This window comes from Symphalangus syndactylus, chromosome 4, assembly GCF_028878055.3.
Source record: "Symphalangus syndactylus isolate Jambi chromosome 4, NHGRI_mSymSyn1-v2.1_pri, whole genome shotgun sequence".
NCBI lineage: Eukaryota > Metazoa > Chordata > Mammalia > Primates > Hylobatidae > Symphalangus > Symphalangus syndactylus.
In genome coordinates, this window is record NC_072426.2 from 12,883,313 (window position 1) to 12,955,401 (window position 72,089).

At 39.7% G+C, this 72,089-nt stretch overlaps 1 protein-coding gene and 1 pseudogene across 1 annotated transcript; one reads left to right on the plus strand and one right to left on the minus strand.

The window, feature by feature from the left end:
* Positions 1-24,344: 24,344 nt before the first annotated feature.
* Positions 24,345-57,255, plus strand: TBX18 (T-box transcription factor 18). The gene is made up of 8 exons (XM_055274086.1): positions 24,345-25,049; positions 26,178-26,382; positions 28,564-28,665; positions 32,328-32,499; positions 41,482-41,649; positions 45,455-45,519; positions 51,193-51,287; positions 52,372-57,255. Exons 1-8 carry the CDS (start codon positions 24,761-24,763, stop codon positions 53,094-53,096), a joined length of 1,821 nt encoding a protein of 606 aa, XP_055130061.1. The 5' UTR covers positions 24,345-24,760; the 3' UTR covers positions 53,097-57,255.
* On the minus strand, positions 42,849-42,910 carry LOC129481422 (uncharacterized; annotated as a pseudogene).
* Positions 57,256-72,089: the final 14,834 nt, after the last annotated feature.

Sequence of the window (72,089 nt, forward strand, 5' to 3'; positions counted from 1 at the left end):
ATTATATGAAAAAGATACTTGCACATGCATATTTATAGCAGCACAATTCTCAATTGCAAAAATGTGGAAAAATATGTGCAGAATTTTGTTTGGCATGTTTTGGTAACTCTCTATATGATCACAATCTCCATTTAGACATATTTTCTGTATTCAAGTTAACTTCAGCATGTTTTCTAATTAAACTCTTATAATTAAAATTAGATGTGTTGGATACATATTAGCTGTGTTGCTTAGGATGCTACTTCACTTTCCTAAGGCTTAACTACCTCACCTGTAAAATGAGTCTAGGGATAATATCTACTACTAGTGATTAAACTGGGCTAATAGAGTAATGATTTGGCTGCAATTTCAGACAAAAATAGTAATAGCTATTATGTTTATCATTGTTGTTATTTTTACAATGTGTACTGTGTTCCAAGTATTCTGTTTGTTTATATTATCTAATTTAAACCCTCAGAAAATTATATGAAACCAATATTATCATAGATAATATTTTCCTTCTCTCAAAATTCAGGAACACTTTAAAATATTATTGTTCTATAACCATAAAAAAAAGCATTCAGGCCGGCTGCGGTGGCTCACATCTTTAATCCCAGCACTTTGGGAGGCCGAAGCGGGTGGATCACACGGTCAGGAGATCGAGACCATCCTGGTTAACACAGTGAAACCGCTTCTCTACTGAAAAAACAAAACAAAAAAAATTAGCCAGGCGTGGTGGCAGGTTCCTGTAGTCCCAGCTACTCAGGAGGCTGAGGCAGGAGAATGGCCTGAACTTGGGAGGCTGAGCTTGCAGTGAGCCGAGATCGCGCCGCTGCACTCCAGCCTGGGCAACAGAGCAATACTCCGTCTCAAAAAAAAAACCAAACAAACAAAAAAAACGCATTCAATAACCACTGCCTGGCTAAAGATAATTACTGGATTAGAATATTTGTTAAAATTATTTAAATTCAATTTTTCAAAATCCTGGTTTATTTACCTATCCTTGTGGAGTTTAATTATTTAAACCTAGTATGACTTAAATATACACTGTTTTGTTTTTAAATATATACTGTTTTGTTTAATGAAAAATATTGACAGTGTTTATTTTGGCATCCAGTTAAATTCTTTACCAAACATTCACTTTTTTATTAAATAGATTTTCATAGTCTTTCGTCAAACATGTTTTAGTGATTTATAGTCACTCATCACATTAATAAACTAAATGATAAGCAATTAATTAAAATGCTTATTTAAAATACCAGAGGATAATATTTCAGGAGACAGAATTTTTTAAACAGCACATGTTAAAAAGGAAAGAAGGAAAACATTTTGTGGCATGTACTATAAAATTCCATTGTCTCTGAAAACAGTCATCATGCCTTTTGTATTTGCTGAATTTTTAATTTACAGATGGCATTAGAGTGCTAATTATAAAGACGCCTTTTGGAGGGCTGCAGAAAGTCTCTATAGGCAGTTATTAAAACCAAATATATTAATCTGTGTAAAGGCTATTTCATCTTTGGATAAATACTGTATATGCTCAGATTCCACAATTATTTGAGAACCAAACACTGAAGTGAATGCTATCATATCCCTGGAATATTATTTCTTTTACTCCTAACAGCAATGAGTAGAGGCAAGTTTTATTATTACCCCTATTTATACAGAACAGAAAACGGAAGTTAAAAGAAGTTGTATGTCTTGGCAAAAGTTCTTCAGCTCCGAATATTTAAGAAAAATCTATTCTGTTGCTTGCATCACGAGTAGGTGATGAAGTCTTAGTGAGTAGAGTGGGCTTTTCTTTCCTCCTTCTTCTTCTTTTTTCTTTTTTCCTTTTTTTTTTGGTCCAACAACTCCTCTATCTTTGGTGCTCTATAGCAGTGATTCTTCAAGTATAGTCCTAGATCAGCAACAGCAGGATTACCTGGTAACTTGTTAACAATGCAAATTTCCCAGGCTTACTGAATCAGAACAGGAGGATGGAGGGTGGGTGTGGTCGAGCATTCTGTGTTAAACAAGCCCTCCAGATGATTCTAAAGTGTAAGAATCACCACTCTATAGAAATTGCTCTCTCCATAGATCAATGGAACAGAACAGAGTCCTCAGAAATGATGCCGCATATCTACAACTATCTGATCTTTGACAAACCTGACAAAAACAAGAAATGGGGAAAGGATTCCCTATTTAATAAATGGTGCTGGGAAAACTGGCTAGCCATATGTAGAAAGCTGAAACTGGATCCCTTCCTTACACCTTATACAAAAATTAATTCAAGATGGATTAAAGACTTAAATGTTAGACCTAAAACCATAAAATCCTACAAGAAAGCCTAGGCAATACCATTCAGGACATAGGTGTGGGCAAGGACTTCATGTCTAAAACACCAAAAGCAATGGCAACAAAAGCCAAAATTGACAAATGGGATCTAATTAAACTAAAGAACTTCTGCACAGCAAAAGAAACTACCATCAGAGTGAACAGGCAACCTACAGAATGGGAGAAAATTTTTGCAACCTACTCATCTGTCAAAGGGCTAATATCCAGAATCTACAATGAACTCAAACAAATTTACAAGAAAAAAACAAACAACCCCATCAAAAAGTGGGTGAAGGACATGAACAGACACTTCTCAAAAGAAGACATTTATGTAGCCAAAAAACACATGAAAAAATCCTTATCATCACTGGCCATCAGAGAAATGCAAATCAAAACCACAGTGAGATACCATCTCACACCAGTTAGAATGGCCATCATTAAAAAGTCAGGAAACAACAGGTGCTGGAGAGGATGTGGAGAAATAGGAACACTTTTACACTGTGTGGTGGGACTGTAAACTAGTTCAACCATTGTGGAAGTCAGTGTGGCAATTCCTCAGGGATCTAGAACTAGAAATACCATTTGACCCAGCCATCCCATTACTGGGTATATACCCAAAGGACTATAAATCATGCTGCTATAAAGACACATGCACACGTATGTTTATTGCGGCACTATTCACAATAGCAAAGACTTGGAACCAACCCAAATGTCCAACAACGATAGACTGGATTAAGAAAATGTGGCACATATACACCATGGAATACTATGCAGCCATAAAAAATGATGAGTTCATGTCCTTTGTAGGGACATGGATGAAACTGGAAAACATCATTCTCAGTAAACTATCGCAAGGACAAAAAACCAAACACCGCATGTTCTCACTCATAGGTGGGAACTGAACAATGAGAACTCATGGACACAGGAAGGGGAACATCACACTCCGGGGACTGTTGTGGGGTGGGGGTAGGGTGGGGAGGGACAGCATTAGGAGATATACCTAATGCTAAATGACGAGTTAATGGGTGCAGCAAACCAACATGGCACATGGATACATATGTAACAAACCTGCACATTGTGCACATGTACCCTAAAACCTAAAGTATAATAATAAAAAAAAGAAAGAAAAAAAGAAAAAGAAATTGCTCTCTCAATGATCACTGTCAAACTCTTAATTCCAAAGTCATTGACCTTCGTTTCTATGAAATTTGCCTCTTTGGTGGCATTTAATATAACTCACCAACATCTCATTCTTGGAACTCTGTTTTCTTGAACACATTTTTGTCTGGTCACCCCTTCTGAAACATCCTTTCACTAGTTTTCCTCTTTATTCCTAAAGGAGGAGGTTCCCTAAGGTTCCTAAATTCTCTTTTTACCTCTGCTCATGATTGTTCATTTCACCAGCTCTCACAGCATTATACATATATCACTGACTTCCAAGTCCCATCTCCTCCTGAGAACTTTCAATTCATAAATTGTTTTGTCATTAACACCATTTGTTAGGGACACTACAGGAAAAAAGGAAAACATGCCCTCAGGAGCAGATTATAGAAATTTACAAAACATTTTTATGACCATTAAACCTTCATGTTTTATGGGCATTATCTCAGCATTCCCCAAGTTACTAAAATCACCTTTCTCCTTAAACTTTATTTGCTTTTTGAGTCCAGTATCAGTTAAAAGTACCATCATCTACATTGAAACTATCTGACTCCTCACTTTCCTTTATCGCCCATACCTGGCCAATATCCAAGTCTCTTTGTTTCTGTAAAAACATGTCTCACATGCACCTCCTTTCCTCACAGCCGATGCCTTGTGTCATGTTCTCATCTATGCTGTAGTAGACTGTAGTATATAATAGACTGCAATATATTACTACCTGCTTTTCCATTCTTTTCTCCATCTATCTTTCACAGTGTTGTCTGACTTATTTCCTAATATTTAAGATTTAATATTTAAAGTCACAACATTACTCTGCTTAAAAACACCCAAATAAACAAATGAAACACTTTAATACTCCAAAGTGCCCACAAAGACAAAATTCATAAATGAAACACTTAAAATTCTAAATGTAGCTTTACATTCACCTTTCCCACACATACGCTGGGCTGTGGTGGAAGGCATCAAGGCTCCATCTATCCTGTTGCTGTGCTTTACATGGCCTCCATTCCCAAGACAGCTAAACATAGAAAACAATTATGTCCACTTTCCAGTTATTTTCCTTTCAGGAGGCTTCCCACAAGTTGTCACACTGAGGTAGCTTAGAGAGGGTGATCACAGCCTCCCTTAAAGGGGCACAAACTTGGCACAATGATGGAGAAAGCAAACTGCTCAACAGTGCATAAACTGCACCCTGAGTTTGTGGCTAGAACATCCGCAACAAGGGAGTAAAAGAGCAGAAGGGAAATCCTCATATTCACGCAAGTACAGAAGCCCGTGATTAGCCTCCTTGGGCTGACCTATGCTCACTATAATAATAAAAAACACACCCCTGGGTGGAGAATTAAAATGTTAATGAGACATGTCATATATGTACTAGTATGTACAGCAATATCACATGCACATCCAGGAGACCACCCACAATATGCTTAACAACAATGCCCATTTCCATCCCTTTATGAATAATCATGCAAGATTCCCATAAAGGAGGTTTCCTCAGAGCCAGATGGTATTGTCTCATTCTAGAACAGTCTGCTCTGACCAAACTATCAGAATGTATTTTCACTTTGCAAGAAACTTCTTTACCTACCTTCACTTTGGACTTGCTCTCAAATTTTGTGTGGTGAAGTTAAGAACCTGAACCAGGCCACTGAAAAAAGCACTTCTGCTAACATCCTATTGTCCAGAATTTAGCGCATGACTGCAGCAACTGCAAGGAATCTGGGAAATGTAATTTCTATTCCAGGAGTTATGAGTTCAGCTAAAGATTACAGGTTCCGATACTAAGGAAGAAGGAGGAATAAAAGGTGCAAGACCATCAGCATCCTCTTACCCAGTGTTTCAAGCTTCTATTCTCAGAGAAATTCCCTAACACACAGTCTCAGTCTCACTCTCCAACAATATATAAAGGAAGCATTTCTGTATTTGAAAGATAAGTGCCCCTCCCACATCAGCATTTTACTGTCAGAGTAGAAAATACCTTAGAGATCATCTCCAGTGATAGTCTGCAAACGGTTTGTTACTAGTGCATAAAGAGGTAAGATCAAAAGTTGAGAATAAACACTTAAAAATTCACAGAAATTTTACATTTCTGTAACATCTAAGCTCATGATCATTATACTTACCTCGTTGAATAGAGTACATACCAGTTTGAGTGTAATCTAATTCTATCGGTAAATCATATGTGGCACAAGCTGTGTGTAAGTCATGTATACTAGGACCATGTATCAGTCCAAAAAGAATTGGAAATTTTTTAAATTAGTCCTTGACAGAGAGTTTGAGAAGCATGGATCTAAGCCAACTTAAGGGAAGATCTGGGGCCAGAACGTGGGGTTTCTGACTTCTGGAGCAGCATTAGCTGTCAGGTTCTTAACTCTTCAGATTCTGGCATTGGTGCCACCAATCCACATCTCTGACCACCTGAGGGTTCCATAGCCTTTCCTCATCAGAGCTCTAAACCTACTGTGGGTACTTCTGAAATTTGATTGGCTTCTTTATATCCAGACTTCAGTGCTCCTGGGATGGGTCTTGCACACCTGAGTTCTATGGGATACATTCCCCAGCATTTGCCTCCACTCCTATCTCTTACCTTCAACACCATTCTAGATCCTTCCCCAAATTGCATAAATTGTAGAAAATTATGACTCTCCTACCCAGCTTTAAAAATTTCCACTGCCTAAATGACACCCCTGCAATATTCCCCCTTCCGTAACACACACACACACACACACACACGTGAAAAAAGCAGTTTGGACACAATGCACTCTGATTTGAATCAACAGTCACCCTTTACTGGTCTGACCAAGTTGTTAAGTAACTAATTCACTGAATTGTTATTGATTTTTTTCAAAATGTTAGTTTTAGTGATTGTTCACATCAGTAGTTTTCACAGATGATTTCATAGGTCTGTTCAGTTCAATGTCAATTTCCCATGTGATTCACATTTCAGATGCTGAAGCATTTTCCCAGGACTTAACATTTAAAACACGAGCAGACAAGCTTTGCTTTAAGTACAGTTTACAGCCTTCTCTTTTCCCAGTGGCATATGCGCCATCCTTGCCTCTATTTCTGCTAGTGAGAAGCCTTTTAAAGCTCTCTTCTTTCTGGTAAAATGTATTTCCTGGATGGTTACCCTGCAGTTGGTAATTTGGCAAATTGATTTTCAGACAAAACTGATCTAGAGCCACCACCAAGGGCTACCTCCTCTCATAGTTAAATTATGTCTTTATTCACAAAGCAAATGTTTTCAGCAGCCTGGAAGCAAATGTTTGGTGGAAAAATTATTCACCACAATTACTGTTTTTACATATACTCAGGATGCCAAATAGCATATCAAAAAATTCTCACCTCCATCCCACCTCCATAAAATGTGTTGCTTCCTGTTGGCTTCTTCCATGTGCTGAAATGAAGGGTGACAGCAGTTTGTGTGTGGATGTAGGGGTGTGGAGGGGAAAGGAGAAAGCAGAGAGGAGAGAATGAGATGAGGAAGTACAGGAGTAAGGCCTCTCCATGCCTTTACTTTCTGTGGCACTTTACCATCCTAAAGCACTTTCCAATACATAGTCCCATCCAACCTGCACAGTCAGTTAATGCATTTGCCAGGGCCCACATTACGCTCTTCATTTTTCATTTGAGGAAATGGAGGCTCATAAAAGTTAAAGAACTTACCCAAAGTCATACAGGTAGTAAGTGAAAGAATCTGTACCAGAAATAACCTCTCAATTCTTATGGCTTGCTTTGTCCTGACTCCTACTTGGACACTTTTTGACATTTTTCCCTAAAAGAATATTAGCCAAATATTTTTACCTACATTTCCTCTAGGTATTATCATTGGTTTGCCTCTGACTATGCTTTCCTTGCTTTATTAGTAGAGTTAACTGATATTTTATTTACCATACAGTTTACTTGGCTATAAACTCCTGAAGGCCAAGGCCACATCTTCTCTGTGGTCAGTACAGTTTGTAACATGCATCTCCTGTCACTCGGTGGATCTCCATTAAATTATTTTATTTGGCTAGAGGTTTCCTTAGGTGCTTTCAATATGGCCAGTGAACATTAGCCAATCAAGCAATTTATAAGATTCTGGAGGACTTCTAAGACTCCCATACAAGTTCAGAAATAAGAATAATGTTAAGCTATTTTAAACAATAAATGCAATTGTTCTAAAAACAGACAACACAGATGTTTTTCTAGTCTCTTTGACCCAATACAGATTAGCTTGCAATGTCCATTTTCTCTCCTAGAATAGAAAGATTTTTAGTTTTCTTCTCTGCTGTACTTATCATCTGGAAAATTTGATGGTACTGGTGTTGAACTAACTATCCTAAATGGTATTACAATATACTGTTCAGTGAGAAGGTAAAATGCAAGACTGCAATGGAAAAAAAAAACTTAACAAGAACACTGCAACCACTTTAGAAGTATAAAGCTCCTTCCACAGGGTAGTTGGGACACTAAAACTTCCATCAAAGCACATGACAATAACATCAGTGGTCTGTCATCCTCTCATAAATTAACCAGACCTGAGCAAAGACATTAGAGCAATGTCAGCCCCTGTCAAACCAATAACAAGATTTGACATTTGTTACATCATTAAAGATACAAATAAAGTGTTAACCAAGACAAAGTTTGAAGAGCGAGTGCTGATAGCATGTATTAGGACTAAAAGTAAAAGACCAGAAAAGAGGTGATCAAATCCTGGATTCTGGAATATCACTACAGCTTGTTGGCAAAACTTTCCCAAGTTTCAAGTCACTGGCAACTACTTTGGTAAGAAAAAGACTATGGGAATCTGTAATAAAATGGCTCTGGGGGCTTTTAACACTGATATGGCTGTTACCACAATAAGCGGGTATCCCTTAGTTCTTCACATCCGCATCTTCCTGCAGGCACTTTGTTTCAATTCCATGAAATATATTTCTCCCTGACCTCAAAGAGAACTTTGTCCTTGAACCAGTTCCCTAAGTGCAAAGCCAAATAATGGCCTATAGCACTCCACCTAGTTTTTACACCTGATTCAACAGTAGATTCTACTTTCTCTGTCATTTGAGTCCAGGGGCATACTGGCCTTGGTGTTTCTCCAGCACAGAAAAGAGAAAAGTTTCCCTTTAAAACTTATAACAGACAGAAAGCTAGGTAGTCATCGAATTGCTTTATTTCTTTTTTCCTGGGCACAAAGAAATGCTACATTTCTCCAGATTCTTCTGCAGGTACATGGGGCTTTGGGGATGATGTCTTGCCAGTAGAATGTGAACAGAAGTTACAATGTCACTTCCAGGCTGAGGTAATTAAGAACAGGTGCACTTTCTCTATACTCTTTCCTCCCTTTCCACTGCAAACATGGAAGTCAAGTTCCAAATGGCATAGCCACAAAAAAGAGTTAAGTTCTGGGTCCCTGAGTCACCAGTTGAAAGAAGGATGCACAGAAGAGCCACCTGATTCACTCGGCTCTTAAGTGAGAAGAAAACTATTGAGTTATTCCACAGTTATTCAGGGATCGTGTTATATTGCGGTTAGCATTAATTTTGATGACTAATAAATAGCTGCTAGAATGTTGATAGTTTCTAAAATAAATAATCCTAAGATTTACAAGATAAATGTACTGAAAATCTACCATATAAAGATTTAGATGATACATGGATGGGAATAAACATACATCCAATTGAGCTCAAGGAAACCTAACTGGCCTGAAGGGGAACAGAGATCAGCTTCCATGTGTCAATACATTTAGATTCCTACAGCTACAAGGAGAGGTACAAAGGAAGTACTATTTCACATCATACCCCACCACACCCTTGGACCTGGCAGTCAAGGAAAGATCTTCAGCAAGAATAGCCAGAGTGTGTTAGCTCACTGAAAAGGACTTTCACTGCCGTGTGGGGATGGGGCTGGGAAGGGAGAAGCAGGAGAACCCAGAGCAGAAGAGAAAGGCAACAAAACTGGACCACTTTAGTGATGCCTCCAACATGCAAGATCCAAGCTCGTACCCAGGCTCAGCAATGGGAAATTGGTTTGACCATGGAGATAGCATCAGTAACAGAGGCAACTGCAAAGTTCAGCAACTTGGTAGCATTCAGCAGTAACAGCAGAAGCCCCAGAAGCACCAATCTTCTAGGGAAAAAGTGTGTGAATTCTGGGCCAGCTGGCCTAGGCTGAGGCTCTGGGTTGGCTACAGCATAAAAGGCTGCTTGGGGGAACTTCAGTTTAAGGTGAGTATAAGGGCCTGACGGAGGCAGGGCTGCAGTCCCAAAGACCTCACTAGTAGAAGCAGCAAAAAAAAAAAAAAAAAAAAGACTCTTCATAGGGATTTATTGTAACTTCTCTTAGCAAGATTACTCTAAAGATTTAAAGAGCAGTCTACTGGTTATTCTGGAATCCATTACAGAAGAGGAATCTAGAGACATACATTTCAAACAGAATAGAGCTGTCCATTTTAAATCTCCATTTCCCTGGGAGAGTTTTACAGAGTTGGCAAATATGGCCAAGGAAACCATGCCACAGGAATAGGCAGGCCTCTCTGTCTGCCCATACTGGGGACTAGGAAGACACAACTCAATACCCACTACCTATCTTCATCAGATGAGAAAAAATTTCCCCCCATGTGTCTTTCTCCTTTCTGCCATCATAAAGCCTGCTTCTTTTCTACCACATTCTATACATTAGCTCAGGGAAAGAGCTGAATAATTGTTCTACACCATTCGGCCTCTACCTTTCAAACAAAAATAACAAGCACAAGCATGACTGTATATACCCTGGCTGACACGGAGACAAGACAGTAATACTTGACAAAGAAGGAGCCTATGTATGCCAGTGCCCTCAAAGTCTAGCTGTCTCTGCCAAACAATGGGAGAGTGTTAGCTTGCTCTCTAATTATTTTTAATTTTTTGAAGCAGGGTCTTGCTCTGTCATACAGGATGAAGTGCATTGGTGCAGTCATGGTTCACTGCAGCCTCAACTTCCTCAGCTCAAGCGATCCTCCCACCTCAGCCTTCCGAGTAGTTGAAACTACAAATGCATGCCACCACAACCAGCTATTTTTTTGAAAAAACAGAGACAGGGTCTCACTATGTAGCCCAGGCAGATCTCCAACTCCTGGGCTCAAGCAATCTTCCTGCCTCAGGCTCTCAAAGTGCTGGGATTACAGGTGAGAGCCACTGTGCCCAGCCACTGCCCTCTTTTTATACCAAATTAGTGTATGTTATAAAGAGTCAGATTTTATTCACTCAAAACTACTTATTGAGCACAGTTGTGCAAAACACAGAGCTAACTCTTTTGGAAACACTGATGTAGACACCTGTCCTGAACTCATGGGGCTTACGTCTAACAGAGAAGATAAGAAATAGTTTGCAATCACTATAATACAAGGTAGGAGTGCTATATCCCTTAAAAGAGGAAGACAGAAAATGCCATGGCAGTTAATTCAGAGAAAGATGAAGTCACTCTCAGCTATAAAGTGGATTCAGGACCATAAAATGTTGGTGCTATGTGTCACCATTGAGATCATCTTGTCTAAATACTTCAGGTAGAAGCTCAGGATGTTGAGTAGTTACTCAAATTCATAGAGCCAGTGACAGAGCCAACAAGCCTTGGGCACCCTCTTCTGACTCCAACTCCTTGTCCTCCCTGCTATGTCATGTGGCTTCTTGGAAGTTTAGTCATGGGGCTGCATCAAGCTGAAACAAATTATCTGCTGTTCTAGATTTGGCCAATCAGTACATAAACATCATGAGGTTTCTGACCTTAGGAAGCTTACAATCTACTAGAATACATCAAACATGCACATATACTTCTCCATACTTTTCTAAGATACAGCTAACCTTGGGAAATATAATATAGGGTCTTAGATACACTGGATTGATAGTTAATCTATTATCAACCCACAAGTTTTTGCAGGAAGAGAAGGGTAAGAGTTTAGTGGATGCTTAGCAGGTGAAAGAAGGGAAGACAGAAGAGGAACAAAAACAGAAGACCTCTCTGGAGGCCAATTGACTGGATAGTCTTAGGTGATAGATCCAGAACAGAGAACTTGTCTCCATAAAACCTAGCACCACTGCTGGGTCTTAGCAAGTACTCAGTTTAAAAGCACTACACAGGAAGTGGCAGGATGAGGAAGGATTGGGGGAAGAGAGTGTGACCTTTTTTAGGTTCCCCCAAATCCCCAGTATTGAATACTTTAAAAGAATATTGGCTTTCTGTAGTGACATGCAAAACCTCCCACTCCAAAATAATATTCTTTACCTTCTTTTGGATACACTTACCTCCTTTTGGAACTAATTCATGCCATGACTTATCCCAATATTAAGGTGATTCAGCCAGCTACCATCCCCACTGGTGACTAGGAGTGACTACAGAGAGCAGTCAGGGACTAGCCCACTCCTGTACTTGCTGATCTAAGGCACATCTTACCAGCACTCACTGCTCTCTCCCAGAAACTGTCTCCACTCTTTAACCACTACAGACAAGCAGGGAGGGTGAGGGAGCTCAGAGATCTTGCTCATCTGTACTGACAGGTCTTGGAGCTCAAATTTTAGCATTCTCTTTTGCTCTGAGGCCCAAAAGAAGAAGTACCCTTGAATGCAATGAAATTGTGAAAAAGGAGGAAGGAAATTAACATTTGTGGTACATTGATGACAATCAAAACAACAATAATAGCCTAACACTTATAAAAAGTTTCTGACATGTCAGGCTATAGAATAGTCTCTCTTTCAGCTAATAGGATAGATTTTCTCCATTTTAATAAAAATACGGGGTCTCAGAGAGAGAGAGAGAGAGAGAGAGAGATGAAGTGATTTGCCAAGGGTTACAGCAGAGCAGGAAGTTGGCACTCAGTCCAGGTCTGTCTGATTCCAAAATTCAGACAGCAAACTGCCTCTCTATAGAGAAGCAGCTTTAATCTATGTGTAACAAAGTAAAAATAGCCCAGAAAGAACAGCTGTGTGTGTCGAGATGAGGCAGGGACAGTTGGTTTCCCGAACAGAGCAGCATATTAAACATACTATTGCTACTGCAGCAAATATCATATCGTCCTCATCATCATCATCACCATCATCACCACCACCACCTTAGGGAATATATTGCTTTCTGTAAGTAACCGATATGATTTCTTCTTGTCTTTTGATAGGGTCATGTTTTGCTTTTTACTTTTGCTGCTAGGAAGCTCTGAGACAAATTTAAAGTTCCTCTTTAACAACTATCTAGTATTTTCCATGCATATGAGAGTTCTTATTTTCTTCTAATCTTGACTCTGGATTGTGATTTCAGTTTTACCCGGTTTTAATCATTTACTCACCATTTACATGTTTATTGTATGTATTCTCCAGAGACTTCTCAAAACCTTAGTGGAATAAGGTAAGGTATGCATGACATTAAAAAGAAAAGTAATTTACCTGGGTAGGGCTTTCATCTGCAGCATCACACAGATTCTTTAATCCTTTGAATTCTATTGCTAAAAAAATTCTAAAGAAAAATCAAGACACCATCTGGCTGCCTTTGGAAAGACAGAGGTAATTCGGGTCTTTGATCTGTTCTGCACATGGACTGGGAGAGGGAGAGAGGACCAAATCTCCCTGACACAGACAATCGTTTGCTTTATTAAACAAGTGTCTTGTATTACACACAGAGAGTATGCATTATGTGGATGCACACAAAAAAATATGATGAAAAGTATACTGAGCATACTGAGTACTTTGGGTTTTGAATCATTAACATCACAGCTGTTTCTAATAATTTTTCCCTAAATGCAAGCTTATTTCCACAACATGTACTAATGTAACTGTAACTGCCCCAAAATGTTTCATTTTGTAAAAAATGAAGTCTTAGAAACAACTATGCAACTGAGAGACCATAAGCAGTTTAGATCACCACCCTATATGCCTTTATTTTGTTTTTTGTTTGTTTTTTGGTCAGCTATCATTCAAGATGGGGGCAGTTTGAAACAGTTATTCACTGATAAACTTGTGAAATGTGCCTTTCTAAACAAACAAACAAAAAAAAAGAGGGGGCAAAAATAACTTCACTAATGAGAGAAGTCAAAGTTACAGGTGGAGTGCCCTGGGATTTTAAACGGAAATGCAGTGGAGGAGTTACTCATTCATCAACCACTATATGGAGCGATGATAACGGTAACGGGTCTTGGGAACTCGATTGGGAAATATCCCTCAGCTGGCCAGGGCTTGAGGCTACTTGGCATTTCTGTTTGTCGGTTGGTTCGTTTGTTCCATTAAAATTCTGAGGTTTAGACAGAACTCTTCATTCATAAAATAAAATCTGGGGTTACCTCACACTGAAGCGCAAAGAACATTTACGTTAATATTCCTTTCAGGTCCCTCCTCCTAATTACCTTTTATTTTTAATTGTTTCCCTCCATCCATGTGGTTGCTCGCTTTTCCAGATGGCTTCATATTTTTGTAAACGGTTGGGAGACTTAGAGTCTATCTCGCGGAGGTTCGGCACACAGAGGCCGGTGGTGCCTTTTTTAGGTCGCTTCTGGGCGACTCCAGACGGCCTCCCTCGAGTCCACAGACAGGGCTCCCCTTTCAGTCTGGGTTGCCATGGGGCACAGCTCCTGCTCCCGCCCTGAGTCTCCCAGGGCCGCTGCCTTCAGCCAGGTGGAGTGGTCGGCGCGGAGCCAGGTACAGAGCCTGAGGCGGCGGGAGGTGCCGGGCTAGGCTGCGCCTCCCCGGGCAGGACGCCAGGCAGTGCGGCGGACGGTCCCCAGAGGGCGCCACGTGCCCCCGCCCGCAGCCCGCGGAGTCCAGCGGAACCTAATTGCCCATGAACCCCTTTCTGCGGGGTCTGGAGAGGGGGCGCAGGCCGGGGTCCGAATACCCCCCACCCCACCCCTAAATCTGGGCGGACTGTGAACAGCCACACAGCGGGGCAGTTAAGGGTCTCTGCCAAGCACGGTCCTTCCCCTACGGGGATATATTACCCGCCACCATCCGACAGGCCGGCCGGGGATTATTATCCCCGTTGTAACGCAGAGGAAGTTACGGCCGGGACGCGGTCAGGGTCACGAAATAAAAACCTGTGGACCCACGTCGCGAGCGGAGCTCTGCCGGCCTACCCCGCCCCCGAATCCTGTCGAGCCGGACTGGCCGCCGGCCGGGGCGAGGCCGAGGCCAAGGCCGGGGCGTATTCGGGTTTACGTCTGCGGGAGAAGGCGGTGGGTGGTGCGGCTGGCGAAGTCAGTGAGGGACCGCAGAATCGGGGTGCGGGCGCCGCGGAGGCTCTCGGAGCCGCAAGGAGGCCCAGGCTTCCCGGGGCGCGGCCCCTGTACCTCCATAGCCAAAGCGGCGGGCGCCCAAGGCCAGAGCGCTAACGACGAGAAGGCCGGGGCCGCGCCGCCCGGGAACTAGAGCTCCTCGCGGGGACTTTTAAGTTTTCACTCAGTTGGCTCTGAACCTATTTTTAAAAAGCAATTCTTTATTCAACTATCTAGAAGACAATGAATGGCAGCTCCTTCTCCCCAACACCATTCCCGCCGGAGCTGCCCGGGTACGCCACACCTACCGCCTGGGGCGAATCTGCGGGGCACACACGCACGCCCGCCGCGAGCAGTCTCCGGGTTGGCCTCGCCTCATAGGCTGCCGGTGCAGTGCGGGAGCGCTGCCCGGGACACCGTTTGCGCGGTGGTGCGGTCTTATGGGTTCCAGGGTTTCTGAGGCTTTTGGTGAGCATTACGAGTTCCCGTTAGAGGAGTCGGGCGCCTTGCGGGGCTAGTGGCGTGTGGTGGCCATGGCTGCGCGCCCTTCTCGGCCGGCGCTCGGAGGCGGAGGCGCAGGCGCGGCGCGGACGCCGGCACTAAGCTATAACCCTTGACGGGCTCTGAAACGCAGGGGGCTGAGAGGCCTTTTCCAGACAGCCGCCCCGGGAGATGATGTATTTATTCTTCGCACTTACCGTGCACTTAGCACTGAGAGGGCTGTACTTTGCACTTATCAACAGAAACCCGCGTTCCGCGGTCCCTGACTCCCCGTGGCCGCCGAATGACGTGCCGCCGCCGCTGGCGCGGTTCTTGGGCCTGGGCTTTCCAACAGGTGGAGAGAGCTGGAAGCGACCGGTCGGACGAGCCTCGCTTAGCCTGACACCCACGCCTCGGGGGTTTGGGGGCGCGGCCGGCCAGGTCTTTCCAGGGAAGGGGGCGCGGGCTGGGCTGGAGCCGGGATTCCGGAGCGGGGGCTTACACTGGAAAGTGAATGTGCAGGCGGCCTCAGAACTCCAAGAAGCCGCATTGTAGAGCTTCCCTAGGCGCCTTCTTTGATCTCTCTTAAAAAGGGTATCATTGTTAATCGCTGAGACGAATCTCCTTTTCTAGTGGCTTAAGCCATCAGAGGGACTCCTCTGAGATCCAGAGAAGTTGGGAATTGTTTCGCCTTCCTCATTGTTCCCCACCCAAGTTTGCCTCCCAAGTCTTTTTTGGTTTTACACGCACACACACACACACCCCCCACTGGAGAATTCTCGATGATGAATTAATTAGGAGGTCGCTCCTGCGTGGGCTTGCCTTTCTCTCCCAACACGCCCTTTCCCCGGAAGGCTCCGAACCCCTGGCAGAGTCCGATTCCTGCCCGGGCTCCCGCGGCGGAGCCCCGCTCTCTCGGACTGGGCGAACCCAGAGGCAGCTGAGTGCGCCTCGGAGCGCTCAGCTTCCCGACGCCACCGCGACGCTGATTTATGGTCCAGTCGCTCGCTTGAACCCCAACGCTTTGGCTGGGTTAATTTTTGTCGATTGTTCCTCATCACACTCAGATAGTTTGTAGCTTGAGACGGATTTTATTTATCACCCTGCACATGTGAAATACAGTCAGACATAAAAATAACTGACTCTGGGACTCTGGCACAATATTGGAGCCGTCGGGGAATAATTTGGTTAACCGATTTAGACGTTTCACCTTCTAAACAGAAATGCAATTCTCAGTCAAACTGTAAATCAGATTGTCTTCGGCAATGTAAAAAAAAAAAAAAAGCACCAAAACCAGAAAGAACGAAAACTAAATGAAAGAAAACGCAGATATTGCCCAAAACAATATGAGCTTCAGAAACCCAGACTGGATTTTAATTTCAGGTGTGGAACTTCATCGGGAATACGAATTCCTTAATATTTTACCAGTGGGAACCGCCCCCAGGGATTTTAGGCTGTCTCCGGAAACTGGACTGACTTCTTTCTTTTTACTTTATTGAGAGTTTTGTTACTAATATCAAGTAATAAGTGCTACATAAAAAATTAATAATCCCGAACTAAGCTTACTCTCGGATGGAGTCAGGTTGGGGCCCCCTTACAAAGTCCTAATTATAAGGGGAAACAAGGGGACGTGGAATGGCCTGGACAGGGCCGGACAGGAGCTCAAGAAGCAACAAAAACTTGGAAAATAAAAAAATCAGAAATTTCTGCAGCGCTCTCCTTGTTTCCACCTTTCCGTAGGCAAATGGAAAAGAAGCTGATAGGTTTTTCTGCGCCTCATTCGTCTCCCTCATCTTTCTAGAAGCCCATAATATGAAACGCTCGATACCTCAGTGTCTCACAGAGACCGAGTGATCCAAAGCCTGGCCAGGGGGAGCCCTGGGCAAAGCAGGAACTGGGAAAGAAGAGAAAACCGATACAGGCGACAACTCGATTGATCGCAAAGGGGAAATTCAAAACACAACCAAATAAAACTGCCTGGGTAGGGAACTTCTGCTGTAATTTTACATTATTCTCACCGCAAATCCATTTCATTCTTCTACAACAAAGTGGAGACCAATCTTGCGTGTTTCCCTATGCCTCCACGATGGAAATCTAAAGATGGTTTTCTCGAAGCGAACTCACAGCGAACTTACCTGTAGGCACCTACCTACTTGCAGGGTATTTATTTGTTTGAACCCATTTTTGACCAAGACCATTTAGATAACTTGCTTCAAACATTTCTCCAAATAAACTGAAACAAGAGAGCTCTGACTCTTAAAAACTACAAAATTAAATATAAATTTAAAGATAACAGGGTGCCACAGGTAGAAAATTAGAGTGATTATTTTTTAATCACTTTGAAGGTGAAGGGAAGATGTCCTGGTAGTTGATAGTACTTGATATCCATTGATAATACTGAATATGTAGTATTACATTATTATTGCAATCAAAATGCGGTTTCAAACGTGTTAAATGGAATAATTAAATTGAATATTTTGATGGAAAATAAATCAGCAAGCACTTGGATTTTTTTCTCAAAAGCAAGTTTAATTGGTGTGTTTTTGACATTTGCGTGGTCCAGATCTTAATCTGATGGTTTTTGTATCAGCCCCAAGCTGGCTTTCCTCAACTGATATCTCTGCTTCTTTGTATAGGGAACTCAATATACAGCACGCTCTGCTGACGGGTACCTCCCGTGTTGTGAGTAATTCTTTGCCAATAGATGACCTGATGTCCTTTTCAGTATAACAAGCTGAGAAATAAAAGAAAAATGTTTGCCACTCCACATATTTATTTTTATTTGTTAGGGTTTTTTTCTTGATTTTTTAAAATACACCAAGATGAGTTCTTTATCTTAGAATCTCAAACCACAAATATCTCAAAAAACATATATATCAAAAATTAAATCTACAGATGTAATACATACTGTGAACCCTATAAAATGCGTTTACAATGCTGACTTAAAGAAATTTATAACTTTCATATGTACCTTCCTTGTGCAATAGGCAACTGCCATATGTTTCCGACTTCCATAATTCAGTTTTCCTGGACATCTGTAGCAGGTAGTGAGTGCTTCTTAAAGTACATTTTATGTAATTTGAGAAGGAACCGGCACTGAAGACTAGAGGTGAACATTAAAAAGCACAAGACTTTCTAGAAATGCTAGTTATTCTAAATTTACATCACCTGTTATGCATGGCCTGCGGTAGTTTTTTTTTTTTATTATTATTCCCTTTTCTTCATGTGACTGAATTTGGAAATTCCAAAACATGTAAGTGTTTTGGTAGAGTTCCTCTCGTTACGACTACTCTTTAGCCTTTTACTTGAGCATTCTCGTTTGACTATTTCTGATAATTCAGCTTGGAAATATATTCCAGTATGATTATTGTATTTGAAATAAATTTTAAGAATTCTATACTGAAGTGGGAAAAAACCCTAAGCTCTTTCATTTTTTTCATTTTTTCTTAATTGTTTATGATACACTTTTTAAAGGACAGAAGAGTTTACACAATTTAAAGTGAAGACAAAACCAAACCAAAAGTCTTGCTGAAAAGTCATAACTTCTTGTCAAACTTTTGCTCGTGTGTTTAAATGCAGGGTTCATTCCTAATGCTAATACTATTTTTTAATTTTTCAATAACATATTTCTTTTTGCATAATTCCAGTGCTGGCTTTAAATTAATCCATTAAAAATCCTTTCATTCAGCTGAAACTGAAATGCCTCATCTGTCAGTACAAAAATATGAATAAATTCCAGCCACGTTTTTCATTGTTTATACTTTCAGCAGATTATATGAATGTGCACAAAATTTCCACTGTTTAAGAACTGTCGGTATCTACAGATGTAAAATATGAGAACAGGACCTAATTTACAGCCAATTAGAGGGTGCAATAATTTTTATTAAAAGCTAAACACTAAATCTGGTGACTCTTAAATGGGGCCTAAACGGGAACATTTAGTTCCATTTTCAATTCATTTTGTAAAACCAGCAGACTCAAGGTAACTTTTTGTCTATAAGGAAAAATAACATTAAATATTTAATTCAAAGAATAGGAAGCTGTGTATTTTAAATATCAATTTAAACATGTTTTTATATAGCATAGACTATTAAAATGCTCATTATAACTAATTAGAGAATATTAGTTAGCTTCCCTATTCAATAGTTTGCTTTATGTCCAAATTGATCTGTTGCAATGTTGGTATTAGCAATGTCCAGCTACGCATCTTCGGGTATTCATTTACACCTGGGTGTTAATCTCAGTACCTCCTTCAAGCCGTCTTACATGTCACATATTAGTGTTAAAGACAAGTGTGGCCTTCTTAGACATTTCTGTTACTGATCCCTCCACACTGTAGTTTTGTGGGAAGAGTGTGAGTCAATAAATGAGGGAGATAGGGCAGCGGTTTTTCACCCACGGGGTGAAAAAAAATAATTGCAGTATTGTTTGGAGGTAGAGCAGGTACTGCTGGAGATACACCATGCATGAATACGGAAGCTCATTCTCCCAGAGGGTGAATTTTCTTCTGGACGCATCACAGATTCATTACTTCCTCAATGTCCCTCGACTTGGTGGACCAGAAGACCCCTACTCCCCTTCCTTTCTCCAAGCTGGAAAACTCGGGGGGTGAAGGGAGGGAGGAATGAAGACAAGCTTAGCCTGGGAGTATACTCTCATTTGACACTCCAAAAACCGAGCACCTCCCTTGAGCCCCAATGAGAAATGATCACTGATTTAAAAAAATCAACGCTTAAAGAGAAACTCCGCGGGCTCAGACCTGATTCTGATTCTTCTACCTGAGAATTGCGGAGTTGTTCCATGGGCTGCACAGGTCCTTTGTAGAGGGCCTCAGTCTCAGCTAATCGGAATTGAGAAGGACGAATTGTTGGGGGAAGAATGGAAAACAGTCGCCAACAAGTGAGGAGGCGATGTCTGTGTGTGCAAGTCAGCCACAGGAGTGAGCAGGGAGGAATTGCAGCTCCGGATCGCTTTCTTCACGGGGCCTGGGTTTGCATCTGCAGCACCAGACCCGGCAGAGAAATCCGCAAGAGTGCAGTCGTTGAGCCCTGGGACTCCTGAATTTACTCCCGTAGCCTTTATAAACTTGTACAAGTTAAGATATTTTCATTAACCCAGATCAGGAGAGGCGAGAAGAAGAGTATGTGCAAAGAGACGAAAGAGAGTGGGAAAGAGTAGGGACAGGAATCGCGGAAAGGGGAAGCCCTAGCGCATTTGTGCGGCGCTGCCTGGTGACTCAGAGCGGGGGCTGATGTTCACGGTCTCCAATTAGGCTATGGCTCCTTCCCAGATTAAACTATAGAGGAACGCAGCCAAATAAGTACCCCTCTTGGTGTTTGGATTTGGCCCTTGCCCACCACTACTCTCCCTCCCATTTCTGCTTCTAGCTCACTTAATCTTTTACTAATAATAAACTTCTCTATATGTGGCAAAGAAGCCTGGGTCCGGATTATTTGGAGACTCGGGGACCATTTGATGTGCCCTGAGATCGGGGCAAAGAACAGACTCTTGTCTGAACAGACTCAGGGCTTACCTAATCGAGTCTGAGAAATCAAATATGGGGGTTAAATACAGCGAGTGTCAAGTGTAAAAGAAAAAAAAATCAGTCTTTCGAAAGAATGAAGACTGGACGCATAGAGCTTTAACAATTATAACTTAAAAAAGAATTGTTTATAAATAAAAGGTAAGTATCTTACAAATCAGGTAAGATGAAATAGCAAACTATACACAACTGGCCATGTATCAATGCTATGTAAACAGGCTCCAGGTTAAAAAGCAGAGTGGAAGCCGACAGAGAATGAGTTTAAAACAATAACAACAAAAAAAACACTATTTCGGAACTGTCCAATTTTAAACTGCACCAAGAAAAATAAAGAAGAGACCGGATATGCTTTTTAAAAGTCCAACTCCCGCCCCTGCATGCCTCCTCCCACCAGTTAGTGTTGCTGTCCGGCAGGACGTGGATTCCACTGTATATCGTTGTCCCAGATCTGGGAGCTCAAGGATCTTTTGCCCTTCCCTCTCTCCCCAAGTCCCTGAGACTGATTCATTCTGACAATATTCTCCTCTGACTGACTTTTATTTAACATAGAATCCGGCTGGTCTTGAGAGAGGCCTGACAGTTTATTTCAGTTTTGTTTCTTCAATGTAGCTCAATACTGGGAAAAGACATTTTAATCTCCTAAAGCAGCAGAAGACACACATTCTCAGGTACTTAGACCCCAACTGCCAACAGACACATTTACACTTGAGCAGGTGCACACACTCACGCACACATGCACATACAGACACGTGCAGACGCGCGACCGGACGTTGCGACTACGCGCCCTGTCCCCGCTTTCTTTGCTCTCTTGACTTGCAAAGTGCCAGGGCCTGGCGCTCTCCTCGCAAGGGCATGCCGCGCTGTTGGTAGAAGGCCTTGCTAGGAGGAGGCTTTGCCGTCACTCGTCACTCTCAAGGCTGCCACTCCGCCCAGCCAACTCGGAATGTCTTTCCTCCTATGCCCAAGACAGATTCGACGCCCCTTCTCCAGGAGCCGAGGTTGGAGTGGGCTGCAGTCTGTGACACACTGCCCCTCGGGACCTGGGTTAGCTGGTCCTGCTCAATCCAGTAGCCTGAGCCGAACTTAACGCAAGTCGGAGGCGGCGGCAGCAGTGGTGCGGCTCTACTGCTATGATTCTCCTTAGCCAGTACCAGGACTAGCGGGCAAACGCCTTGTCCTGTCCTTGGCGCCCCACTCACACTTGAATTATTTCTAAGGGCTACGTTCTAGAAACATCGTGGATGTCGACGAGGCTCTGCTTTCCAGCCTTTCGGCCATGCGGACACCAGTCCCCGGGTGTCCGCGCCTTCTGGGGTTTGCTGCCAAGGGTGAAGGCGAAAGACATAAAGAAATGGCAGAGGAAAAGAGGAGGGCGTGAGGCTGTCTGATCCTGAGAGCGCCTTGCAGGCCTGTGTATCCCTTTCTAAATCTGTTTGAGCTGCAGGACATAGACAGGGAGAACTCCTTTGCGGAATAGGCTTGGCGTCAGCAAACAGTGTTTGTCCCTGGCGGTTTCTCCGGCTCCCACTACCCCTGCTGAGCCCCAGCAGGCCCGAGGGCTCCGACGACTCCACCCCTGGGCAGCAGCGTCTACGAGTCTCCAAAGCTGTAAGGACCGCTCGGAGAAGCACCGGGTCGCTCCCTTTTTGGGGTCCCCGAGAGCCCGGGATTGGGAAGGGGCACCTTAGCTGAACAGAACTCCTTCGGGCGTCTGCTCCTGCTTAGTTAGCTCCCGCCTTGTCCCACTCCCATTCCCGGCCCAAACTCTCTAGGCGGCCTCTCAGCTCTCCCCGCCGGCGCCCGCCTTCGGCTAAGCTTCAGAAATGGGATTTGCGCTTCTTTTTAAGGATGTAATACCGGCCTAGGGTACCCCGGAGCTTGGAGACCCACTAGGGACCACACAGCCCTAAACCGGTCCCAAAGCCTTCATTTTGTAAATGCAAAACACCTCCACCCAATTGAGTTTCTCAGGCGTCTAAAACAGGCTTCCTCCGCAAGGATATTACAAAATCATTTTTGACCTCAAGGCTGCCAGGTTTGGCTGGGCGGCTTGCTCTGCCTCTGCTCATCGCCTGCCAGGTTCCTGCTCCCGCTGTGGTGTCCGGCCTCCAGGGACCGCGCGTTCTCTTCTACAATAAAAGGATCAGTCTCAGTGGCGGATCTACCCCCAAATGCTACTCTACTGAAAGCTTACAGAGAAGTCAGAGATAAAAGGGCAGCCAACGGTAGCGGAGATTGAATTAAACGAGGGACCAGGGAGAGAAAAAAAAACACTTTGTCATATATATATATATGGAGAGAGAGAGAGAGAGAGAGACAGAGACGGAGTCTTGCTCCGTCGCCAGGCTGGAGTGCAGTGGCGCGATCTAGGCTCACTGCAACCTCCGCCTCCCGAGTTCAAGGGATTCTCCTGCCTCAGCCTCCCGAGTAGCTGGGACTACAGGCGTGCACCACCACGCCCAGCTACTTTTTGTATTTATTTATTTATTTAGTAGAGACGGGGTTTCACCATATTGGCCAGGATGGTCTCGATCTCTTGACCTCGTGATCCGCCCGCCTAGGCCTCTCAAAGTGCTGGGAATACAGGCGTGAACCACCGCACCCGGCCTGCCGTGTATTTTATACTAAAGATGGAGTAATATGCACAATTTTATTCCACAAGAGATTTGCTCTATTTATACGAAACATATATATATATAGTTGTTGTTGTTAATCCTAACAAAAAGTCGAGTTGAAACTACAAAACAAATTGTACATGCATGTGTTTGGTGTCATTTAATTAAAAAGCACTGATTTTATTAAATTTGTCTTAAATAAATCAATGGACTCCTTAAAAGCCTGAAGTAACGATTGTAAATTGTCAAAAGTAGGACAAATATAAAGTTAGTTAAATCACAGAGAAGTTTTTCAAATAGGGAATTTTATTGCGTCTTCATACTTATTTCATTTTGCGAAGTTTTAAGGGGTTTTAAAGTTGTCCATATCGTTAAAGACATACAGAATGAAAATCCCATGACCTACATTTTAAAATAACTACCACTCTTTGAAAGAAAAGGAGGGCTGCGGAAAGCGCGTGCTTTTTCTGACATTTATATGAGGGACTGAGCGTTAACGTAACATTTTGCACTCCTAAAGAATTTACATATTTCTTAACCTGGTATCCCCTAAGAAAAAAATCACGGAGTAAAATTTAAATAAGCCTAAGCCATATCTGGCGCAGACTGAGTGCAGGAACATTTAAATGAGAAAGGAGGGGACTGCGAATTCTTCCCAGCTTCCCAATATTCTGAGTTGTAGCAACACTAGTGATACGGAAGTGGGACGGCAATTTACGGAACCTTGAAAGATTCTTGATATTCTAACTTGTCGAACGTCTAGTCTAAAGCCGGGAGCTTCCGCTTTTCCAGGTCCTGGTGAGGAGAGCTGAAGACTGCGGGGCTGGACTCAGCTACGGACGTCGGAGAGACAGAGTTCAGCGTCCGTGTGGCTGGCACATCCAAGCCAGACGGCGGCGCTTTCCACTCTTCGTTTTTCGCTACCTTGTAAGGAAGTGGGCGCGGGCGGCGCGGAGTCGGCGCCTCCTGATTGGCCGGCCGTCTGAGTGATGGACAGGGTCCCGGGCTCCGCCCCCGCCGCTTTATTGACACTAATGAGCAAGTTCTTCCCACCGCTCTCCTGACTGGAAGTGCTGACAGATCAAGGCAACAAATTTCAATTACAATCCCTAATTTGTGTCCACAGAGTGTTTTTTACCCATGTTAGTCCTCTGGCGCATCAGTTGAGGCAGACCTCGGAGCAGCAGGAGGAGGTGGAAGGGGTGGGAGCAAAGGAGTGCATCAGTGAGAGAGCGCGCGAGAGAGACCCAGGGAAGGAGACTCGGCCGGCGCGTCGCCGGTTCCTCGGATCCCAACACAAGCGAGAAAGCGGAAACGCCAAATCTGTTTTTTGCCCGCGGTGGGGCAGGGGGCAGATCTCGGGAGGCCCCGAGAGCCTTTTAGTTTTTGGTGGGGGAAGAGCGAGAGCGCGCGAGTGCCCGCGTGAGTGTATATGAGAGAGGGGCGGGTGGGCGCGGGGCGGGGGGGATGGCCGAGAAGCGAAGGGGCTCGCCGTGCAGCATGCTAAGCCTCAAGGCGCACGCTTTCTCGGTGGAGGCGCTGATCGGCGCGGAGAAGCAGCAACAGCTTCAGAAGAAGCGGCGAAAACTGGACGCCGGAGAGGCGGCGGGGGCAGTGGACGACGGAGGCTGCAGCCGCGGCGGCGGCGCGGGCGAAAAGGGTTCTGAGGGAGACGAAGGCGCTGCGCTCCCGCCGCCGGCTGGGGCGGCGTCTGGGCCGGTTCGGAGTGGCGCAGACCTGGAGCGCGGAGCCGCGGGTGAGTGGGCCCCTTCCTGCCTGTAACTTCTCTCCGGCGCGAACCCGAACTTCTGCGAGTCTGTGGGTGTGCGTGCGCGCCGCGTCCCTACGTGGCCAAGGCCACTCAGCCACTAGCGCATTGGCCGTGTCAGTCGCAAAGCTCGCGGCGCAACCCGGTCACCCTCCAGACGGTTCAGATGCTGCTTCCAGCCTCGCCTCGCTGGCGGCCGCCGCCCACTCGGCGACCCGCGCCTTCGGCCGCGGCTGTTTGTGCGCCTAGCGGTGCAGCTCGGTGCTTCCTGCATCTGCCTCCCTTGGGGTTCCAGCCAATGGGTGCTCTTTTTTGTTTCCTAACTTTTAAAAGCACAGGGCGGGGAGGAGGGGAGCGACGGCATACCCCACCCTGAAACCGGAACGAATGCCCTAAACCGTTTGTGCAAACCAGGAAGAGGGCGGCGTATTTGTAAACTTGGTTTCCCGGAGGGTAGTTTAGCGGTTCCCTTCCCTTCTCCTCTTGATTTCTCTGCCAAGGCCGACGGCGGCCGCGGGCTTGCTTTTGACACTTTTCTCTGCTGGGCTGGTAGCGCAGGGCGGCCGGGAGTTTGGCGAAAGCGGGGTCTGAAGAGCCTTCTAGAAGATGCCTGCGGCCCGACCCAAAACGAGGCCCCGCAGACGCCTATGGCTTGAGGAGGCCCAGGCTCTTGGGACCAGAGTCCGGGCGCTTTTGCAGCGTGCGCTTCGAGGCGCAGGTTGAGTCGGAGTTTGCACCGGGGACTCTGGACTCGGAGCTCCTCTGACTCTGTCGGGCAAGCGTCTCAGACCCCGGCGGCGGCGTGAAACCTTTTCTGCTGGGGCCTTGGCCCTGCGGAGGCCCAGCGGGTGGGGTGGACACTGCCCGCGCGCCTCTCCCGGGCTCGGGACTTGGGGACCAAGCAGGCCACACTGGAGCTCCGAATGCGCCCCTTCGACAGGCAGAATGTGGGTGTCTATGGACTGGCTTGTTCTTTAGGAGGACCTGATGGCACCAAAGCTTCCCCTTTTCTCCCGGTCGTTTTCCTCTTCTCAGCCATCCGGTGGGCCCGTCTCCGCGGCTGGCTTCCCCTCTGTTTCCCTCACCAGTTCCCTCTCTCTGTCCTTTGCTGTCCAGGCGGCTGTGAGGACGGCTTCCAGCAGGGAGCTTCCCCTCTGGCGTCACCGGGAGGCTCCCCGAAGGGGTCCCCGGCGCCCTCCCTGGCCCGGCCCGGGACCCCTCTGCCCTCGCCGCAGGCCCCGCGGGTGGATCTGCAGGGAGCCGAGCTCTGGAAGCGCTTTCATGAGATAGGCACTGAGATGATCATCACCAAAGCCGGCAGGTAAAGGGCAAGCTGGCGGGGACGCCCCACCCCACCCCAGACCCTGTCTTCACCCACCTCTAGCTCAATCAGGAAGAAGGGCCTGCAGCTCGGCGGGGGTTCTGGATAGCATTTTCGGTCAAAGGGGACCAGGCCCCAGACCGTGGTTCACTTTGGAGGCATTGGCTACCCACCAAGAGTGCAGTCGGTGCACAGTCCAACTGCCCTCTGGTTGAATGCCAGGGAGAAAATTACTGTCGCCGCTGATGCCACAGCTGTCGCGGTTGATGTTCTGCGTTCAGGGCGGCTATAAATTTGAGATCATATTTACCCTTGTACAGGTATTTATTTAGGCTCTAGTTGTCAGTTCTGGAACTAGGGAACAAATTCTTTTTTTTTTTCCTTTCTCTTTTATTTTTAAACAGCAGTTTACTCCAGTAAACTATGATTTGCTTTTTCAGATTTGAAACTCCCAGGCAGATTGGTTCTTTATCAGAAGATATTCTGGCAATTTGATAAGATGATCTGTCCTGCTAATTCATATTAGACTAGGAGGAAAAGTCACTGGACTCACCCACAATACATGTTTAATCATGTATAGGTGCAAGAATAATTACCCTGATTTTTAAAAAGCATCCTGTTTATAGATTGAGTACCTGGTTTTGTTTTTTTTTTGTCCTAAATGGAATCCAACACAGCCTGAATTTGCTGAGGAATACTTAAAAATTTTTTATAAAAAGTTACTTCGGTTTTTTAAAAAGTGTGAAATTTTCCTATCCATTGGTTAGTAAAATAAATGGATTTGTTGGGCAGATCATATTAATTTGAGGTAGGCACATGAATACTGGCATTTTAAAGTTTTCAGTTTATTTAGTGCAGTGAAATCTGTGAATAATAAGCTTCCTTAAACGGAACTTTAAAAAGCACACACAACTCTTTCAGGGAGTACACATGGTAAAAACCTGGATAGCATAAAAAAGTATCCAAACTTATTAGAAATTACAAAAAAACATATTTTATTGAATCCATATGCTACTGTCTACGTTTTCACAGAGCTTTTATTAATGATCCAAATTCAGTCTTCACCAACACAAAGCAATAGTTGTCTTACAAAGGATGTAGTTAAAGACCTTTACTCTTTATCTTACAGGTGCACTGAAATAATACTAAAACAGCCAGCGTATTAAACTGTTCTTATACCTAGCTAGGAGTAATACACTTTATTTTTTTCTAGAAGTAGTCTTTCATGGTATTTTTGTTAAAGAAAAAAATTTGGTAAATAACTACTAAGATTTCTGTTATAAGGTTAAATTAACAAAAATTAGATTTCCTTGGAAGGGACTTAAACGTAAATCATTAGATGATTTTTTAAAAATCAAACTGCTGTATTTGTTTTTTATATACAATAATTTACTGTTGTCTTCTTTGCTGCTGTGCCTATTTAAAAGGATGGGTGCATTTACTCTAGCATCTCCTTTGATATACATCTTTGGGAAGCCAGGATAAATGCAAATTTTCATCTGTTTTAATTAGCAAAGTTTTAAGTGTGGTTAAGTAAGAAAACGTTTTCATGGTATGGCGGAGGAAGAAATGATTTGGTAAATATACGTTGTGTTTAGTTTCTGCTTTCAATAAAGAAGTTTTACTATACCTTTCAAATTTAGAGCAACTTTTGCACTTCACCTTTACCATGCTGCAGACAGGAAGTCCTGTCTCAATAAAGAACATATTGTTTGGTTATAGCATGGCACATTGGCTCCTTGTGGTTTTTTATAACCCTTTAAAAATTTCACATTATAATGTATTTTATCACTTTCAGGGATCCAAATTTTGTATTTCTACCATTTGTTACATTTTATTAGTTGTATTACTAAAGTAAATATGCTTATCGATTTTGTTTAAAAAATAAGATGCTTTCTTTTGTGCCATTACTCCCTCAGTGTAAAATTATTTTACTTTTAGCTATACTGACATTTCAGTAAACACAGAACACGTGTACACAGGGTGCAACAAATTACATTTAAAAATCTCAGTTTTGATATGTTCTATGTCCTGACTCCTTGAATTACATTGGCAAAATGAATACTATAAATTTATCCATGTTAAAAATAGAGATCCAAGAGGTTTCTTTGCTTATTCACTCTCCATCCTTAGTCACAGACAAAAACCTCAAACCCTCTTTCTCTTCGCCTTTTTAAATAGGCGCATGTTTCCAGCAATGAGAGTGAAGATCTCTGGATTAGATCCTCACCAGCAATATTACATCGCCATGGATATTGTACCAGTGGACAACAAAAGATACAGGTACAGTGATTAGATAGTGAACGATTAAAAAAAAAACAACACTAGGATTTTGCAGGCTAGTGCCTGTTTGATCTGTGAGGACTGTGATCTTTGTTTCCAGAAGTCTGTAGAATTTCCAGATCCGTACTTTAACGCCCATGGGTGCCAGCGGCCCAGATGGTGCCTTTTCTTGCAGCAAATGTGGAAACTTAATTTTTGTTTTGTTTTTAATAGACACAGAAATGTTTTCAAATACTGAGAACTTTTAAAAGGGGATAATTTGGTGTTGCTAAACTAAATGTGTCTTTTATGTTGACTTACACTTCAATTCGAATTTTGAGAGGAAATGTTATGTAATGTTTATAGATATAAATTATATTAAATGGAAAGTCATAATTTCTTTGTGATCTTTTGGTCACGTAAATTTCCTTTATCTTGTTACATACAAAACCATCAATGTTTGTAGGCTTTTTTTTTAATTTCAGAAAATTATTTAAGATTTTCTACAAGTAAGAAAAATAAAAATCTTCTAATTTATGTGATATTAAGACATCACTAAACTGGTAATAAATTTTTACCTTTCTGTTGTTTTTTTGGTTTGTGTTATAACTTTTAAAAACTTTTAATATTTGGATTTTGAAAGAGAACATATTTATGTAAAGATCAAGTAAATTTTGAAAATATACGCGTTCTTCAGTTTCAAACCAATCTTTACTCTTTTTTTTGCAAGAAAACAAATCAGCAATTTTCAGTGACAATGCTTTGTATTTTTCTGAAGAGCTCAAAACATTACCATTTAAATAAGGAAGTTTTGTGTGTTTGGAAGATTAGAAGATACTGTTTTAAATTTTGCTTGTCTTCGTTTCTTTCTTGCTTTTTGTTGTTGTTGTATGGGACAGAGCTTTTAATAAGTTTTTAAACAAAATCAGATTTGGTTTTTATCACTTCAACAATCTAAGGAGTTGCTTTTTTGAAATAGCCTATTGGTATCAAAAGTACACAGATTTTAATTAGTACATGGACATATGGAATACTACAAAAAGGGTTAATAAAAAAGACAGTCTGTTTTGTGTATGTTATATTATTTTAATTAAATAAGTCATTAGGGAGTTTTGCTAAAATGATCTACCATATGACAGAAGCTAGAAAACATTAAAGTTCATTCTTTAAATATACTTGATTTAAAACCCATATTCTAAATGGGGTTTTGAGCTGAGGAAGATAAGATAATTCTTAATAAGCTTAATAATTATTCCTTTCTCTTCTAAGTTTGTCTGCTATTTATTTTCCCAATGTCTTCCCTACATTTTGGTTGGTTTATTTTACTTAATTGATTCAAATTTACTCTCATAGAAATAAAGAAATTTCAGAAATTAGTATTAAGATGCCAGGTTTTAAAAGATCAAATTGTAAAACATAATTTGTTTTTACTTATATTACTTCCCAGGAAGAAATTTATTTGTATTATTTGTATTTAGAATGTTTTACAAAGAATGTGTAACTTGTAGCTTTTATTCTGTCAGTGGGTGTAGAGTTTTGACTATTCAAAATGCATACTTTTTCAAGGTTTTGTTAGAGCATATTACTCTATTTGTTTTGGCAGTAACTCAATTCATTTCCACAGTGTAATTTTTCTTGAATCTCTTAAGATTTTCATTTATCAATGTTTTCAGCAATATTAGGAAAAAATTTGGCTTATTTTCTAATGTTTGAGTGGTATTTACTCAAGTTAAAAATTATTGTCATTAGAATGTAAAATTAATATTCAGAAAAGCCCACAATTAGGAACTTATTGAAATTACATCATACCAATTAAAAGAAAAAGGTTTCTTTTTCTTTCTTTTTTTTTTTTTTTTGAGATGGAGTCTTGCTCTGTTGCCCAGGCTGGAGTACAATGGCGTGATCTCGGCTCACTGTAACCTCTGCCTCACAGGTTCAAACCATTCTTCTGCCTCAGCCTCCCGAATAGCTGGGATTACAGGTGCTCGCCACCACACCCAGCTAATTTTTTGTATTTTTAGTAGAGACTGGGGTTTCACTATGTTGACCAGCCTGATCTCGAACTCCTGACCTCGTGATCCGCCTACCTGAGCCTCCCAAAGTGCTGGGATTACAGGCATGAGCCACCACCCCTGGCCTAAAGGAAGATTTCTAAAAGAGTATCCCTAATTTTATGATTGTATATTTTTTCCCAAGAAAAGAAATGAAAGACTAGAAGGCGTATTGAGCCCAAAATGAAATATGTGACAAAGAATTGAAACAAAGGGCCTCATCAGAGACGTTCTGAAAATATTTTATGCTCTTATAAAAAGAAATGTGTATATAACACAGGTAGACTTTTCTGAGACTATTTGCAAATTATGGCTTTAAATTGTATGCTAATCTTAACACACAAATGGAAGGAAAATATCTAAGTATAAATTTTATTTTATAATTTTTTCTTCATTGTTATACTAGTTTCTAGTTTTTTAATTAGCTTATTTTAAATTATTCATAAATGATAATCTTAATATAGTTAAATATTAATATTTCTTACTTGAGGCATTTTCAAATGTATTATTCTTACTGAGTCAATATGTTTGTCATGTAAAGAAATAGGATGTTTTGTTTCCTAACTAGAAAAGTAATATCAATTGGATATACCATTATTTTCAACGTTTGATTTATTTTTGGGTTAGTAATGTTTGAAAATGATTTGAAAGAATTTTTTATGAGGATCAAGAAAGAAATAGATGAATAAAGGGCTACATTTTATGATAATACAAAATTTTCCAATTAAACTGAATACTTTGTCCTCAGTATATAGTATCATAGTATTAGAAAAAATAACAAATGATAACAGATAAAACATTTTTTCCGGCCGGGCGCGGTGGCTCAAGCCTGTAATGCCAGCACTTTGGGAGGCCGAGGCGGGCGGATCACGAGGTCAGGAGATCGAGACCACGGTGAAACCCCGTCTCTACTAAAAATACAAAAAATTAGCCGGGCGCGGTGGCGGGCGCCTGTAGTCCCAGCTACTCAGGAGGCTGAGGCAGGAGAATGGCGTGAACCCGGGAGGCAGAGCTTGCAGTGAGCCGAGATTGCGCCACTGCACTCCAGCCTGGGCGACAGAGCGAGACTCCGTCTCAAAAAAAAAAAAAAAAAAAAAAAAAAAAACATTTTTTCCTATTAAAAGTTTCTAGAACTTACATTTCCTCTTGCCGTTCTACTGTGTGTTCCATAAGCCTCTACATAGTCTAACATCGGAAATGATCTTGAAGGAAGCGGGGCACTTTAAAATGTAACTCTCAAGTATTTTTGAGATTTACTTAAAGGTGAGCTTGACAAGCTATTTGTTTTTTCATGTTGATGGAATATTCAGAGGAAAAGTGGAAAATATCAGAGATGGAATGTCTAGGGTGAGTAAGTGTCATTCATAAGAATGGATATACTTGCATTTATGGTGGTGATAGTATGCATATTTTTCACTAAGCCCTTAACACGCCCCTTAATCTGAATTGTCAGTAGGCCACTGCTGCCTCAGAATGGTTTTGAAAAGCGCTTGAAGTCTTATTTTTAGTGTAAAGAGGAAATTGATTTATTTTAAACCTGAAACAAAATAGGCACACATTCTGTCTGATTGTACTGAGTTGGACATTCCAAGATACAAATAGTATACTGAACACCTGGTCATTGCCTTCTAGGTATGTTTACCACAGCTCGAAATGGATGGTGGCAGGTAATGCTGACTCCCCTGTGCCACCCCGGGTGTACATTCATCCAGACTCGCCTGCCTCGGGGGAGACTTGGATGAGACAAGTGATCAGCTTCGACAAGCTGAAGCTCACCAACAATGAACTGGATGACCAAGGCCATGTGAGTAGATGGCCTCTCTAATGCATCTGTAGATGGCACAGCCACATCTACACTGTGCCTGACTAAAGGAAATGGATGCTTCTAAGATCATAATGTTCATTGCCTGATTGATTAGTATGTACATAATCTGTGCAGAATCAAGTTTATATTTGCATAGACTGTGCCTGTTGCCAGAATTATCCTATGAGGCATTTAATAGGTTAAAACTAGATACTACATTTTTATTGGAATGAAAGTACTGGAAGCAGAGATGTTGTTAGGCAAAACATTTGTGTGAAATCTCATGAGGTGCTAATTATTATACTGTGAATATGAATACTTTGGAGTTGGGTTAATAAGGATAATGATTTATTGTGTCCTGCCTGCATCCAGCTCTTTGTCAGCTGAGGCTCATTGCTTCTCAGTAATTGCCTAGGCTTATGCTGTTTGTGTGTTCCATCTGCAAGTTCCCAGTTGTTTTGTAATGACATCTAATGTGTCAAAATGTTACAACAATCATTCCTTTTATTCTTAAAACTGCTGAAACATGATACGTAAGTCAAAGTTCAGCCATTCCAATAATGCAGTCATTTTTAACACCTTAGTAATTTTTATGCAGTGTTGTTCCCAGGCAAGATTTCTACACTATTATTTTAATAAATAAGTAACTGGATACATGCTGATTTCTGTTCAAAGCCAGCATTTTTAAAATTAGGTTTCTGTTATTTAAGAGAGTTTTGATAGAGGCAGCATTAAAATGCCTTTCGAAGAATATATCGTACATAAAAGAAATACCAACTTGTTTATTTCTCAAAGTAGTGATATAAAGATAGCATATTTATGAGAATATCTTTTAAAACAAAATGCAAGTCGTCATAAACTAATAATATAGTGATGACAGGATATGGTTTGGAAGTTGCTAAACAATATCTTAAGAAATTGACCTTAATGAGAACATTCCAGTACAAATTTCACTGTAATACAAATGCAGCAGGTGGATTTTTAAGATGCAACTAGTAAGATATCACACTGCCAGTGTTTTTGTTTCTTGATTGTTGCCTTTTATGATTTAAAATGGAAATAAAAAAGTAACATAGTAGATTTCTTTTCTGCACCCAACTTCATGTCCTGTATTTTAGTGCATTAGTTCTTGGCTTTCCTTATTTTTATTCCTTATTTTTACAATTTAACACAGTCAAGTTGTAACAATTATTTTTCACAGGAATTCAGTGAAATAACACTGATTTCTTCTGTGTCTCTGAGGCAGCTGACTGTGAAATATGCTCAGCACGTTCATTGAAGGACTTTTTTTTGGAATAGAACATTTTAGACTTAATGTTTTTAGTGTTACTTGTTATCAAAACCTTAAGTACACTACCTTTATTCGTGAGTTCTACAGTTTAAAGGATATATACTCTAAGGAGATAAGTGGGGATAAAAACTATATACCTTCATGTATAAGTTATAAACTTCTTAATAATTTAGATCAATATAATCATTTTACAGTTCTAATTCTTTCAGTTCAAATTACTGGTTTTCTATTTGATATCTAATGTACCAAATATTAGATATAGATCTAGTAATTTATCAACCTATATGATATTAACTTTATGATTTCAATAGACTTTATTTAAAACAACATTCTTCAGAAAATAGGGTGTGTATGTGTTTGTGTGTGTGCATGTGTAGAGACAGAGAGAGAAAGAAAGAGAGAAAAACAGAGACAGAGAGAACAATTTATTTTATTTTATTTTATTTTATTTTTTTTTTTTTTTTTGAGACAGAGTCTCGCTCTGTCGCCCGGGCTGGAGTGCAGTGGCGCAATCTCGGCTCACTGCAAGCTCCGCCTCCCGGGTTCACGCCATTCTCCTGCCTCAGCCTCCGAGTAGCTGGGACTACAGGCGCCCGCCACCGCGCCCGGCTAATTTTTTGTATTTTTTAGTAGAACAATTTATTTTAAGGAACTTACCTAGGAAAATTTGGGTCCTGACAAGTCCGAAATCTGCACAGCCAGCTGGAGACCTAGGGAAGAAGTGATGTTGCAGCTTGAGTGTGAAGGTAGTTTTGTAATAGAATTCCCCCTTCCTCCAGGGATCTCAGTCTGTTTTCTTGTATGGCCTTCAACTGATTGGATGAAGCCTACCCACATTATGAAGGGTACTCCACCTTTCTCAAAGTCTGCTGATTTAAATGTTGATCTCATCTAAAAAATACCTGGTGGCAACATCTAGACTGGTGTTTGACCAAATATCTGGGTACTGTGGCATAGCCAATTTGACACATAAGATTAACTGTCACATAGCATTTGTTTAAAACACAAAATAATAGATTACAAATGAAATACAGTTACTTAAACCTAAATAATTATAGTATTTTACTATTAGGGAAATAACATAGCAGAAAGTAGGCAAAATATAGGGATGTATATTGTCTAACTGCTGAAATTTTTCTTTTAAAGTTGTAGCAGAATGTACTAGTTGAATAAATAGAGGTACATTAACATGTGGGGAGCAGGGAGAGAGATGTATCTGTACAATTTGGAAGCAATTGAATTGCCTTTGTTAATGGTAAAAATGTACGTACGTATTACTTGATACTAGAGGAGAACGTAGGAGGGAAAGTGCTCTTTTCCATTATTCATTTAGAAAACATATTTCTGAAGATGTTATCCAATGTGGTAAAAGATGCAAAGCTGGGCACGGTGGCTTGGCCTGGGCATGGTCGCTCACGCCTGTAATCCCAGCACTTTGGGAGGCCGAGGCAGGTGGATCACCTGGGGTCAGGAGTTTAAGACCAGCCTGGCCAACATGATGAAACCCCATCTCAACTGAAAATACAAAAATTAGCCAGGCGTGGTGGTGTTTGCCTGTACTTCCAGCTACTTGGGAGGCTGAGGCAGGAGAATCACTTGAACCCAGGAGGCAGAGGTTGTAGTGAGCTGAGATCATGCCACTGTACTGCAACCCAGATGACAGAGTGAGACTCTGCTTCAAAAAATAAAAGATAAGATAAAAGCCATGATCTCTGCTTTCTGTGAGTTTCTAGCCTGTGTGGGGAGAGAAGAAGCCATGCACACAGATTCTCATCCTGCCAGCTCAGAGAAGTACAGATGCCAGTGTCACCGTATTCCAGCCAGGAAAGATGGGAAAGGCTTTATGAAGAAAGAATCTGTTTATTTACTCAGCTTGATGACCCTAAACGAGGCTAGATTAAATATTAGGAATTTGTTTCTAATTCTATTGTTGTTTGTGTTCAGGGTATAAGAAGACAGTAGTATTGTTACGGTAGGACTTTCTAATTCATGTCCCTTTGCTGGTGCAGAGACCTCTTGGGAACTTACCCGTCTACCCTTACATAGTTGAGGTTCCTCCCATCTGCCCCTGCCCACCCTCAGCCCTCAATTCCAAAAGAAGTAACACTGATCTCTAATTAGTAAAGCTATTGACTCAAATGAGAGGTGATTTTCTAGCTTGCTTTCTAAATTGCTTTTTTTTTTTTCTCTTCTCAGTTCCTAGTATTACTCTGCCGAGTCTGTGCAAGTGTGTAGCATAGTGACTTGAGAACTCCTTAGAGACCTGGGACTTTATTAATTTAACACAAAATGATTGCAGGAATAAAATCTTTGCAGTGCTTTGACTGGACGTAGGAGCACATGAGACATGAGATGATGTGACTTTGAGGTTTTCCCCAAAGTGACTTTTCAGTTGTTCAAATATCATGAATTATTTGGAGAGGAGTAGTGGTGAAATTCCAGAGTGGAAATGTTCCAGCACTTCACAGCTAATCTTTGAATGTTTTGAAGACCTTAATCTCTTCCTGATCCTTGGTGAATCCACAGGGAGCTTTATGCTGGCTTTTATACAAATGAAGACTGGTCCTTGAGCTACCCATATGCAGAAGGGTTAGTATGCTTGAGTAGGGTAATTCCTTCCCATCATGTATATGTTTCCCAATTCCTCTGGAATTTTCCATCTGAAGGAAAACATTTAGATGAGCATTTTTTTTTTTTTTTGAGACGGAGTCTTGCTCTGTCGCCCAGGCTGGAGTGCAGTGGCGCAGTCTCGGCTCACTGCAAGCTCCGCCTCCCGGGTTCACGCCATTCTCCTGCCTCAGCCTCTCCGAGTAGCTGGGACTACAGGCGCCCGCCACCGCGCCCGGCTTATTTTTTTTTTTATACATTTAGTAGAGACAGGGTTTCACCATGGTCTCGATCTGAGCATTTTTATTAAAAATTAGAAGACATTTAGCAGGTAGTGGTGTACCTTAAGCCTCAGAAGGATTTGTACCCACGGTGCTGTGGTGCTTTGGAAGGAAGCATGGCCAGACAGCCACAGTGGGGCCTGTGGGAGGACCTGTACTCCCAGCTGCTGAGGACTCAGTGATACCGATGCCTTCACTCTTTCTGTTTCTCCTTGAGAATCAGATGTGGAAGCAGCAAGTTATATGGGAGATTGCTGAGGTCTCCCTGGTGGAAGGACCTTTCAATTGCTTAGAGGTATGACACATTTGTGTTTGTGGGCAAGTCACTTTCATTCTCTGAGGCTTGATTTTCTCATGGGTTATATTGGAATCAGAGAACTTAGGGTGAACCAAATGAGCTGATGAAGTCAGTACGTGGTGTTTCCAAAAAATGTAGGGAGCAAGGTTTTTGTTATCTGTTTCTTGTTGGTCCTTTGATTGACTTACTACATCATGGGAATTTAGGTCATCTGGAAAATTTCCAGTCAGCAGGGAGTGTTTTCTTATTGAGCTATCCTGTAAGACTAGACACAGTTGCCTTTCTGTCAGATCTCAGGCTCTTTCGACTCTTCAGATGAGAAATAAACAATATTATGCTTTTTTTTTTTTTTTGACTCAAATCTAGGTGTCCTTAAAGTAGAAAAATGTGTGTTAGCCTGTACTGCGAATGCAGTCTGTATTTATGGACTTGTGTGACCGTAATACTAGCTAAATCCAAAAGTAAATAATCATTCTAAACAGATCAGAGAGCATTGAACATTACACATTATTATTTGTAGAATATATATACACATTATTATTTGTAGAATATATATGTAGAATTATTTGTTTTGGAGATGGGCATCATATCATTGTGGTCTTCTTGTTTATACGACCAGTGGTTCTCCTGGTTCTATTTGCTCTATTAAATAAGCAAAATTTTATTGAGCATTCATGATTATAAGTTTGGTAGTTAATAATCAAATGGTTCATCCCCTGTGCCCCTGCCCACCCCAGAGCCCCCAATTCCAAAAGAAAGAAGTTAACACTGATCTGTATAATTAGTAAAGCTGTAGACTCAAATGAGAGGTGATTTTCTAGCTTGCTGTCTAAATTGCTTTTGTTTCTCTCCTCAATTCCTACTTTTACTCTGCCAGATCTGTGCAAGTGTGCAGCATAGTGACTTGAGAACTCTATATAGACCTGAGACTTTTATTCATTTGGCACAAAATGATTGCAGGAATGAAATCCTTGCAGTGCTTTGACTGGACCCATGACCACATGAGACACTAAAAAGCACATAACGCTATTGTAAAAAGAAGAACTGAGGCTTGTTTCTCCATCCTTAAAACATTCCAGGGATCCACAGAATTCTTGTAGATAATACTGAATACATATTATTTTTCTTGAGCAATCTTCAGATTACTATTGATAGTTGCTCCTTAACATGCAAACAAAGACATACATCAGCCATTTCTGTATCCTACTCCAATATACCCCACTCGAAGTCTTTTTTGAAATATGGTAAGGATTTTTGAAAAGTAACCTTAAAATATATATAACTATATGGAGAAATCTGCTTGAGAGAACAGTCTTCATAAAACAAGAACCTGCTTTTCGTTGACTAGTAAAAAGAAACCCAAATGAATCTTTGTTTCTTTAATTATAACTCAGTCCAGTCTTCTGAAATTGGCTATGCATTTATTTTTGTTTGTTTAATGTAAAGTAACTTTTCTCCAACTTTTCTTCTGCTTAGAAATTTGTTTCTAAAAGATATGCTAATTCTCCCTGGGAGTTTATAAATGTCATTGTTTTGTCCCTTGTTGTTTGCTTACCAGTGGCATTTTGTTTCTTAGCTTGGAGAAGAGGAAGGGTTCTCCCTTAAACTCCCCTACTCCCCAAAATATCAAGTGAATATCACCTTCTAATGAGATAAATTAATTAAGAAATAAAGAGGGAGGGGGAAAAGGAGAGTTAACATTAATGGTTGCTATGATATGATTGGTCATTTGCTGTTTCATATTTATATTAAAAGAGTATGTTAAAGAGTATGTTAACTGATGAGACACCAGGCAGGGTTTAATTAACTGCTTCTATAGGCTGAGACCCTTTTTTGTGTTTCCTTTGTTGGGCCTGGCCCTGTGATGATACCTGCCCAAAAAATATGAATTTATAATGAATGCACATGAACGTGGTGGTGGGAGGACGAGCATGGGCGTAGGGACCCAGCTTCCAGGTTCAGCCTTGAGGATTCAGAAGTCTCTTGCTTGTGTAGACCTTAGTTTTCTATCTATAAATTGGAGTATTAATGTCAGTTTTTTCAGACTTAAATATATCTAATGTAATGTCACACAGAACCCTGCATATCAAACAGGGAAGGGAAGCACCTCTAATTGGAGAGTGGTAAACAGACCTCAGAATCCATCTTGCTTAGTCCTTTTTCCTAGTATAGTTCTGAAAAAGAATATCTATTGGGTCCACATGTCTGCAAGATACCTTTCAACCCTGCTGAGATATTGTGCTTCCAAGAACATAAACTTAGATTTGGATTATGCCTTCTTTTTTTCTTTTCTTTTTTTTTTTTTTTTTTTGAGATAGAATCTTGCTGTGTCACCAGGCTGGAGTGCAGTGGCGTGATCTCGGCTCACTGCAACCTCCGCCTCCCGGATTCAAGCTATCCTCCTGCTTCAGCTTCCCAAGTAGCTGGGGCTACAGGCACGTGCCACCACGCCCAGCTAATTTTTTGTATTTTTAGTAGAGACAGAGTTTCACGTGTTGGCCAGGATGGTCTCGATATCTTGACCTCGTGATCCACCCACCTTGGCCTCCCAAAGTGCTGGGATTACAGGCATGAGCCACCATGCTCGGCCGATTATACCTTTTTAAATGAGGGTTAGTGAACATATTACTCAGCTAATATACAAAAGAAATGAGAATAAAAATATTCAGTATTCACTAAAAATCTGTAGAGTGTGCTGATCATTAGAACCATTAGAATTAAATGTTGCTTCTGTGTTTTTCAAACTTTCTACTTAACAGCAAGTTATACATTTTATTTTCTACTTTGTTTTGTACTTTTATTTATTTAAAAAATTTCTGGTTGCAACCCTTCATGTTGATTTCATAAGTCACTAATGGAGCATTAAAATTCTTCCCTTTACATAGAGCAAAGAGAAATTTCCAGAATTTCTGGAATTCTGGAAAGAGAATTATCCTGAGATTGCAGATTTGCATGAGTCCTCAGGTGATGATGAGGTCTGTTTTCTCCTGTTGTCCTTTCCTCACACGCAGGCTTCCTCTCTTAGTGTGTCTGGTTGGCACGATCATGTGCTATCCAGGCATTTCTTTCACCGATAGAAGGAAAACTGCAGGGTAAAAAAAAAAAAAAAAAAATCTTAGCCACAGTGCTGGTTGCTGCCAGAAAGTAAAGAATCTTCTTGTGGCAGCAAACACACTTTCCAGATATAGGACAACTGTGTTTGGGCTGACCAGATATTCTGAATGTGTCTTATTAAACTGCCCACATCCTAAACACAAGGCAGGCCAACCACTACATTTCCCTAAGACTTTTCTGTAAACATTTGTTCTATAAATTCATAATGGCTCAGAAATTGAATTCAAATCTTATAGCTCAGGAAAGATACAGGTTTCTTAAGGAAACTCCTTAATGAATACCTGAATATGGAATCCCAGCAGCAAACAGAAAATCCCACTGGATGAAGCTGTTTCTTCACCCTACCCCATCAGCCTTGAAAGCATCGAACATATAAAGAAGAGAAGAAAAAATTCACTCACAATTCCATCATCTAGAGGCAATCACTGTTTATATCTTTCTATGGGTCATTTTTACTCTATTTTTATGTAGTTTTAACAAGCTCATAAACAATTTAGGTCATTTTTAAATTTAAGATTTTAAAAGTATTATTTCATTACATGGTAAAAAAAATGCTGTATTTCATTGTGTAGATTTCATTCACCTAACTTACTCATGTTGGATATGTAAGTGGTTTATAGTTTTTCTACTGTTATAAATAATGTGATGCCCGTCTTTGTACATGAAAAGCTTTTCTGAATTTGTAATATTTCCTTAGGATAAATTCTCAGATGTGGAATCGTTGGGTAGAAGGTAGTTGAACCATATTATCAGATTTCCCCAGCAGCATCTGAGAGGGCCAGCTTTTCTGTTCTCTGCAGTCTGAGTAATGGAAGCCTCATTGTGATAGAGGCACAGACACTGGGCGCTCCCAGCAAACCAGAGACTTTGTGAGCCACACAAAAAACAGATGCTGGAGTGTCCTTAAAATTCCCTTTGCCCTTGAATAGACATATGTAGTCACGAATTGGGGAAACATTTCCTCTGAAAAAAACCTTGTCTGTGAATACTTATTTTTTAGGGGATGGGTGTGGTGCAATTTAAATGATGATTTCAGTCTCATTTGTAGTTTTATTGGTTTGGACTCTGTGTTCCATTGGGCTCATTATAAATAAAATGCTTATTAATTTATTCCTGTGCTTTTAGCAACAGAAAATTTGATGTTAAGTTCACATGGTTGTACACAGGGTTTCACTAAAATAGTGCTTTTTATTTTGTATTTTTATGTACATTTTACAAATAACTTCTTAGCCTTCCTTCTCCAGTTCTGATTATTTCTTATTAAATTGACACCTCTGCATCCTTGGAAATGATTTCCGATCGGAATTGATTGTACACATTAAATATTTAGTCATGGTGTTGAGATTGGGCAGAGGCTTCTGATAAATTTGGCTTTTCCTTCTTTGATATAGATTATTCTTCATTCTATGCACAAATACCAACCGCGAGTGCATGTCATCCGTAAAGACTGTGGAGACGATCTTTCTCCCATCAAGCCTGTTCCATCCGGGGAGGGAGTAAAGGCATTCTCCTTTCCAGAAACTGTCTTCACAACTGTCACCGCCTATCAGAATCAGCAGGTATTGTTCTCAGAATTGGTATCTCTGTAGACTTTTCATTTCAGGTGAAGAGAGAAAGTTAGCTATTCTTCTCACTCTAAATGTTATGAATTATCATAAAGCATTTGCCGTATATGACATTCAGAGTGTATATATATGAATAACAGTTGTTTATCCATGATTTTCCAAGTAAGCCTGCTCTAATGTTGACTTCTTTAGACAAACCATGTCTTGTAACTGACAGTGTAGGTTTACTTTCCATTTTGAGCTATCGAATTATGATATCATAATTAAAATTAGAATGTATTTTTATTGCCTAAAAAATAGACATGTAGAATATTAAAAATGAATTGTATCATTGAGCATGGGACTTGATGGCTCACATTATTTTTAAACTATATTCTAAAAATATTTCAGAAACGTTTATCCTGTATAGTCATTTTGGTACATATACCAAAGGGCTATTTCTTTCAAGATATGCTTTAATTGTGATAGAGGATGATAAACTTGCTTATAGTCTGAGAGATCAGCAATGGTGGAATACTCATTTCATAAAGTTAGAAATAGTTTGAGAAGTGAAATATTTCCTTTCTATGTGGGTAAACGTATATATTTCTCTAAGGCTATGTTTATATGTGTCAGTTAGGCAGAGAATTGAGTCAGAGGCAATATGTAATCCATGCTGGAATTCCAGCTGGTTTTCATAAGAAATATCCACGTAATATAAGCCGATGTGGCCTGTGGTAGATTTTTTTTTTAAATTTCAGTGGTCAGCAGAATTGTTTTAGGTCTCCATTTCTGTTTACATTTATATACATTTCAATTACAAATTTAAGGCTTTTAATCGCTCTGATGTGGTTTCTGTTGTTATAAAGCTTCTTGGAAGATTTGGATCCTATCCCATGTGCTCTTTGGGCTGAGAGGTTCAACAGCTCTTATCCGTATGGAGACATCAGTCTCACAACCGAAGCTGTCCTGTCCCCTCACACTCGTGTTGCCACTCTTTTATAAGCTTTTAGGAAGGAACATGAAATGTAATTTTTAAAAGATCCATAGATAATATATTTATTATCTATGCTAATAGATATGATTTATTATCTATGCTAATAGATATGATTTATTATCTATGCTAATAGATATAATATAGGACCATGCTAATAATATAATTTTTTTATTATGTATGCTAATAGATATAATATAGGACCATGCTAATAATAATAGGACCATGCTAATCTTCTCTGTATTGTTTCAATTTTAGTATATGTGCTGCTGAAGGAAACATATTTAATATAGCATATTTAATGTATTATATATAACATATATAATATGTTTAATATAGTATATAATTATAATGTATTTATAATTTTAATATATTTAATATAATAAATATATAGGGTATATATACATATATACATAATATATAAAATATATTTTTAATGTATATAATTATAAATAAATGTATTTATAATTTTAATATATTATATTATAATTTTAATATATTATATTAAATATATTAAAATTATATTTATAATTGTATTTATAATTTTAATTAATATTTAATTAATATTTTAATTGTATTTATAATTTTAATATATTATATTATAATTTTAATATATTATATTAAATATATTAAAATTATAAATATCAATATAACTATATAAATTGTATAATATACTGTATAATATATTATATAATATACTAAATATATAATATATAATTATACTTAATATATTATAATTATATTTAGTATATTATATGAGATATAATTATATATTTAATATATTAAAATATATTAGGGACAGAAAACGATTTTTTGGGAGAAAAAGTAATGCATGAGAAAATAGCAGAGGCATTTAGTATTCTTTTAACAATCTCAATTCATCGTCTCCTTTTCTGTCTCTTTTCCTCTCTTTTTTGTCTCTCTCTGACACACAAATTAACTGTGCTCTTTGCATATTTTCTTCCAACCCTGTGGTACAGTAAGTGCAATGCAGTCAGCTTTTGGCACATGTTGTGACTAACACAAATTAGTGAACATTGAGAAGTTGATTAAGATGATGGACAGATTAGAGGGGAAATTGATAATGATAACATGCAATCACATTTACTTTTTAGTTTCCTGGCTACTATTTTTAAGAACTTAACGGAACATTGTAAGCAGGTTAGTGGTTAATAGCATGAGCTCTGCAGTCTGTGGTCCTGACTTACTTAAGCTTCGGTTTAAAATAAAACACAAAGCTGAGATAATAGCTATACAGAAGTTGCTCTAGTAATTAAATGAGTAGTATGCATAAAACTTAGCACGGTGTACATTTTATGCACTCAATACATATATTAGTAATAAAAATGATGATAGTAGCAGTTGGGTTATGTCTCTGTTTTAACAAAGCACCATTATATAAATCTGTGCTTTTTAAAAAACAATATTTTAAATGAACATTTGCATTGCTTAATGTTTTTAAACATTATTAAAATAAACAGAAAATTGAGCTATATTGATCTGTAAAGAAGAATTCCTTCAATGACAGAGTGGCAGACATGATGACTTAATTAGCAAACCCTTTCATTATGTCATTTATAATGTCATTTTATCCACATACTAAGATAACATCATATGGAACACATATGTCTTAAGTGTTGCGTGGCTGACTGGAGGGCATGCACAAGCAATGTAGGGGGACTGCAGATGACTTTTATGTAACAGTTTTTGTCCTCAGCCAAGATGGTGCACTTATAAGTATGTTCATTAACTTTGTAGAGTTCATTAAGCCCAGGAATTTAGAAGCCAAAACATGATGTGTCTCTTAGAAAATAGGCTGTAAATTCCTCTGGGCAAAGTAGAGATCTGGTAATAAGCAGATGGGATGGTGTTTATTAGTGTCAAGTTCAGGATGGCATAACTAACAAAACTATTAATGGAGATGATTAAACTATTTGTAAAAAATTTCCCCCTAAATCTTGGTGTCTTAGTGGGCAAAAAGTTGGTTGTGAGTCAATAAATTAGAATTCTTGTTAAAACTAAAGCATCATATATAGGAACCATTTCACTACCTATACATATTTCGTAGTATGTTGTGTACCTCAATATAACACAATACAATTTATTTTGAAAGAAAGTTAAAGTGAAAACATCATTTATTTTTACTCCATTTAGTATGAGGTTTGATGTCATTAGAATCTTCAAGTAGTGGTTACCTGTGGTTAGACATTCACTGTAGTGCTCTGACCAGGTTAGGACTCCACAGATAAAAGAATAAAACTTTCAGATAAAAGCCACAAAGAATATTAAAGGAGAGACAAAGAAGAGTACAGAGACAGAAAATTAAAGAAATGTGTATATTATTACCTAATTTTAAAGAAGAGAAAGCTGTGTAGGAGCTTAACAACATTTAAATGGCTGTTAAATAGAAGTTGGAAAGGAGTTATTCCTCATTACCTTTATTGAGAGAGAAACAGGATTAAACCACATCTCAGAGTTAAAGGGAAGAACTTCAGTTCAGAGGGAATTGTCAATTATAGGGCAGGTTACCAACAGATGATTCAGAATGTCCTTTTCCAGGAATATTAAAAAACAAAACTAACTTGTATCTATTAATGCAGATTGAAAAGGAGTGAAGTATCTTTTTTAGAGCAGATGAATGTTGTAGATGATTTCTGAAATTTTCCTTAGCTTTACTGCTAGGATGTTAAAATACTTGGGGAATAAAAGAGGCGTATACAATAGAGTCCTCTAACAGTTAATTTTTGACTCATTGTAGTTTTGCAACCAAGTAAAAATCTTGCTTGACATTTATATAAGGTTTGATAATTTTTTCCTGCTCTGCAGATTACTCGCCTGAAGATAGATAGGAATCCATTTGCTAAAGGCTTCCGAGACTCTGGACGCAACAGGTGGGTCTTAGTGAAGACCATTCTGGTTATGATAAATATACTTGATATTTTAGTATGAATTTTCTATTACAAAGTAAATGGCTAAATTTACTAATACGATACTGAAATCACTTCTGCTGAGGACCATTGTGCCTCAGAGATCACTTATTTTTGTGGTGTGATGGTGTGATACACCCTAAGGTGAATGTTCATGTGCGCTGCTGAGCTGAAAATGGAAGCTCTCAGGATGTACACTGCATGCTGTTTCTGCAGGGGCCTTGAAGAAACCTGCCCTTACAGGCACAGAGGCTTCAGTAGCCTAATTAAATATCCTCTCTGCCTCTACTATTGGTGTAGAATTTCTTTGGTGATGATGCAACTATCTATTGATACTGTCTGTGGAGTATGATAGGGTCTTTCGTTAAGTCATATTTCCAGCTGGAATATGAAACTACTCTCCATTGCCAAGAGAGCTGATGTTCTGTAGTTTCCAAATTTGTCTTGGCTCTGCTGACAGCCACACACTTGTTTATTTTTTCTGTTTCATGTTTTGTGGTGTTCGTACTAAGCGGTAGAGCCACAATAATGAATTCCACTCTTACTTTTATCAAAAAGCAGATCACCTAGTCTATGTGCCAAAGCGTTTTTGAATTTATTGATATGACTCTACTCCAGTATAGTTCAGTACAACATTTTCTAAAGTAACTGTTAGTAAGTAGTAATAGAGAGTAATAATAGACTACAGTCCTGCAAATGCCTTTTCAGTGTAAGGCTTCTATTTAAATGTTTTTAAAAGCAGGTTGTTTTTAAAAAGAAGTATTTGAACAATCTTTATGACTTTCTCCTGAAATTATTCTAATACTCCTTGAAAATCGCCAATTATTTTAGAGAGAGTTTCATTTGAAATTTTAGAGGGAAAACAATCCAGATTCTTAGTTCTTTCAGTTGATTAATTGGACAAGATGGGTGCCAGAGACTTTTTCTCAGAATACACTCAAATGCTTGCAGAGATGTTATGTCATTTTTATATGCAGTGGCACCATTGAAACACCATGCAACATGAGGACTGAAATGCAGCTAAAATGCACTGAGAGTAGAGTAGCCTTCAACTTAGTGCAGGTAGATCAGGAAAACTAATAGCAGGGCTTCCCTCTGAAATTTTTCACTCTGTAGGAAAGTTTGCAGATATTCCTAACACATGAAAGTTGTCTGCTGTATTGAAATTATTTTGTCTTTCAAATGTGTGTTTCAATGTAGAGAAAAAAATTGCTTGTCTTTTGTTTTGTTACATTAGCTCCTGGTTAACCTTGTTTTTCAGAGGTGTTTCTGAAAATTAAAATGCAAATTGAACCATCATTTAGTAACTGGAGATGGCCACTTAGTGAGGTGACTGAAGAGAACCTTTGGGATGACTCCTATTCTACCCTGGCAAATGCTTTGATAGAATTATTTTGTGATTTTTGTTATAGCAGAATAGTATTTGTCCATTTAAGGGTCTTGTATTACTTTCAGTTTTTTTCTTAACCAGAAAAGGAATTTATTAAAACACTGAAATTCCAGGAGAGAAATATTCAGGCTTGAAGAATATACAACTAGCAACTACTATATCCAAGCTATCAATTGCTCTAGCAAAGACTTCACTGCCACTGACTCAGGGGTCATATGCTTGTATATAGTCAGTTCATTTTTGAAGGGATAAATTTAAAATATTTTAAAAATATTTTATATTTTGAACAGATAATAGTGTACGAACCTCTACAAGAAGTGAGATGATAGATGCATATGACAAGTTTTCAGGAAGAATTGTAGATAATGAAAATACATTTGGATACTTAAATTTGGTCAGTGAAAAAGACAGTGGTGTTGTTGAATATAAAATACTAGGTCTATTGTTTGATATGGTGAGTTCAAAATGCTAGCTTTGATATGGATTTTTCTATCCCTTTGGCTATTTCAGGAGTATGTAAGCCTGACATCCATGGTGCTCGTTACTATTTCTTCCCTGACTCTAAAACTTTAAAAATTTTGGAGGAACATACAGAAGACAGTAAATTATGTTTTAATGCTTTTAAGATTTTGTTAAAATTTAAAATTTTTATTTTGTTCCGAGTGTTTAAACAATATTATAGTACATGAAAAGCACATTGAGCCTATATATGGCTTTCTTGCTGGTAAAATAAAGTTTCAACTTTTTTCCCTGCTGAAACTCTCTTGCTCATTATAGACAAGCTATTTACGAATACTTCTCACTTTGGAATGCTAAATATCTATAAATCATTATTCCTTTATTTAAAAATCTGATTGTAACATTTTCCATTGACAAATGCAAAAGACACATTTGGAGAAGAGATAATTCAGTCACCTGAATTACATAAGTGAACATTTCTAACTTGTGTATTAGTTTCCTTTAAAAAAAAAAAAGACCAAGTTATATGTAAGACTTGGTGGAGGGCACAGTTGTTTGGAGAACATGGGCATGAAGGGGCATGATTTTTTAAATAGTAGAGAAGTAAGGCTATGAGAAAAAGTTTAACATATTTCTTTATTACCCCTGGTTCTATTGTGCTGTTGTGAGTGTTTTTTAAAACAAATTCTATTTTTATTTCCCCGACCCTGTATATGAAATATACAAACTGACCAGGACAAGAAATAAACATAGACTTGTGATTGTTTAAACTTTATAAAACAATTTGCCTTAATTAAAAATTATCCTTTTCTGGCTATTTATGGCTCCACAGCCTATTTTACAGGAATCAGTAGCTTCGGCCCTTAAAAGCTCTCCTGCAAGACATTTGCTATGTGAGAGAGAATTTATGTGCTGAGAATAGTTTCATTCTTCAGTTAGGCCTTAGGTTTGACCCTATAAAATTTTTTTACTCAGGAAGGTACAAAAATTTCTTCTCTTTAAATACTTCAGGAAAAACATAACCATTTTCCTAAATAAACTTGGCCATTTGATAGCATAAATTAGGGCGGTGATAAAATGTGGAAATTGTTCAAAGGCATCTTGTATAAATTATCGCCTTGGCTGCACTCCTGCAGGAGGTGCCTTTTATCTTTTCTTTAACTAGCCAGGAAAGGTCTCCATTACTGGAGAAAATGAAGGCTTTTTAAAAAATGTCCAGATTCAGCTAATAAATATTTTATAACTGTTTCCTGCAAAATATCTAAAATCCTTTCTGGAACTTGTAGTGTGAAACAGCAGCCTCAGGAAAAGTATCGATTGCTCCAAATCAGATCACTTGTAGATATGTCGCCTTCAGAGCATCTCTTTAAAGCTTAAGGTTATAGATTTGTGATGATCAGTAACTTCTCCCTAAGACTTTAGTTTATGGATTTGTATTTGAATCATAATAAAGTTTACACTGCTAAAGCAAATAATGCAGTAAGATACATCTCTGTAGTCAATCAGTTTCTAAGTCCAGTGGTTGCTTGTTAATTATCTTAGTAAACTTCCCTCAAGCTGCTCTATAATCACTTTAGTATTTTTAATATTTAAAACTATAATTACTCAAACTCATCTATGTGGTAATAAGAAGCTGTTTTATATTAAGCTGTGTCTTAACATTCTTTTGCATTTAAAATCATTGTATTTCTAGAAAGTCATAAAATTTAGTATTAGTATAAACTGAATAGAGGGTGATCAGCTAAACAGGACCCAGAGTTCATTAGTCCAGTGTTAAACACACCTACAGGCAACATGGGGTTTGGAACTGACCACGTCTGCCAAACTGCCCAGAAATCAATACGCTAGTACAGAAAATACTATCAAGTGGCATGAAGTTGGATTTGGCTTGTAGTTTGGCCACAGATATGATGACTGGTTTGGAAAAAAAAATCACTTAGAATGAAACAATGTTAGGATTAATAAGGGTTTCAGACCTTTTGTAATCTCATCCTCTCTTTGTGAGAAACTGAAGTCCAGGGAGATTAGCAAATTTACTTAAGGTCAGACAATGCGTTTTAGTGAGTCGCAGTGCCAGTGCAGTCTTTCTGACCCCAATCTAGTATCCTTGCCACTAAATAATTCTCTCTGTGGCACATTGATTACATCAGAAGCCAGATTCTGTTCTCTCTCAGGGTAGGCCAGGTGGAGCAGCTGCAGGTCCCCTCTGTGCTCCACTCGTTTCTTTGGCAATCCTGCACTATCCCCTCTGGGGCTGCAGACATCTCTTTGAAGTGCTCTCAGAGCTGCACCCCCAGAGCCTGTGACTTAAGAGGTGATTCAGGCTCATGTGCAGCCTCATGAGGTGTGTTTGTGCATTGAAGCCTGTGCATGTATACACATCACCCCTCCACACATGCATAGCTACATCATTCTGTCACTAAGATGGGGTAGGCATATTCCTCCAGAGTGAGTACAGAAATCAATTAACAGAGACTATACCCTGAACACTCTAAGGAAGTAAATTCTGTGTGTGAAGCCTCGGAACAGATGGACAAGTAGTGTAAGATAGTTTTATCGGCACAAATCACTTACCTCTGGTGTTTAGAGAGCTTTCACCATATTGTGTATGTGGTAGGACTCTCTGGGGTGGATTCCTCTAGTCTTAGTTTGCAGGTTGTGACTTCGGGTGCAGGGACTCCAGAGGTGGTAGCACCTTGAGTCAAACTATTAAAGGAGATGTCTATTATGGGACATACCAGGAAGCAAGTATTTTCTACAGTGGAGCTGCAGGTTTCATAAAAAGTGTAGTGTTATCTAGATCAACAAATTACTTAGGGCTGAGGTGGTTGAAGGACGAGTGATGAGGTCTCAGGTGTGGCTGTCTTGAGAATGATCTATTTAAGTGAATGCCCTCATTCCCAGAACCCAGAGGACTTAGTCACTTGATATACAGAGGGGAAGTCTCTGAATCATTCATGGTAGGAGATGGTTGATATATGTATTTAGAGTAGTTGCCCTTGTTTTAAAATATACGTATGTCATGTAAATAGTCTATATGAAACTTATCCTGTCTCTTTAAGTATCCATTCATTAAGTGTATTTCAGGGTTTTAAAATAATTTGTGATTTAATAGTAACTCCATGTACTAGATAGCCCTGTGAGGTCACCTTCCTGCTCTCCTCCCACACACTGCAGGGAGAGGCCAGTGCCGTTTCTTCGTGGCCCTCCTGTTGCTGGTGGGAGCCCAGCCTGGCTACACTGGGTGTGGTAGAGATTGTGCTCCTGAGAGAGAAGTCAATCTTCTTTGGACGAGTGCTTCCCTGAGCTGGCTGCTGAGGCACCAAATGATGGGCAGTAATGCCTCTTAGAAAAGAGCTGGTTTTCTAGGAATGTGCTTTTGTGGCAATGCCTTCCTCACTTAGAGGGAGAAGTAACAGGACAAGGAGAGAGGATGTGTTCCAGATCACAGCAGAGCCTTGGACTCACAGCAGCCAGGATGGACTCTCTTCATCTCAGCTCCTTAGCCCAAGGGAACAGCTTTTCACCCCTCAGGTCAGCTGAGTTTTCTTGAAAACATTAACAGGCATCTTGGGTGGATGATTTCAGTTCTCTCCTGCTGCTGGTAACAGAATGTTGTTAGCCCATTGCTGAAGCATTTCTTCTTGCCAGTGGCAAGCTCCTAACTGGACAATGTGGGGGTACTGTCAATGCCAGTGTTGTTTTGAGATGCTTGCTGCTGGTGAAAGCTCCAAATGCTCCTAACTAGACTTCTTTTGTCCACGCCTATCCTGACCCCTTCCATTTAGAATGGGTTTGGAAGCCTTGGTGGAATCATATGCATTCTGGCGACCATCACTACGGACTCTGACCTTTGAAGATATCCCTGGAATTCCCAAGCAAGGTAACTCACAAAGTCTCCTGGGTCATATATACAGCCCGTTCCTGCCTCCAAACTCAGGCACTAAAAGTGTACAAGTCATTATTTATACTTACAACAATGACTTCATCACCAACATTGTCCTATGGATTCCATCTGTCTTCTGCATGGTATGGGGATGGATCAGGAAAAAATGGCTCTCATGGTCACCAATTAAATCTTAGACATCTTAGGCTGTTCATATATTTCATGACCTTTACCTCATCCTGAAATCTCATATTAAAATTAGAGGTGCTCTGATGCCAAGTCCTCTTCACAAGAAATAGTTGATGGTGCCCCCAGTTCACCCTTTCTTCACATCTTTTGTTTTCTTTCTTCAGCAGAATTGCCTCTGGGCAGGGTTCTCCTGTTGGGTTAATAATGAGAAGGTCAGGCACATTCAGGCAGACCTTCCTGGGCTCATCTCTGAATATTTCTCAGCAGCCCAGAGCTGATTTCTCCTCAGAGGGAACTGCATGGAAAGCGATGTTGCTTCCTCTATGGTCTGCTCCATAGGTGACACTCTCAGGTCACTCCTACATTCAGGCCTTTTACCACCATCCTGCCCAGACTCCAGTGAGAATTTACTATGCTGGGTTTCAGATAATTATCACTGGTTGGATTGGGCTTTTGGATTATTTTGAGACACTGTATAAAACACCATCAGTAGAGCAGTGAAGGTTTTACAACCTGTCCAGCTCTTTGGAATTCTGCTCTCCCCTTAAGTTCTGTCAAGTTTGCAAACATCAATCTGCCAGCAGATCCAGAGGGGGCACCATCGCTGCCGTTGAGTGGACACAGCGTTAACTACCCTCTGTAAGTTTCACAGGACTGTTGATTTGTTGGACCTCTGCTCTTGTATTAGCATGTGATTCAACAACTTGTTTTCTAATCGGAAATGAGATTTTTCAACCAGATAATTCCTTGAAAGCTGAGACCATCTCCTTTTCATCTCTGTAGCATTCTCCCAACCCTTGCCTTGTAACAAGCTGTGTCTAGCTCATATTTACAAAATTGAAAGGAAAGGATGACTGTGGAGTCATTCTTTACATTTCAACTTCTTTTGTAGGCAATACAAGTTCCTCCACTTTGCTCCAAGGTACTGGGAATGGCGTTCCTGCCACTCACCCTCACCTTTTGTCTGGCTCCTCTTGCTCCTCTCCTGCCTTCCATCTGGGGCCCAACACCAGCCAGCTGTGTAGTCTGGCCCCTGCTGACTACTCTGCCTGTGCCCGCTCAGGCCTCACCCTCAACCGATACAGCACATCTTTGGCAGAGACCTACAACAGGCTCACCAACCAGGCTGGTGAGACCTTCGCCCCGCCCAGGACTCCCTCCTATGTGGGCGTGAGCAGCAGCACCTCCGTGAACATGTCCATGGGTGGCACTGATGGGGACACCTTCAGCTGCCCACAGACCAGCTTATCCATGCAGATTTCGGGAATGTCCCCCCAGCTCCAGTATATCATGCCATCACCCTCCAGCAACGCCTTTGCCACTAACCAGACCCATCAGGGTTCTTATAATACTTTTAGATTACACAGCCCCTGTGCACTATATGGATATAACTTCTCCACATCCCCCAAACTGGCTGCCAGTCCTGAGAAAATTGTTTCTTCCCAAGGAAGTTTCTTGGGGTCCTCACCGAGTGGGACCATGACGGATCGGCAGATGTTGCCCCCTGTGGAAGGAGTGCACCTGCTTAGCAGTGGGGGTCAGCAGAGTTTCTTTGACTCTAGGACCCTAGGAAGCTTAACTCTGTCATCATCTCAAGTATCTGCACATATGGTCTGATGAAACCTTTAAGTTAAATGACATTTGGATCTGTCTAATGTATTTTCTTTTTCTTTTTTAAAAGCTATGTGGAAAGAAATTCTCTGTGGTTTATAAAATGTACATATAATAGAAAATGAAGGCTCACTGGGTTTTTTGACTTTATCATGGTGAGATTGTAATTGTCTATGGTATATATGTATGCTCTATATACATAGCACATGGAGTATCACAGCCCCTATTGTTCCCCTGCTTCATCCAGTTGCACAGAGTATTGGCATGCGTGTAGTATGTTTAAGCAAAGTTCTCAGACTCTTTTAAAAACATGATGGTAAACTTAAAACTTGGCAGTGATTCTATCCAGATGAACACTTATAACTTAATTTATCAGAAAAATGCTCTAAACGGTTTCATACTTGACGTGTTGATAACCAGCAGTAACCAGCATGTAGAGTCTTGTGATTTCTGTTATTCTTGGACACAGTGTGAGAATCTAAAATACAAAAGCCAGTTAAAGTCTTAGTTCTGAGGTATTTGTAATCATGAAGGATCAGCTTTTTCATTCCTGCTTATTATTTACCACAGATACCATATGACCTTGGGTCTATAAAAAAATCATAACCCATAATAATTGTTCTTTTCTTAAGGAAGGTAAAGGAGAGGCTTGTGATTATTTTTTTACACTTTCCGTTGGGCATATATGAGGTTCTCACTCATCTGTAGAGAACAAATTTCCAGTATTTTCGATTTTTTGCTTATTTTAGTTATCAAATAGACCGTTAAAGAATGTTCTATAAACATTTTTAAATTCCAGTTTTCACCAGGAGAGGAGTATGTGATATGAGTGGAATGGCAAAAGGAAAATAAATCCACCTCAAATTCATTGATTCCAATGAGAAATGTCTATCTTTTAAATCAAGAGTAATACTATTGTTAACTATACCTTATGTTTTTGTATAGTTTGTTTTTAAATTTAGAATATTTTTTCCATCTTGCTCTGAGCTTCCTGACCCACAGTATATAAGTAAAAAAATGCATTTATGCTACTTATTTATATCTTGTAATTCCTACACATTGAACCCTTTCCCCCTTCTTAACCTTGTCCGTCTGCCTGAGTCTTTCCCAAAACAGATAGTTCCTAGGTCTGTATGGTGTTAAATAACACGGTGAGGAATTTCAGTGGGTTATCTCCAGCAATCTGTCTTTTGGGAGCTATAGTGCAAAGGCCAAAGCCCATTACTATAAAGGCCCTCTTGGATGACTAAGAAGGAAGATACTAATTATGATAAAGGAACTATAAAACTTTTAACCGCAACAGAATTTTTAATGTCAGAACTGGAGAAATTAAAATCAGTATTAAATTTTTTAATTCCTAAAATAATATATGCATGATTGAAGAGTTAAAAACAAGTAACTCTGAGAGCACAGTATGAGATAAATAAAAAAGGCTAAGAATACATGAGGAGGCACATTCCCCTGCTAAGGAGAAAGTAAAATAACATGTCTGTGCATTGACCCATTCATTACGTTTCATGTATCTTAAGCAAAAGAGCATGCTTTCCTCTCATTGCTAAAAAGAGCTGCTTTAACTCATCCCTGGATTTGGTAGGGAAAGGGTACAACTCCTGATTTGCTGTTTCACTTTGAAACAACACTTAGGGAGATATACTGTTGAATTTGCACAGGATGTGACTGTTTATACATATTAACAAATTTCCTTTTGGATTCCTTAGCAGTTCACCACATTAGTATTAAATTTTTAAATTTAAAACTAGCATGAAGGGACGTGAAGTATTTACAGTAGGTGGATCTAGGTGAGATGTTTGGGTATGGCATTAATAGCTTGACAAAGATTTGGGGAAAGGTGTTAAGAAGGAGCCCATCTCAGCCATAGTGCTTGGTGTACAATTCCAGAACAGAGAGTTCTCCATCCTGAAAAAACGCGTAAAGTAATGCTCTATGCCCATAGGTATTAATAAGAGCATTTTCCCTCTTGCTGTTGACAATTTCAGATGATACCACAATATGAGTATAATTTTTTATTAATCTTTTTTTCTGGTAAAATTTTAGCAATATTTTATAAATGCTTTTTTTAGGTTTTACTGTAAATATGAATCACCATGTCACTTCAGAGACTAGCCTTTTATTGCTGAATTAAATGACATGCATACATTGATAATTATATATCTGTATTTTATTAAAAAGTACTTAAAATTATATTAAAGTGTGTTTTTAAACCCTTTTATGATTTTGGAAGGTAATCATTTTAATGTCTAAAAATATTGTTCCAAGAATAAGCACACACATGCATACCCCAAACACAAATTCTGTACATCTCAAATACATGGCAGAAAGAAATGGGCCTGCTGTTCATGTTTCGTGTGTTAAATATAATTTCTTGGTGTGTTGACCATGTCATTGAAGGTGAAGGCCCTGACAAATGTTGAACACATGAAAATTTGAATGTGAGAGGAAAGGGATGGGGTGGCATGTTTTGTTTTGGGTCCAGGGGAGAAAGGCAAGGTTACAAGAATGAGTGGCTTGCACCACTGACTAGTGATGACAGATTACTTCTATGCCCCTTGACTAGTAAACATTCCAAGGGACATCGTGATGGGGTGAGGTTGCTGCTATCAAGACCAGTCACATTTGAAAATTAACACTTGCTTCCTTACAAGCTGCCTTCCAGAGGTCAACAGCTTTTCACAAGTGAGGCACCCAGTTGCTGACCCTTGATTTCTGGAATGTAGGGGGTCAGGAATCCTTGGTGGCCCCCAGAGAAGGTTGGGGCACAGTGTAACCTATATGAGGAAGGATCGTACTTACTCTTTACATCAATTAGCAAAATTTTGAGGAAAAAGAACCTCACTTTTAAAATGTAAATAGCTCTTCATCACCCCTCCAGACTTAATCCTACCAGTAACTCACACCTTAGTGTGAAATTAATAAACAGCAGCTTTGGAGATAGCTGGAGGTTTGACTTAGAGGAAAAAAAAGGAGTAATTTTTGTAGCAGGACAATTCTGGGAAGATTTGTATGGGAAGGAGAAGGTGCAAGAAGAGAGATCCCTAACTAAACTCTACAGTGTCCCATGAAATCCTGGTACAGAGCATTAAAAATAATCATTTCATAAACTTCTTTCAGGAACCTTGGTAGAGGTGGCGGATGCTGTGTTATGCTCTCTCTAATTAGAGAGGTTTGTAAAGAATCCTTTGTTGCAAAGTGTAACACAGTGTTATTTCCTCGTGAGAAATCTATTGGCTCATCTACATGAAGGTTTTTCTAAGCATTCCCTTAAGAACTAATTGTATTAAATTATTACCATGTTGTGTTTTAATCTCACTGTTCGTCCTTTCTAAAAAGAAATGCTCAGATAAGTTGAGAGTAAGGTTAAATATGTGAGCAGTTAAGTACGCATACATGATTATAGCATTCTAGCGGCTCAAACCTTAAAAATTATCAGTGCTAGAAACTGACAAATATGTTCAAGTATACAAACATTCAACAGATACATAAACTTAGTATCCCTCTACATGCTGATAGATTTTCAAATAATGTGCTTTCTTTTCATTGAACTTTGGTATGATGAGAATAACATTGCCTTGGGAATTAGAGAACTCAGTTTCAGACTATGGATTTCTCAATCATGATTTTGGGTAAAAAAATTAGCTGCTTTATGTCTCAGTTTTGGTATGTGTGAAAGGAATGGCTGGGATGATAATTGTTACTATTCCTTTTAGTATCCAATTCATATGATCCTATTATATAAATATTTAGCTTAATATTGGGAAACTAGTTTTATAAAACTATTATATCTCTTGGAATATATTCCATTTATTTTGGGATATATATATACTGTATCTGTGGCTTTACAAAGAATATAACACTATCAGTATTATTTCCAATTTGTTGAATTATGTGAAATTTATCCTTTAAATGGAACTGTGCTTTAGTTTTATAGGATAAATTTTAGTATTTTAATATCAGAAGGAAGCTATACTTAGTAACGTATTTGCTATTTTATAGTGAATAGTAAAAGGCATTAATAAAATTTCCTTTTTGTGATGCTCTTAATTGCATGGCATTAAATTATTTTGTTTTGAAATAAGTATGGAAGTCTATTATAATATATGGAGATCATTCCAAGTCCATTCAAAATACATTTAAATCCTCGAGAAAACACTTGAACTTGTCTTTTTGAATAATTTTATTCCTACTGAGACTCAGATACAATAATATGGGGCAGTTTATTACTCTGCAAGTCACTGAGTTTATACAAGGCCGAATCAAAACACACATCTTATGTCCATATTTTTAAATCATATTAATTACATCACTAGAATTACTTAATAGAAAGACCAAGAGATTTTTCTTTTTTTTTTTTTTTTGAGACGGAGTCTCGCTCTGTCGCCCAGGCTGGAGTGCAGTGGCGCGATCTCGGCTCACTGCAAGCTCCGCCTCCCGGGTTCATGCCATTCTCCTGCCTCAGCCTCTCCGAGTAGCTGGGACTACAGGCGCCCGCCACCACGCCCGGCTAAATTTTTGTATTTTTAGTAGAGACGGGGTTTCACCGTGGTCTCGATCTCCTGACCTCTTGATCCGCCCGCCTCGGCCTCCCAAAGTGCTGGGATTACAAGCGTGAGCCACCGCGCCCGGCCTCCGAGATTTTTCTAAATAACACATATATTGAGATACAATTAGCATGTCATATAATTCATCTATTTAAATTGAACAGTTCAGTGGTTTTAAATATGTTCACAGAGTTGTGTAACTATCACCACAATCAATTTTAGAACATTTTTATCACTGTAAAAAAACTCCATGCCCATTATTAGTCACCTTCCTTTTCCTTCCCTTCCTTCCTTATCACCAAGTCCTAGACAACCACTGATCTGCTTTCTGTCTTTATAGATTTGCCTGTTCTGGACATCTATGTTGAGGGAACTATACAATATGTGGTCTTTGGCACTGACTTCTTTCACTTAGCATAATGTTTTCAAGGTTCATTCATGTTGTGGCATGTATTAATATTTCATTCCCTTTTAATGCTGAATAATATTTTGTTGTGTCAATTTACCACAATTTGTTTATCTCTTCGTTAGTTAATGGACACTTGGGTTGTTTCCACTTTTTAGCCGTTATGAATAATGCTGCTATAGAAATTTATGTACAAGTTATTGTATAGACATACATACACTTTGATTTCTCTTGGCTGTATAGCAGTGGAACTGGAAGGTTCTGAGGTCATCTTTTGAGGAACCACCAGACTGTTTTCCAAAGCACTTGCACCATTTTGCATGCTTACCAGCAATGTGTGAGGGTTCTAGTTTCCCCACATCCACCTGACAGTTGTTATTATCAGTCTTTTTTATTACAGCCAGCCTAGTGGGTGTAATGTCTCATTGTTGTTTTTATTTGCATTTCCCTGATGACTCATGACGTTGAACATATTTTTCTGTGCTTTATTGGCCATTTGTGTATCTTCTTTGGAGAAATATCTATATAGATCCTTTGACCATTCTTTAACGGGTTGTCTTTTTATTATTGAGGTGTAATAATTCTTTATATATTCTAGATATAAGCTTCTTATCAGATATATGATTTGCAAATATTTTCTCCCATTCTTTGGGCTGTCTTTTCATTGTATTGATGATGTCTTTTGCAGCACGGAAGCTTTTCATTTTGAAGAGGTCCAATTTATCTATTTTTTTTTTAATTTTGTTGTTTATGTCTTTGGTGTGAGGACCAAAGCATTTTGATGAGCTCTTTCAATCAGCCTTTTGACATTCCTAGTAGTAGTAGTAGTAGTAGTAGTAGTAGTAGTAGTAGTAGTAGTAGTATAAATGTATTTTGAAGGTGCTTTTCAGGTATATAAATTTAATAGTACTTGATAAATTACCCCCTTCCCAACACACCTGAATAGTCTTGGAGAAATAAATGATTCCTTCAGTATCTTAAAGGAAGACAGAAGGATTCCAAAGCATCAGAAACACTTTATTACCGTAAGAAATGGTAGGCAATTTCAATATTTATTAAATTAATAAATATTAAGTATTGACTATTTCCTTGGCATCATTTTAGTCATTTGGGATACAATAGTGAAGAACACTGTTGGTATAACCAAACATCTTGTAAAAGCTGATTTGCTGGCCAAAAAAAAAAAAAATATATATATATATATATATATTTATACTGCAATATATCACAGTTGGCAGGAAAAAAAAATTAGTGCCTCTTGGCTTTTCTATGAGTTGGTGCCCTTACCCTTATTACTATGTTACATATCCCAGGTGGTCACTGCAAAATGCTTGCTTCTGTGCCAGGGTACAACAGGGATGCATTATCGCCTTAACTCTGAGTTTGTTTTGTGGTTTTCTTTGGAAACCCGAACATCGTTTAAAATTCATTTTTTTGAATTTGGCTGTGTTTACAGCACTGTAATAAGATATTTCTCTATTAATAGCAGGAAGGGAAAACCGTGCTTGTTTAGGGCTTGGGAAAACTCCTGCACATTTTTCTTAAAGGTATTTGGTGAAATGGATTGCAGAGATTTGCAGATTCCTTTTTCTTAATTTGCCTAAATGAATTTCAAGGGAAAATTTGTTGAACCATATGTTTTTCAAACCAAATTGAAGCTCTCACTCAGCAATAATAAAGAGAATCTTAAAAAGCACTTCTATCTCCAGGCACGGTGGCTCACGCCTGTAATCTCATCACTTTGGGAGGCCGAGGTGGGTGGATCACCTGAGGTCAGGAGTTCGAGGCTAGCCTGGCCACCATGGTGAAACCCCATCTCTACTAAAAATACAAAAATTAGCCGGGCATTGTGGCGCAAGCCTGTAATCCCAGCTACTCAGGAGGCTGAGGCAGGAGAATCGCTTCAACCCAAGAGGCGGAGGTTGCAGTGAGCCGAGATCGTGCTATTGCACTCCAGCCTGGGCTACAAGAGCGAAACTCCGTCTCAAAAAAAAAAAGAAAAAAAAAAAATGGCACTTCTATCAAGTAATGTACAAAGCCCTAGTAGTCCATTGCCTTGGGGAAGTTTGGCCAAGAGTGAATGAACATTACGATGGACCCTTTGTAGCTTTTGTTCATTTTGTCTAAGTTTGTTAACCTTGGTGTATGGGGAAGAAAGGAACTAGAAATTGTGTATGTTTAAATATTTGCTGTCTACTCAGTTTTACCTTGAGGGTACCAAGAAGACAGACAAAAACATAAAAATATAGAACTGGAAGGTCCTTAGAGATCAAGTAGGAGATAGTAGTGTGGAGACCCATGTGACCTTCAGAGGTCACCATTGTGACCCATCTACAAGCTTCAGCAACTTCAGTCCCCTTGGCAGGCTTCATAAAGCATTTTCAAGCTTCCTTGTCTTTCTTCATATTTTTTTTTCTTAGTCCTGGATGTCCTTTCTCACCTACCTTCTTATTTTCAAGAACTTACTCAAGGACTTTCGTCCTCAGTGAAGACTTTCCCAATTTCTATTTCTCTCATCTACCTTTCCCCAGGAGAAATCAGCTTTCCATCTAAAATATTGTCACAGCACACTGTGCCCTCTTGAAGAACGTACCTAAACATCGCCTTTTCATTTAGATCAACCAGCACAGCTATAATGGGAGTCCTCTGGGACAGGAGCTATATCTCATTTACGTATTTGCCGCAGGACCTAGCAAAGATAAAATGATTAATAAAAGAGGGAGTACATAAATAAATACGTGATTAAGTGAGTAAAGCAATGAATTTTGTAGGCTTTGGAATAAAATCTCAAATTGGGAGGTCTGGAGGTTTTGCTTGGTCAGCTGCCCATTTGCCATATCAGAAGAGACAAAGAGGACTATAGATTCCTCACAGAAAGACAGGAAAGGAAATGCTTCTTTTCTTTTTCTTTACTTTTTTTCTAAAATTTATTTTTTTCCCCCTGCTTGAGCAGAGTCTTATGAATAGAGGGTTGGGGCTGACATCTAAATAAGATACTCCTCCTAAAATTGTAGGTATTTTATCATCAATATCTTCCAAAGCCATTAGGATGTTATATAACTCTAACAGAGAACTACTCCTAAGGGAAGAAGGTAGTTCTCTGTATGCAACTTGGACATCATTCCATCAGGGAGAACGTCAGCTGTAGTGTCAGGAATTGACAATTTCTGTCGCAGGTACCCCCTACAGTCTAGTTTAGGAATAACATCAGGAAAGTGAGGCTTTTTATGTCCTAGGGCATCCAGCTTGCCACAGATGTGTCGTTGATAGCAGTGAGATAGTTTATGTGGCAGAGAAGCCCAAGCTTCACAAGAGATGGGCATATTATATCCTGGTAAGTATGGGCCCAGGGTCTCTGAAGGGATTGATGTGTTAGGTTACTAACATGGTTACTTCTGTGTTATCTCTGCAAGTGAGTTGATATTGCAATAAGTATTATTTCATCCAGAAAAAAAGTGCTTGTTTTCTTATATAGAATAATAAGAGTATCTAGAGCATTCTCTAATACCCCGCAGATTAGAGGTGCTCTTTCAGACAAAACATTTTTTTCTCTCTAGGGAGGGATCCAAGACATTTTGGAGAAAACCTCTCTTCTGAGAAAAAGCCACATTGGTGGTTGTGGACCCAGAAACTGGTGCTGTGTGAGGATAGGTCCTTTAGATGAGTGAGGCATTCCATATTGGGGCATGCATGCTCATTCTTGCTGTCTGCCTCATTCCCTTTTCTCTGGAGCGTATGGGACTACTTTGGCTTAGTATTTGCTCAGGTTCTTATGGTAAGAGCACCTAAGAGACTGGGGATAAAATAGGCATAGACTGAGAAGAGGAGATACAGAGTAGGCAGGAGGCCTTCCAGAGTTCCCTACCCCAGCTTTTACTATAGCTCTGTTTTGTGGGTACCAGATTTCTGCCCAGATTAATAAAACTGTATTTGGTTTCTACATTTTTTCCCTATTCCTCACGTGTGTGATGCATCTGTCAGAATTTCAGGGGGAGGGATATGAGTGACACCTTAAGTTCCTAACACATGTTTACTTGTTTATTCGAAGTTCAATCATTTGTTTATCCCTGCATTTAGCATTTGTTGAGTACTTGCTAAGTGCCATATTCTGTTGCTGGAGCTGTGGTGATGAGCAAGGAAAGTTGTTCTTTCAGAAAATTTCAGACTCATCAGAAGGTCACATATGCAAACACATAATCATAATACAGTGTGATAAATGTACAAATGTGTTAGTTCCTTTTCTGTTCCTTATACAGAATACCTGAAACTGGGTAATTTATAAAGAAAATAAATTTATTTCTTACAGTTATGGAGGCTGAGAAGTCCAAGTTCAAGGGGCCACATTTAATAAGAGCCTCCTTGCTGGTGAGAGCTCTCTGAAGATTTCTGAGGCTTTGTAGGACATCACTTGGTGAGGAGGTTGAGTGTGTTCACATGCTAGCTAGGTGTCTCTTCCTCTTCTTATAAAGCCACCCATTTCCTTCTCATGATAACCCATTAATCTATTTATCCATGCATGGATTAATCCATTCATGAGGGCTTTGCCTTCACTTCTTTTTTTTGAGATAATAACACATTTTTATTTTGTCGTGAACTTAGCAGAAATTTTATATTCATAAATTTGACAGTCTTGGATTTTTTGCCATGATTTTTTTAAATTTTACTTTAAGTTCTGGGATACATGTGCTGAACATGCAGGTTTGTTACATACGTATATATGTGCCATGGTGGCTTGCTATACTTAACCCGTCATCTAGGTTTTAAGCCCCACATACATTAGGTATTTGTCCTAATGCTCTGCCTCCCCTTTTCCCCCACCCCCAAGAGGCCCCAGTGTGTGATGTTCCCCTCCCTGCATCCATGTGTTCTCATTGTTCAACTCCCACTTATGAGTGAGAACGTGTGGTGTTTGTTTTTTGTTCCTGTGTTAGTTTGCTGAGGATGATGGTTTCCACCTTTGTCCATGTCCCTGCAAAGGACCATTAGCTCATTCCTCTTTATGGCTGCATAGTATTCCATGGTGCATATGTGCCACATTTTCTTTATCCAGTCTATCATTGACGTCTTCCCTCGCTTCTTAAAGGCCCCACCTCTCAATAATGCCACATTGGTGATTAAATTTCAACATGAGTTTTGGAGGGGACATTCAAACCATAGTAAGAGGTATTTACAAAGAACAGTAGGAAAATTGGAGATTGTGACTTAGGTTATATGGGGGAGATGTGAGGGATCAGGGATCAAGGATCAAGGAGAGCTGTGAAGATGAGGGACTATTTGCTCATAGCTAGGGAAGGGTGATGGAAATGGTAAGTGAGTATTCTAGAACAGTACTATTCAACACAACTTTCTGCAAAGATGTAAATATTCTTTGTCTACACTGGCCAGGACAGTAGCCACTAGACCATGTAACTACTGGGCACTTGAAATGAGACTAGTCTGCCTGAGGGTCTAAATTTCAAATTTTATTAAATACTAATTAATTAAAATTTAAATGTAAGTTTAGCCTCATGTGGCTAGTGGCTACCATGTTGGGCAGTGAAGCTTTAGAAACTCTGCAAAGCAGAAAGTAATATGCACCCTAAAAGAAATATGAACAATGGCAATGGGAGAACAGTTCCCTGAATGCACAGCTCACCGTCTGTGTGGATGATGTTTCTGGAGGGTTACTATGAGTAGTCATGACTCTGTGACTATATGAAAACTGACTGATGATGCTAGGTGACTCTGCCAGGCAACTGCTTCATGACAAATCAGTGTATTGAATGCCTAACCAGTTCTGTCCTCCATAGTTAGTCTTATCACACAATTGCCCAGAAATGACCCAGGACGCATGTCATTTCCTTTCTATAAGGTAGTGGCCAAAAAGTTTCTTTGGGGGAGTTATACATTGTAATCTCCTTTGACAAGGTTGGTTTTGGGAAGAGCAGCTATTAATTCCGAAGAGGGGAGACTGACACAGAACATGTACAGTGTCTGACTGACCTCCTAGATGAGGAGATGCTGATGCCCTGCTTTTTTCTCCGGGCCCTATGCTCATTATCTCCATATAATGCCCACTTTTGAACCACTGGAGAAAAGCTTCTCTGCTGTTGCTTCAGCCTCTTCCCTTCTCAGACCAGACCAAAACCCAGCTAATCATTTGCTGGTGAATGTGATTCTTTCTCTTGCCTTACCCCTATTAAATTAAATGCATTAAGAAGACAATGCCTCCCAGGGAAAGACAGAAAACAATTAATGCAGAGTTTTCCTCACATGAGGTACAAAAAACCCCACTAGAATTTACACAGCATTTTATATTACACACCACAGATTCCCATACATTATTTCATTTTGTCTTTCCAACAATCCTGTGAGATGATTTTATCCTAACTTTGTATGTAAGAAAACTGAGGCTCACAGAAGTTAAAGACACCCACAATCACTTGGCCATCAAGGGAAAAGTCAGGACTCAGCGTAAGTCTTCTGATGCCTAAATGGCATCTGTAAACATGGAAGGAAGGAGATTAGGGCAATAATAATTATTAGGGAAATAGTTCTTACTGGGAGAGAAGGAGGGAGAAGAGAAGGGAAGGGAAGAGGAAAGAGAATGAAGGTTCTTTCTCCTTGCTGATTTTTTCTGTCTTGTTGGAGATCCAATACACTTTGGGGAAACTCTGCTTTGCTCTGAAAAAAACCATGTGGATGGCTGTTGACCCAGCAGCTAGTGGGTGCCATCTTAGGGGTGAAGTTCCTGTCAGTGAAATAATTGATTGGTAGAAGCAATCACCAAAGCATATCCTTCAACAAAACTTCCCTTCCTCTAGCCACTTACTTCCATCCAGTAAACAACACCCTACCATGAGTGGGGAGCTGAGGAATTCAGAGCTGGGGCACAGCCAGTGGGAAAGTCTTGGTGATTTTTTAAGAGTTTACCATTAAAGATTGGAAAGGGGGAAATAAAACTGTCAGCTTTTGCTCTTATGATGTTAGTTCCCCTAGAGATATATGTACAAAATTTCCAAATGCTATGATAAGTTATTTCTAATGGTGAGGTTTCCAGAGAAAACTCTTTTTTCCAGGCCTCTGTAAACATTTTTATTTTATTTTTTTGAGACAGAGTCTTACTCTTTCACCGACGCTGGAGTATAGTGGCACAATCATGGCTCTCTGCAGCCTCCACCTCCTGGACTCAAGCAGTCCTCCTACCTTACCCTCCCAAATAGCTGGGAGTACCAGTGCAAGCCACTATGCCTGGCTAATTTTTGTAGTTTTGGTAGAGATGCTGTTTAAACATATTTTTAAAGTATGTTGACATAGTAAAGATAAAGATAATAATAATATAAACTTATTTCTGGGAGGGAAATCTTATGATTGTTGACATTAACTAATATTCATATAACATGAATTGTGACCCCAAAGCTACTTAATATATTTTAGTCCCCAAAACCTAAATAAGGAAGGTACAATTTAGTATGATTTTATAAATATGTGATTAAAACAAAAATAAGGGACTGACCTACCAGGGCTACCCAACTGGAAAGGAGCAAAATCAGGATTTGAACTCAAGTCCATCTGATCCCAGACTTTTCACTGTGTTGTAAAACATAATGCTAGGTAACAAAAGAAAAAAAACAGATAAATTGGACTTCACATTTAAAATCTTCAATGCATCAAATGACACTATTAACAAAGTGAAAAGGTAACCCACAGAATGGGAGAAAATACTTGCAAATTATATATATGATATGAAATTAATATCTAGAATATATAAAGAACTACAACTCAACAACATCAAAAAATGAACAACCCTATTAAAAAATAGAGAAAAGACTTAGATAGACATTTCTCCAAAGAAGATATACAAATGGCTGGTAAGCACATAAAAAGATGCTCACCATCACTAATCACTGGGGAAATGCAGATCAAAATCACATTGAGATACCACTTTATACCCACTGGGATGATTAACATAAAAGCAAATAAAAAAACCTAAAAAATAAGAACTTTTGGTGAGGATGTGGAGAAGTTAGAACCATTGTGCATTGCTGCTGGGAGTGTTAAATGATGCAGCCACTATGGAAAATGGTATGAGGGTATTTTAAAAAATGGAAAATAAAATTACCGTATGATCCAGCAATTTTATTTCCAGGTATACACCCAAAAGCATTCAAAGAGGGACTTGAATCAATATTTATATATTCATGTTTATAGTAACTTTATTCTCAATAGCCAAAATTTGAAGAGACTGAAGTGTCCATCAATGCATGTGTGAGTAAACAAAATGCAGTATTCATGTCTACGAATTCCTCATCCATGGATTCAACTAACAATGGATCAAAAATATTTGAAAATAATGGATGCTTGCAACTGTACGGAACATGTAGACCTTTTCCCTTATTATTCCCTGAACAATACAGTGTAACAACTATTTACATAGCATTTACATACATTGATTAAGTATTATATGTAAACTACAGATGATTTAATGTATATGGGAGAATGTGTACAGGTTCTGTGCAAATACCACACCATTTTTTATAAGGGACTTGAGTACCTGTGGATTTTGGTATTCAAGGAGAGTACTGGAACCAATCCCCCAGGGATACTGAGTGAAGGCTGTACATACCTTGGAATATTATTCAGCTTTAAAAGGAATGAAATTCTGACACATTACAACATAAATGAACTTTCAAAACATTATGCTAAATGAAATAAATCAGACACAAAATGACAAGTATTGTGTAATTCCACTTACATATACCTACAGTAGTCAAATTCACAGAGACAGAAAGTAGAATGGTGGTTGTCAGGGGCTGGAAGGAGAGGGGAACTGGGAGTAAGTGTATAATGAGTACAGAGTTTGAGTTTGGGAAGTTGAGAAAGTTCTGGAGACGGATGGTGGTGATAGCTACACATCAATATGAAAGCACTTAATTCAATAGCACTGTACACTTAAAATGGTTAAAATGCTGGTACAATCAAAGCACTGTGCTAATTTTAGTAAGACAGACTTAAAATAATCCTCATGGCTTTCTGAAAGTCAATTGCACAATTATCTGCCTATTAATGTTTTCAATCATTAACAAATATTTATTGAATAGCAACTGTGAATCAGGTATCATTCTAGATATCAGGAATATTGTAGTGAACAAGACGTAGAACTTCTCTGCACACATACAGTATAAAATCTAGTGGAAGAAACTAATCAAATAATAACTCAAATAAATGTAAACTTCCACAGTGTAAGTGTTCTCCATGAAAAGGGCGTTGATGGTGCTATGAGAACAAATGCTAGGGAGAATGTGATTGATGGAAGAAACACATTCTAGGTCTTGATTCTAAACAGAAGACATAAAAATGTACACTTGCATCCTGGACACACTATATTGCTGCCTCTAATACAATATGAATAACAGTGTTTTCTTGAGTCCCTCATTTTTGCAAGCCAAGTGTATTTGCGATATTGCTTTATTAAGAAAGCATGGGAAATGTTTCTTGTGTGACTGCCAAAGTATGGCGTTAAAAACAGAAGCCTGATACACAAATGCAAGTGGTATGTATTTGATCCTCACCTAACTAGCATTTAATTCTCCTGGCAATCAAAACAGGCTATCAACATTCTTTAGTAAATCTCTATAGTCATTTCTATTAGATCGTAAGTAAGTAAGAAAAGGCAATCATTTGATTTTATTTGTAGGTAACAAGACACAGGAAAATTCCATTATTTCTGTACTTAAATCTTGCTCACCTATAAAAGACCAAATGATTCGTATACATACATTTTTTCATTTTCAGCTTTTATTTTAGATACAGGTGGTACATATCTTAAAACAATCGCTTGAAAAAGTATATAAGGCTTGGGAGGGTGTATCTGTCAAGGAATTTATCCATTTCTTCTAGATTTTCTAGTTTATTTGCATAGAGGTGTTTGTAGTATTCTCTGATGGTAGATTGTATTTCTGTGGGATCAGTGGTGATATCCCCTTTTTCATTTTTTATTGCATCTATTTGATTCCTCTCTCTTTTATTCTTTATTAGTCTTGCTAGCAGTCTATCAATTTTGTTGATCTTTTCAAAAAACCAGCTCCTGGATTCATTAATTTTTTGAAGGGTTTTTTGTGTCTCTATTTCCTTCAGTTCTGCTCTGATTTTAGTTATTTCTAGCCTTCTGCTAGCTTTTGAGTGTGTTTTCTCTTGCTTTTCTAGTTCTTTTAATTGTGATGTTAGGGTGTCAATTTTGGATCTTTCCTGCTTTCTCTTGTGGGCATTTAGTGCTATAAATTTCCCCCTACACACTGCTTTGAACGTGTCCCAGAGATTCTGGTATGTTGTGTCTTTGTTCTCATTGGTTTCAAAGAACATCTTTATTTCTGCCTTCATTTCATTATGTACCCAATAGTCATTCAGGAGCAGGCTGTTCAGTTTCCATGTAGTTGAGCGGTTTTGAGTGAGTTTCTTAATCTTGAGTTCTAGTTTGATTGCACTGTGGTCTGAGAGACAGTTTGTTATAATTTCTGTTCTTTTACATTTGCTGAGGAGAGCTTTACTTCCAACTATGTGTTCAATTTTGGAATAGGTGTGGTGTGGTGCTGAAAAAAATGTATATTCTGTTGATTTGGGGTGGAGAGTTCTGTAGATGTCTATTAGGTCCACTTTGTGCAGAGCTGAGTTCAATTCCTGGATATCCTTGTTAACTTTCTGTCTCATTGATCTGTCTAATGTTGACAGTGGGGTGTTAAAATCTCCCATTATTATTGTGTGGGAGTTTAAGTCCCTTTGTAGGTCACTGAGGACTTGCTTTATGAATCTGGGTGCTCCTGTGTTGGGTGCATATATATTTAGGATAGTTAGCTCTTCTTGTTGAATTGATCCCTTTACCATTATGTAATGGCCTTCTTTGTCTCTTTTGATCTTTGTTGGTTTAAAGTCTATTTTATCAGAGACTAGGATGTTGAATCTCTGAATAGACCAATAACATGTTCTGAAATTGTGGCAATAATCAATAGCTTACCAACCAAAAAGAGTCCAGGACCTGATGGATTCACAGCCAAATTCTACCAGAGGTACAAGGAGGAACTGGTACCATTCCTTCTGAAACTATTCCAATCGATAGAAAAAGAGGGAATCCTCCCTAACACATTTTATGAAGCCAGCATCGTCCTGATACCAAAGCCTGGCAGAGACATAACCAAAAAAGAGAATTTCAGACCAATATCCTTGATGAACATTGATGCAAAAATCCTCAATAAAATACTGGCAAACCGAATCCAGCAGCACATCAAAAAGCTTATCCACCATGATCAAGTGGGCTTCATCCCTGGGATGCAAGGCTGGTTCAACATACGCAAATCAATAAATGTAATCCAGCATATAAACAGAACCAAAGACAAAAACCACATGATTATCTCAATAGATGCAGAAAAGGCCTTTGACAAAATTCAACAACACTTCATGCTAAAAACTCTCAATAAATTAGGTATTGATGGGACGTATCTCAAAATAATAAGAGCTATCTATGACAAACCCACAGTCAATATCATACTGAATGGACAAAAACTGGAAGCATTCCCTTTGAATACTGGCACAAGACAGGGATGCCCTCTCTCACCGCTCCTATTCAACATAGTGCTGGAAGTTCTGGCCTGAGCAATCAGGCAGGAGAAGGAAATAAAGGGTTTTCAATTAGGAAAAGAGGAAGTCAAATTGTCCCTGTTTGCAGATGACATGATTGTATATCCAGAAAACCCCATCGTCTCAGCCCAAAATCTCCTTAAGCTGATTAGCAGCTTCAGCAAAGTCTCAGGATACAAAATCAATGTACAAAAATCACAAGCATTCTTGTACACCAATAACAGACAAACAGCCAAATCATGAGTGAACTCCCATTCACAATTGCTTCAAAGAGAATAAAATACCTAGGAATCCAACTTACAAGGGATGTGAAGGACCTCTTCAAGGAGAACTACAAACCACTGCTCAATGAAATAAAAGAGGATACAAACAAATGGAAGAACATTCCATGCTCATGGGTTGGAAGAATCAATATCGTGAAAATGGCCATACTGCCCATGGTAATTTATAGATTCAATGCCATCCCCATCAAGCTACCAATGACTTTCTTCACAGAATTGGAAAAAACTACTTTAAAGTTCATATGGAACCAAAAAAGAGCCCGCATCGCCAAGTCAATCCTAAGCCAAAAGAACAAAGCTGGAGGCATCACGCTACTTGACTTCAAACTATACTACAAGGCCACAGTAACCAAAACAGCATGGTACTGGTACCACAACAGAGACATAGATCAATGGAACAGAACAGAGTCCTCAGAAATGATGCCACATATCTACAACTATCTGATCTTTGACAAACCTGACAAAAACAAGAAATGGGGAAAGGATTCCCTATTTAATAAATGGTGCTGGGAAAACTGGCTAGCCATATGTAGAAAGCTGAAACTGGACCCCTTCCTTACACCTTATACAAAACTTAATTCAAGATGGATTAAAGACTTAAATGTTAGACCTAAAACCATTAAAATCCTACAAGAAAACCTAGGCAATACCATTCAGGACATAGGTGTGGACAAGGACTTCATGTCTAAAACACCAAAAGCAATGGCAACAAAAGCCAAAATTGACAAATGGGATCTAATTAAACTAAAGAGCTTCTGCACAGCAAAAGAAACTACCATCAGAGTGAACAGGCAACCTACAGAATGGGAGAAAATTTTTGCAACCTACTCATCTGACAAAGGGCTAATATCCAGAATCTACAATGAACTCAAACAAATTTACAAGAAAAAAACAACCCCATCAAAAAGTGGGCGAAGGACATGAACAGACACTTCTCAAAAGAAGACATTTATGCAGCCAAAAGACACATGAAAAAATGCTCATCATCACTGGCCATCAGAGAAATGCAAATCAAAACCACAGTGAGATACCATCTCACACCAGTTAGAATGGCCATCATTAAAAAGTCAGGAAACAACAGGTGCTGGAGAGGATGTGGAGAAATAGGAACACTTTTACACTGTTGGTGGGACTGTAAACTAGTTCAACCATTGTGGAAGTCAGTGTGGCGATTCCTCAGGGATCTAGAACTAGAAATACCATTTGACCCAGCCATCCCATTACTGGGTATATACCCAAAGGACTATAAATCATGCTGCTATAAAGATACATGCACACGTATGTTTATTGCGGCACTATTCACAATAGCAAAGAATTGCAACCAACCCCATCTGAGCCTTACCTCCTGGGTCCCGACCATGACTTTCTTGAAAGTGTAGCCCCAAAATTCTCCTTACCTTTGAATCTATGTCCTCTGATCCCTGCCTCCTAGATACTAATGCTTCAGACTTTCAATTCCTCTCCCAAATATTAGAGCAAGTTGTATCTCCAAAGGGATCTAAGGAAGCTCTACCCTGTGTCCTTGGGCAACTAGGCTATGAACCCAGGGAGTCTTGCCCCTGGTGTCCCTCCCAATTTAGGTATACAGCTCTCAAATGGCAAGTTATGTGGGACCCATTCCCCACCACCCTTGTCAGGGCCCCAAGTTTGTAAATGGCTAGGAGGATTGCTCTCCCATTGTGTAAGATGCTCTCCTCCCCCATTTCTACCCAGCTTAACACCCCCTCCCCTCCCCAACCCTGGCAATACAATCTCCAAGCCTTGGCTCCTTGGCCAGGGCCTTAGAACTGATGACCCAGTACTTTAATAACTGGAACTGGGTCTACAACAACATAATAGATCAGGATGAAAACGAATTGAGTAAATTTAATGGAGGTGCATATTCCTATAGTGGCAAATGGGGGCAACGAGCAAATGTCCTTCTGCTGTGTTCCCAAAATCCATCTACAAAAAAGAGAGAGAGGAAAGGGGGGTAAGAGAGAGAGAGAGGAAGGAGAGAGAGAGGAATGAGAGAGAGAAGAATGAGAAAGAGGAAAGAGAGAGGGGAAAGAGAAAGGCAGAGAGAGAAAGAGAGAGAGAGAAGTAGTAAAGAAAAAAACAGTGTGCCCTATTCCTTTAAAAGCCAGGGTAAATTTAAAACCTATAA

Coding starts and splice junctions, on each gene's coding strand:
- TBX18 (XM_055274086.1), top strand. CDS start 24,761: ATGGCCGAGAAGCGAAGGGGCTCGCCGTGCAGCATGCTAAGCCTCAAG. Junction 25,050..26,177: donor CCTGGAGCGCGGAGCCGCGG/GTGAGTGGGCCC, acceptor TTTGCTGTCCAG/GCGGCTGTGAGGACGGCTTC. Junction 41,650..45,454: donor CCGCCTATCAGAATCAGCAG/GTATTGTTCTCA, acceptor CCTGCTCTGCAG/ATTACTCGCCTGAAGATAGA.